The 72,089-nt window shown below is 36.5% G+C and overlaps 1 protein-coding gene across 1 annotated transcript; it reads right to left on the bottom strand.

The window, feature by feature from the left end:
• Positions 1-48,100: 48,100 nt before the first annotated feature.
• LGSN (lengsin, lens protein with glutamine synthetase domain) lies at positions 48,101-67,870 on the bottom strand. Its single transcript, XM_015620724.2, has 4 exons — positions 67,810-67,870; positions 59,941-60,937; positions 51,219-51,397; positions 48,101-49,635 (listed from the first exon to the last, which is right to left on the bottom strand). The coding sequence occupies exons 1-4, from the start codon at positions 67,837-67,839 to the stop codon at positions 48,436-48,438; spliced, it is 2,406 nt and encodes an 801-aa protein (XP_015476210.1). The 5' UTR covers positions 67,840-67,870; the 3' UTR covers positions 48,101-48,435.
• Between the last annotated feature and the right edge of the window lie 4,219 nt (positions 67,871-72,089).

Genomic DNA, 72,089 nt, shown 5'->3' with positions numbered 1-72,089 from the left:
GACACTGCATACCAGGGAGAAGAGCTGAGCACCTTTCTCTCCACATCCCCTCCCTAGGTACCACAGAAAGTAATGAGGTCAGAACTCAGCTTACTTTTCTCCAAACCAGACAACCACCTAGACAAAATGGTCTAAGGCCATTCAGCTTGGAAACAGGCAGGAGACAATATTGTAAAGGAATATAATATCAGTTCATTAAGTTCATGGATAAATTACAAGGGAAATATTTTCACTAACCATAACTCAAGATTTAAAGGAGAGAGAGTAGATTTACAATATATAAAAAACCTCCTGTTTTTTATACAATGTTCCTTTATTATGAAATCCAATGCTACAAGATATTACTGATGAAAGGATACAATTATTTTGTCAATTGCTATTAAGCAAAAATGTATAAATGTAACCTCTGACTCCAGAATCCCTAGACTTGGAGACCAGCAGACAGAAATCAGAATCTGGCCCTGTGCTTTAATTTTCCTCCATCAAAATATCAAATGTCTGTTGTAGAACATGAGTTATTGAGATAACTCAATTGTAATAGAATGCAAATATTCAAGCTCCTGAAAAAAAAATTTTAGTGCATGAAAACTGAGGGGGTGTTTGATGTTAGTGTGAACTGGAAGACTCTTAAAGTAAAACTATAATCATTATTGGGAAAGCCAGACAGGAAATACAGGTAGAACATTCAAAACCTTATTTCAAAAAAAGGAAAATTAATTATGTGCACCATTCAAATGAAAGGAATACAAAGCAGAAGATTTCCATCATGCTGTATGTCCCATTACGTTTCTATTCAGTTCCAAGTACATTACATTCTGTCCTTTTGTCACTTGTTACATCTTTATCTGTAATTGTTTTTCTGTTTCAGGGGATTTGTAGGGTTTTTTCTCTGTCTGATTGATGGCTCCTTTACTTCACACTCTGTCTCTTCCACATTGTTTTATCCTTTCATCTCTCTGTTTCTTTTCTCTCCTCATTTAAATAATCCATCAAACAATGGTATTACATGTGACTGAATTTTTAAGTTTGATCTGAAATATTTTTATCTGATTTTAGCTCATGTAGATGCAGTCACCTTTGCACTGTTATTTGATTAACTTGCTTCCTGACAAATATTATAAGAGATCTATTCCTCTTATATTTCTTATACACATATTTCTGTGTTTGGGATTTTTTCTCAAGTCCACCACTTACTTTTTGAAATAATTACTAAAAAAAATGTTCTAATTATATAGATTACTATGCATTAAAAAATCTTTATATTTCAACTTAGAACAGGTTTTTCAAAATAGCAACTTTGTACCCACAGATTCTCATTACAGTGGTTTAATTTTACTGGGTACCTACCCTGTAATTGTATTCAAGAGAAGTAAATCTAGACTGCTATTTTTTCTGTAGAAATGGGTCTTGATGGTTCCTTTTAGGGAGGAGTAGAAAAGAAAACAAAGTAGTGCAAGGTGTGAGTAGTTTTGCTCAAACTATCCCGCAAGGTAAAATAGAAACAACTTAACTTGCATGAAAAATCTCAGAGTAAGCCTCTGAAATTCAAAATGATTGACAAATTTTAGATGTATTTGTCTGAGGAAAGGAAGGAGAATACATTTGTGAATTACTGCAATGAAGTTCATTTTCTCAGTGTTTGTTCCAAAGACTCTAGAATATGCACTGTGTATTGCTGAAATCTCACACCTAGTTAAAGAGTAGATTATACCAATGACTTCTTTTATTCCTCAGTTAGATGGACACACAAGTTTCATCCATCAATTTCATAATAAATATTATGTTATTTTATGTTTTGTTATAACGAAGAAAGATCCTTAGGACCTCTAAGCCATGAGATAACAACCAAAGAGGCTGTGACTGCACAAAACTAAAAATCAGAGTGTAATTTAGCATGAGGTTAGGCCCAAAATCAGTAGGGTGATTCCAAATTTTTAAAGAAGTGTACAAACTTTCCATGGAATAGATTTAGCCTGGTCTAGTGACTGCACATTCCTTAGCTGGGGAAAGAAATGGTATCTTCTTATGATCACAAACTTAGTATCTACATTGATTCCAAAAGCCTTTTGGCTCTGTGTAATTCAGTGCTTGCATTTGTAGTTGTAACAACTAGATGCCCTAAGGAGGTCATATTGTCCCTGATTTTTTCATATGCTGCAGCTGACACAGAGAATTAACCATTTATGTATTTTTTTATTTGAAAGAAAAATGATCATGTAGTAAAGTGACAAATTCCTACCAAGAAGTACTTTTTGTGTGTACCCCAATATTTAAGCAACAAAACCCATTATCAGCCACTCACATAAAAGTGATCCTGGATCTTGGTATCTCAGCAGAGAGCAGAAGATAATTATAATCTGACAAAGGCAGACTTGGATTGTGCAAACCTTTAGAAAGAGGAATGTTCAGGAAGTCTGGATCTGTAACATCTGTTAACCTACTCAGGACTGCTACAGAATTAACACTTCCCAAATGCAGGAGAATTCAAAGTGAATAATTTGCATATTGCATTGTTGAGAAGCATGTGGAAAATCTAAGGCATTACTTAAAAATTCTCTCCATATGTTTTATCATTTTAAAATGATATTATCTTACCCAGTCACACAAGTCTGTCTCAGAATACAGTGAGCAAATGCCACTAGTCAACTGTAAACTGACCTACCCTCATGTTTATTTTTTTGTCCTGAATAAGAAAGCCTCAGTCCTTAGCAGACAGAAATCAATCCAGGTCTATCACAGTATTTTGGACAATCTTACCTCCAAGGGGTGCTATAGCAGAGAATTCAATAGGAAATTACACAAATAATAAAAAAAGAGGATTGACACTGACATTTCAACATCTTATGACAGATGAGGGGAAGAACTCTTACAAGGGAATACTCCATGATAGAGCTGATAAAGATTATTCTACCAATGAGGCTGTGCAGCTCAATAGTAAAGTTGGTAAGGGTAGGGAGGCTGAGGGTTCATCATGTACCCTTGGAAAGAAGCAGCATTGTACAAAATCTCCATCTTTTCTGATACAGAATTAGATTATTTAATCTGTCAAAATTTATCAATTAAGAATTAAGATAAAATTTGTGTATATATATATATGTTCGTTCATATCCTATAAATTTTGAGCTGAATAAAAATGTTTTCTTCTGAAGATGAGAGGTTGTATGACTTTAATCAGACATTGACAATATCCAGAAATGAAGAGATGAGGTTGACAATTTATGTTACTCATGTTAACTTGCCTGAAAGTATCATTACACCTTTGAGAAAGGAGCAACATGACCTTGGGTTGTTGCATTTGAACTGAATCTGAGTGATGAAAAGAATTCAGAAGAACCTTACAGCTCATGCTCACCCCATAATTACAGTATTGCATCCTGCAATACCTTTCCAGACCAGAACAGTCCTTTTGATTTTTTGTTAGATATTATGTAATTCTTGGATTCATTTTGGGAATCTTGAACTATTTGTCCTTGTTCTGCACACGGTAAGAGAGCATGTCATGTTCTAGTTATTTTGTGAGGTTTGCAGCAGAATCTTAGAAAGTAAATGTGGTGTGAACTGGAAATACTGGACAAAACCTTGAAATATATGAACAAACTTTATTCAGAATTATCAGAAAAGTTCAAAAAGTGATGCCCTAGAGTAACAACTATGAAATCTTTTCTATCATTTATAAAACTGGTCCAGCTCTCTGAAAATCCCTTGAGTTTAAAGGTAATTTTTTGTACTGAATCGGTTTGCATATTACTAGTTATGAAACTAGAAACCGTATTATCAACCGTGAAACTATATAATTAGTTTCTTTATGGACCTGCGTTTTTTGCTAGATAAAATAAAAACTGTCACCAAATGCAGATGCCATTATGCATATGACAGGTCATTTATGGAAAAAAGCTTGTGTAGAATAACATTTGATAATTTGTTGGAAACATTAGCATATAGATGGCTATGGAATGTGTGAAATATTATCAGAAGAATTCTAATCTAAATTGCTGCAATGTCCAAATAGGATTTAGTGTTTTGTTACTTTAATGCTCATAGCAATTCAGACTTAAACAATTTATAGACACAGCATTCAGCTGTGAATAGAACCATGCATTCTTCCTCTGTGCTAAAATATTGAAAGCTGTTGAGTTGAGAGCATAGATTATTGTTATTATACAAAGATATGTGATCAAATGTTCAGAAATGACAAATAACCCTGAGGAGAAATTATTATTTTTTGCTCCAATACATTTGTACAGCAGAGGAAACTTTTTTCCTAATCATATTTTCTAATCATGTTTGACTAAAACTAGTAGGAGTGCTTTCACAGTTCCTGCGTGCAGAAGATTAGCTCAATATTTCTTGAAAAGGAAGAATTTTTCTGTAACTATGTAACTTTTCTAAAACCATTAGGGATTATATTAAATAGAAAAAAAACCCAAGCCCTACTTATCTGCAGAGCCACTGTCTGTGAGGGGGACTGAAAACACAACAGATGATAAAATTACATGTGTAAATGGAATGGTTTCAGGCAGACTACCTTGACCTATGGATAAAAGTGATTCATTGAAATGGGGATCAAAAATTTCCCAAGCCTGAAATCCAAGACTGTTCACAACCCAATAAAGTAAAGGAGCAATAAAAAGTCGGAATTCTCTTCCTGACTGCTCAGGGAACACACTACTGACCATCCTTCCTGTACTCCACTGCTTGCATGGGCTGTGCAGTTCTCAACTTTGAAATCACTACTAGGAGTCCTTTGTCAGATCAGAGATAAAACCGTTTCTCACAAAGATGCTTGACATTCTTTCCAAGACCTTCCACAGGACCATTTGTAACAAAACCAATACTCTTTACAGCTGCCTGTGCATAAAATAATTTAATGCCTTTGTTCAAACTCAACTTGGGAATGTAAATTCCTTTCCCCAAATGCAAATGTCTTTCACCAAATAGCAAACTTGAAAAATCTCAGACTGCATGGAAGCTATAAAAATTATCAACTTCTCTTCTGCCTGTTAAATAGGTTGCTCTATCTCCTCCAAATTTATGATTTCTAATTGGAATTTCTCTTGATGAGTTTATTTGGGTTCTGTGTATTACTATTCAATACTAATATACTTGTACTCCTTGAGTTTTGAGGACTTTTTTTATTATTTCCAATGTCTACAAAGATATAGGGAATATCATTTTCTCCAGTTAAGCACATCTTAAAAGAGCTCCAGACTAAATATGAAGAAAGCAGATTCCTTCCAGTTCATTTAAAAGAAAGCCTTCTTTAATCATGCCTTTCAGTAGTGGGAAATAAGGATTAGTTCCTCCATAAATTAAGTAATTTTACATAATTTTTGCATGTAAGTGGGTCAGAAAACACATGTAACTTCTATGATGAGCAGGATCTAGTTCTGAGCTGATTTGGGGGAGAAATTAAGTTTTTAATTATGAATGTAATTTACTGTGACTGTGTAATATCAACTTCCGATGTTTTTTTAGATTAAAAATTAATAAAACAGTGAAATTTTTTTCTATTCATTTCCCTTATTTAAGATAGGAAAACCATTTTATGGAATAAAGAGTGATGAAGGATACAGCCTGTTAGATTTCTTTGTTTAGATTTTTATTTTTAAGAAGGTGGTTAATTAGTGAATTAATTCTTGCAAAAGAAAAAATAAATCATAATCAAACTTTGAGGCATGCAAATCAATTGCAATTGATATTTGTGTTACTGGAAAAACACCTACATAGATTACAGCTGGAAAAGCTTTCAGTCCATTAAAAATCCAAACTGATTTAAGGATACTTCTATAATTAATTAGGACCCCAAAATTGCTCATTCTGAAAATACTGGGCCACATTGCCTGTTCTAAATGCATGGGCCTATCTTCTTGACTGCAACATACTAATACCTCAAACAAAGCAACACCAAGTGGTTTTGGGAAAGCAAGAATCTTCTCTAGAAGTTCTGTTGGCTTCCCTGCAGCAGCTTTAATGTCTTAAACTGTGCCCTTCTCTACCAGGTAACCTAAAGGAACACAGGATGATAAAACCATTATTAATTTGAATGGTATTGCGTGCTCTCCAAATTCCAGACATCTCATGAATCTGTACTATATTGGGAATATGGGAAAAAGATAGCTAGATATAAGGAATTGTGAAGATGAACCAAAACCTTCTGTCCTCAAAGCAAGCATAAAAATGTAAAATGAAACCGCTTCATTCCTCTCTGAATAGGTCAACTAACTGCACTGGTTAACTGTTAAAATGAGTGTAAAGTGACTTCTCTTTCAGATTTTCCAATACAAGAGTAACGCAGAGTCATTTGACTTGATTATCTGCTGTATTAATTGATGTTTTGAGCATTTGAATGTGTTGATTTATTGATTCAATTTAAATTGTGACTTTGATTATCATAGTTATGGGCATCACCCTCTGACACTTTTAATTAATTCTCTAAATCTGAAGTATATCAAAATGAGAATGTGTTTGTTTAGTTTTAGTAGAGGAATGAAAAAGCAAATATAATAACCATAAAAAAAACATGAGTTTGTATTTTCTCCATCAAAGTGTACTCAAGGGCAAAGACATTAATTTGTTTGCAAGTTGCTTAATTCACTTTCTAATATTAAATCACTGATATTTTGATTTGGTCAATAGATATATGAGTGGAATATATTTCTTTAAAGATTATTTTATGTATATGAAATATTAGATATACAGATATTTTATGATGTGTTCTTTTACTATTTTAAAGAAGTCTGGTTTTGGATAAAAGTATTTTTTTATAAAATTAGCATTTTTATAAATTTTCTTAATTCTGATCAACAGAAACTAAAATGAAGTTATCTTTGGGAAAAAAGCTCTGAAATTTCTTCTAAAACTTGCAGAAATATTGGCACCAGATTTGAAAATCATCATTTTGATAATTTGAGTTTCTCACAGAAAATAATTCACTGTACTCAGTGATGTAGTGGGTCTCAGGAAACAGAAGCTGGACTTTCAAGCCTGCTCAAAACAGTATTTTTAATCCAGTAATATTGCTCTTCTACTTTGGCCTCTGTTGTTAACAAGGATGTTACCCCCCCCATTTCATCTTCACAGAGCATGGCCCTGATCCTCAGGAAAAGGTCTATGTTTACTCCAATTATTTTTAAATAAATTAAAATAAATTTTAAATTTATTTGCCAGAATAAATTGCCATAACAAATGAATGTTTCTAACTAGGATATCACAACTGTGAGTGGCTTTAGATGCCAGAGGATCTACTCTGTGTCCTTCCCCTGTTGAATTTCTGAGACGTGAGGGTCATGTGAGGAACAAGAACCCAAGACCTCAGAGTGCCTCAAGTTCCCATCCTGATCTCATACAAGAGCACACTAAGCACAACTTGGCAGACTTCTTTATCTTTTTTAATTTACTCAAATATTCATTTAAACTCAGCTGAAACAGATAAAATAGTACATCCTATCTCAAAATATCTCAGTGCTCTTCAGTGTCACCATTAACCACCCGGATGCAGGAGTGGAACAGATACTAAGCGAGACAGACAATATAAACTGGGAGAAGCTGTTGACTCCCTTAAGGACAGGGAGAGACCTGTCAAAGAGACCTAGGCAAAGCTGGAGGGCTGGGCAAACATCAACAGCATGACACTCAACAAGGGAAAATGCTGGATTCTGCACCTGGGATGGGGCAACCCTGGATGTATGGACAGCCTGGGGAGTGAGATGCTGGAAAGCAGTGCCCCAGAAAGGGACCTGGAGGTCCTGGTTGATGGCAAGTTGAACATGAGCCAGCAGTGCCCTGGCAGCCCGAGCAGGGCCAGCCCTGTCCTGGGGACATCAGGCCCAGCATGGCCAGCTGGGCAAGGGAGGGGATTGAACTGCTCTGCTCTGCACTGGGGCAGCCTCACCTTGAGCAGTTTTAAGTGAGCTTACCTGTGTACAGTTTTGGTGGCTGCAATATAAGACAAATTTTAATTTATTAGACAGTGTCCAAAGGAGAGCCACGAGGATGGTGAAGGGTCTGGAGGGAAAGCTTATGAGGAGTAGCTGAGAGCACTTGGTCTGCTCAGCCTGGAGAAGAAGGGACAGAGAGAGAACCCTCATTGCAGTTACAACTTCCTTGTGAGAGAAGGAGGAGGGGCAAGCACTGATCTCTTCTCTGTGGTGACAGTGATAGGAGCTGAGGGAATGGCCTGAAGTTGTGGAGCTTTGGGATGGATATCACAAAAAGGTTGTTCACCCAGAGGGTGTTTGGGCAGTGGAACAGGCTCCCCTGGCAAGTGGTCACGGCACCAAGCCTGACAGAGCTCAAGAAGTGCTTGGACAATGCTCTCAGGCACATGGTGTGACTCTTGGGGTGTCCTGTGCAGGGCTGAGTGTTGGACTCAGTGATTCTTGTGGATCCCTTTCAACTCAACTTATCCTGTGATTCTGTGATTCTCCTTTCTTTCCATTCATTTATATTATTGTATTATGCAGTGCTAAAGTACCAATTAACTCACAGAAAACTTCCAGGTTCTCATGATTATTAATCTCTGCTTTTCAAAGAGCTAACTGAGTTACTGTTGTGTAAACCCAGAATATTATTCATGAGGCTCTGGCTAAAATGGCACTTCTTTCAGTTTTCAACAAGATCAACAATATCCTTAATGAACAGGTGCAAATGGGAAATAAATCCAACAGAGGATTTTGATACTGAATTTGAAAATACTACAGTCTATCAGTCTTGGCAAGAAAATTGCATAAAAAGAGAGAAATAGTGTTTGAATTAATCATGTTGAAAAGAAAGAAGGAGATGTGTCCTGGTTGCATGAGAACATTAGGAATATTGCAGTGCTCAACTGTGCTATACAAACCTCACAAATATCACTAGGTACACCATTCCTACTTAATAGCATATAACATCAGATAAGCATAACTGATTATTATGACAGCGAAAAATTTTCAATTTCTGTGACGGCTTGTTTTGTATCCTCAAATAAAATCTCATTGATTTTTTCAGTTTCCCTTGGATCCTCTACATTGCATCATACATGCAACAATTCTGAGATGATAAATGAAAACAAAATAATTTCCTTCATTTTAAAGGGTATATCTTTTTCATTACATTCTTTCTATTAAGCCTGTCTTATCTGGGAGATGGTGAAATTCATGATACAGCAGGAAAATCTGCTTTTTTCTCAAATTCCTTTTCATAGTAAAAGCGAATCTGCCTCCACAATAACCATTTTTCCAGCAGATGCACCATACCTTAACACTAGATTTGTTCACTGCTGTTAGTACTCACCAGTAAAAAGACCAGAGGTTTTTGCATCAAGTAGCAGCCAGTCTGGGAGGGTCACTGGTGTTCAGTGCTACCCTCAGAGTTAAATCCTTGCCACTGAGGTCAGACATTCATAGGATAGCTGGGTAGGACTGAGTGCCCCTGCAGCAGAGGTTTCTGACCCCTCACCCTGCCAGACAGGAGCTCCTTCTGGAGACCTGAAGCTTCCATAGTCTCTGCACCGGCTGAATTGTATTTTTTTGTGCCTCCATGAGAACTTTAGCACTAAGCATCTGATATTTCTGCAGAAATAGAGAAAACTTGACCTGATCCTTCAGTTTCTTGAATGCGTTTTTTACCATACTAAGAGTCAGCAGCAGTTGGCTATTCTACACTCCACTCAAAACACATTAACACCTCAATCACTTTGTGTTAATCATCTTCTCTCTGCACTACAGCAATCACAGCCCCTTTCTGTTAGTCACTGTGTGTTTTTTTCATGGCCTATTTACTTGAAAGATCTTGCCACCCAAGCATAATTTCAGAAATGGATACAAAGAGGATGGGAGAGTCATGAGAAAACAATGAAATTATTATAATATAAGGAAGGAAAAATACGTATGTCAAAACCAGCCATTAAGCTGAGCAGCTAATTTGAAAACTGCAATCATAAAATCAGCACAAGATGGGGGATCATACCTGCAAGATTCTGCATGCTGGTTTGTCTGAGAGTATTGCTATATTCCCATCCCTCTGTAGATGTAAATTTATTTTAAAAATAAATTAGGTTTTCATCATTTTAAAGAGATGAAAGAAGCTGAAGAAAATAAAACACTTAGAAAACACTTCAGTCAGTTGCTGCTGAATCTGCACCGTTTATAGAAAACTAAATTTGGAGCAAAAAATTTCATTCTATTGGCAGAGTTACTCTGGCCATGGACATGACCACACAATATAGTCTTGAATGTCACTCAGATTTGTCATCTAGAGCACAAAATTTACTCATATCTGATTTGCCAAATCACCAGTGAAGGTTTGTTCTAGGAGATGGGCAGTGAATTTATATAAAACAAAGAATTAATTAGATGTGAACTAAATGCAGGAGACAACATAGATGCAGAGCTGTCACCTACTCTGTGATGTTCACAGCTTCCTAAGAAGCTGTTTGTTTTTTAATGGTCTTTGCCTCTATGCTTAGGTAGAGCAAGTTAGGAAGACATTCTTAAGAAGAGAAAGAAAAAGAAAACTTCTGTATTGGGGGATTTTAGTTCCAGCTAATTTATGCAATATTGCTACATCATTTGTACCCAATTCAGTGACAAGCTCATAAAGGGACTTTATCACACTCTGTGCCTGCAACCAATTAAGGGGAAAAGAGCCTTTGCTCAGCCACTCATCTGAGTGTTATCAAAATGATCCTTCTGGGCCCCATTTAAAAGTCTAAGTACCTCTGACAGTTGAAGTGTAGTGCATGTAAATAATTGAAAGTATAAATATCTCTAAACAAATGAAATTGCTAGTGATCTGGTAGCTTGCCAATAAACTCTTGCTCAGTGAATTCACTGAGTTAAGAACAAAAAAAGAGATGTTGTAATCAGACAGCATATGGTAAAGTTATGTTTAAAGTTTCCAAGTAGTGTTATGTTTACTGACTTCTTTTTAAATGGTGTGCTATGGAAACAGAGGGTATATAATTCTGGTTTTGGTTGAAAACAGATGTTCCAGGCAGCAGGAAAATAAAGGAATATTCTTCAGGTGCCTGACTTTATGTTTTTCTTTGTATTTTTATGCCCAAAAATAATATCTCAGGTGCTGAATCTAGAACTTTCAGCAATTTACTGAAAGGAATAATTTTACATTCTTCAAGAGATCACAGATCTTGTTTAAAATAATCCAAGGAACTTAATGAATTAAACATTTTGCAGCTGTAGACTCACAATTTTTGTTTCCTTGTACTATAAGTAGTAATAATATCTTTATATGCAGTAATATTTGATGTACAAATATATCTGTTTATTTATTCATCAGAAACAGAGCTGAATTAAAGTCAAACAGGCAAGGAAAGTACTTTGCACAACATTTATGAGATTGTCACTTGGTTTAGAGTGATAGTTTATAGGTCCAAACATTTTTTTTCTGTGTACCATTTGGAAACATCTGTGGATTTTAGTATTCAAAGATGTGAAAATTCACTTCCACTTAAAATGCTTTACATTTCAGGTGCTTAAGCAGCACTTTAAATAATTAATTTCCTTTTAAATTTGAATGGATTTTTTTCAAATTTTTTTCTATCAAATTTAAATAAACACACTATTAGTCTCAGGGAATAAAGAAAACCTGACCACATTCACCTATCACTTCCATTTTGTGTGTCTTTGATTAGAAATAGTGCTTGCATATAAGCAATAAGATTTACAACATTACATCAAATCCTGGTCACCTACAAATGACTGTACTGGATGAGAAAAATCACCTACTATTATCCTATCCCCAGCCATAGCATTAGCCTAGGGAAAAGAAAAACAGAGCACACATTTTTGGTATCTCCCACTCAGCCTCTGCCTGTTTTATGCTGAGAGGGATGGGTTCATGAGACTGGTGCTGGATTGTCATTTACTTCTCCTTATCTGATCTCTCTTCCAAGAACTTTTACAGTATCCTGTGAATCCACTTCCTCAAAATCTTCTGGAAAGCATTTCCATGGAAGCAATAATCTCTGCAATGCCCTGGCTCTTCTACTGATAGAGGTAATGAACAGCTTCTAACCCTGCACTCCGTGTCTCCCAAAATTCTGATCTCTCTCGTATTCCCTCTACATCAGCTCTGTCTGGGCTGCAGCAGACTCACAAGTCCTGCCTCACACAGAAAGTGTTTCCTACTTTTGATCGTTCTCATCAGCTTTCTCTGAATCTCTTAATGTGTCTTTTATTAGGATGAGGGGATCAGAATGGCACACTATGGGCAGGATGGAGAGAATAAAAAAATTAATTTATTCCTTTGGCATGAAAGATCTGGTTTCTTTTCCAGAAACTACAGGACAGAATCTCAAATATCCATCCAAAGTGCTAGAAACACATTTCCACATTTCATTATTTTGTATAAAACTGATTTCCACCTCTTATTTGACTACCTAATCAAAATATTTCATAAAGTCTTTTGTAATTCTTCACAACCTGCCCTGATCTCATTACCCTGAATAATTACAAATTACCAGTATACCTTCTTCCCTCACTTTCCACCCTGTTTTACAGATCATTATAATGTATTATAATGCATTATAACATTTCTCTATACTTCCTCTACCTAAGGTAATATGGTGATTTAGGATGGAACAGGTTCCAAGACCAGTACTTTTCCAAGTCACCTGTCACACAAAACAATCTCCCACCACCATTTGCTGTCTGTTCTCCTAGTAATTGTTGTTTGTTTCTGGATTAAGTCAGCACATGACAAGGAAACATAATTAGTAGACTGATCAAGAGGAGCATTCATCCTGGATTGTAGTGATGAATGACTTTCCAATTGCAATTTCTTGCATATTTTGATACATTATGCATTTGATACATTATATTCACATTTACAAGTCTGAGAATCTTGGAAACAAATTAATGAAATCAAACAAAAGCCTGCCTTTAGAATTTCAGTAAGACAATTGTGATTTCTGTTGTTCTGGAAATAGTAATTAGTCACATCACATCTTTTGATCCTTGGACCAATTCTGGTGCCATCAGTTGAGACAAAATGATATTTCTTTGAAAACCTATAAAAGAGTATGTCCTGAAAGAGCTGTTGTTCACTACTATTAACTGCCTGTCCTAAATTAATCTGGCCAACGTTCATATTTAACTCTTTGCTTCACAGGATTCTTCAGACAGCTGATTAGATAATTTTTCTTGTCTCTTTTGGTGTCAGTATGACCAGATGTTATTTTTTCTGTTTGCTTATTTTGTGCTGCTTTTATTAAGTGAATTGTTTTCTGTCTTTTCTGTTGGTTTTGACAAACATGGCCATCAGTATAAGGGCCAAATTCAGTATTTTTATTTTTTTTTAAATGGAGGCCGTCATGCTTTTTTGGATCTCTGTGTACGATAGAGCTAGGTAAAAAGTTTAATCAAACTACAATTAAAATAGAAACATTGGAAAAAAATCTGAGGTAAAGAGGTCTATAAATACAGGCTTTCAAAGGGACTTTGCAGGGTTTCTGACTGTGGTTCTGCTACTGCTTTTACTGTTTTTGCAATGTTATGATGCATTTTAGCTAATGATTTATTTATTTTTTTTTACTCCGTAAATATATAATACTCAAATTATCAGGAATATAATAAGGAGAAAGCCCCCTATTTAAAAAATAAACTGGGGAAATAGTTCCTCCTTGATATTTTGACACAGGAGGAGGACACTAGTTTTATCTGTCATGAAATAATATCTCCAGAGGTCACGTCAGATGTGAAAGAATATAAAAGAATTCAGTGTGACTTATTCCTCCAGAAGCTGAACAAATCCATAGGTCAAGATTTTCAAAGCAGGGTTACAGAGGTCTATTTCTGATACATGTATATAAATATATATATATGTATGCTGAATAAAGGTCTTGGACCTGGTGTCCTAACTCCAAAATCCCACAGAGTTACTGAACAGAGGCAGAGGTTCCAAGCAGACCACACACAGAAGTGAAGTCTCACTGACCTGCTTTTCAGAAGATTATTGGTTCAGAAGTTCCCACTGAAACTGACAGGGCTTGCTGAAAGCTCGGCACTTCTGACAGTACCACTTTCTGTGAGCCCAGCAACAAGTCAGGACTTACATGAAAGATCTGATAACACATTCCCCTATGCAAAGAGAGGATGTGGGAATTGCTGATTGCATTTAAAACATCTTTACAGATGTTTCAGAATTATTCGTCCGTACTGCATACAATTTTCATTTAGTGTGTTAACTCTTACAACTGGATTCTTCTCTTCATTTCTGTCAAACAGTATTTTCATTCTCCTAATCTAAATTGAACTGTGTGATGCAGCAAAGTACATTTCCTCAATGATAACTCCAGACTTACATAATTTTCTCACAACCCAAAGTCTAATATGAAGGATACAGCATGAAGCACATAGATGGGAAAGCAAAATTAAGATAAAAATGTCATTACTTTACTTCTGGGGAAAATGTAATTGCTAGGCTTGAGGCTAATTTGAATATTATTTGAGAAACTGGATGACTGTGTGCAGAGCTCTGCAGGACATGACAAATATACTTGTAATTCTCTTCCCTTTCAAAAAGGTAAAAGGAGTTGGCCTTAAAATGAAAGGCATCTGGGGTTCATTTATTTTCTTTTTATATGGTTCTCCACCTGACCATGTTGAAAATAACAGCTTTTATCCCCTGGAAAAAAAATATACTTTAATTTAAGTTTCATGGGAAAAGGAAGTTTTAATGATGTTCAAGACAGAAATGAACAGGAATTTTAGTAGGCAAGGGAGAGAAAGCTTCAAGAGGTAGGGTTCAGTACTGGGTTCAGAGGCAGTACTGACCTACTTGTTTAGAAAATTAATCCTTATTAAGCTGTCATAATTACAGTCTCAAAAAAAAAAATAAAAACTGATATTGTATGTTCACTTCAGTGAAAAATAGAAGTAGTTTCTCCATATTAAACAAGTAAGGAACTTGTTAAAATGGCCTTCCCAAGGTCACACAGGGAATCTGAATAGGGACTTTCTCATGGCTCTTCTGCTTTTTACTGTTCACAAAAAGTCTATTTGAATTAGGAGCTGAGGGGTTTTTTTGTAAATCATACATATGGCCTAGCCTAATGCGACTTTAGTGCATGTCTGCACTATGTACACTTCTGCTCAGTGTAAAAAGGTGAAATCCTAAACAATGTAATTCATCAGAAAATGAGAGCTAAAGAAGTATTGTAGAGGAAAACTAGAAGTCTTGATTTAATTTTAAATGTTTCTCCATTTAATTACTCAAGAGAAAAATCAATTTAGACCATTCCACACTTCATTTGCTTTAGAGCATGTAATTTTAAATGCTTGGTTTTATACTTTGTCTCACTTTTTTTATTACTTCTACTGGAAAAGTATAGAACATAAGTTAGAAAAAATATGAAAATTACTTAAACTTACATTGTTTGAAATTTTTCATGGGGAAAAAAAAAAAACAACAAACATGAAGTCTATTTTTCTTTTTTGTTATAAGTTTCCCAGACTTTATAGTAGGAAAAAGGAAGAAAAGGGAAATTTGAAAATACTAGGAATAAAATTATCCATTTATTGTTAGTAACACATGTTTTCAGAATTCCTCCATCAGTTATGAAATGCTTACAGCCCACTGAAGGGACTCCACCCACTGTCTTATGCTTCAGAGGGCAGTTCGATGAACTTGTTGGTAGACATGCAACACTAGCATTTTGGAGTCAACTTAGAAAGAGTGACAACCCTCCCAGATTTCCCCGCTTTTGCTGAGTATGTTTTTCACTCCTAGTGACTGCTAGAACCTTTGAAGGACTCAGGCTAATCAGTTTAAGGAATAACACATGGTACTGATAATAGAAAACTGACAGGTTCAATGGTTGCCATTGATAGTGACTGACTGCAAAAGCAAATTTAACACAAAATACAGATAAGCTCTATTCACCAATGAGATAGGTAATCATTTATGGTGCACAGAGCTAGGTTCTTATTCAATAGCTGACCCTATTATATGAGAGACAGCTGAGGTAGGGTGGATGTCAGGTTCAAGCTGTCAGCTAACCCCAGAAAGTATGATGGAGTTTTCCTTAACTCCTTCCCATTTCTAGATTACTTTTATATTATTTCTTTACATATAGGTGGAACCTGAGTCACTCTGGTCTTACATACTTTTCTTACTGGTTGTTGTGAAATTCTCTCACTTTGATCATAAGATATAGTCAAGAAAATATGGAATGCATACTCAGGGAGGGGTGGTCGTACCTTGCAAGTGGATAACTTTGGGGTGGAGCTGTGTGTTAATATTTAAAATTTGATTAAAATGAACCAAGTTCACCTAAGAGGAGCAATTTCACCACAGTTGCTGGTTCAGCAGCAGGACATTTCCTATCTCCCTTGGCTGAGAGGTACTTTGTGGTTTACTGGCTACTTGGAAACATCGAGTTCCCCCTTTCAAGGACTACGATGGAGCCTGACCGTGGTGTTTGTGCTCTGCTCCACCCTCCATCCCATCCCATCCCTCTCAGCAGGTGCTTAAAGTTGCAGGCTGTGTTGTCTGGGGAATCATGGTGGAATGGACTTTGTGCACACCAATTGCATTCCATCCAGGAAGAAGCAACTGCACTTCACCATACAACATCTGCACTGTTATAGCTTCTGCTAGAAAGTGAGTATAACTGCCCAGTTTTATAAAATTTTACCCCCAGTCATCTTCTCACAACATGAGACCATCATAATATTAGGCATGGTACAGATACATGGAAATAAAATTTTTCCTCTCAGAGCACAATCCTAACATTCTCCTTCATCTTAGCCTAGCAAATGTGCTGAATATGCATTTCCCAAGATATATTTGTATACAGAAAATAACTCATTTATCTGTAGAAACAAATAAATTGTTCTGCCAAAATGACCAATGAAAAGAAAGCCGGGAAAAAAGAAATCAAAACAAGAAGTGGTCCCAGATTTCAAACACTTTTGAATTCCAAAATAGACCAATGAACATAATGTAAAAGCACACACCATCTGTGAAACTCCTATTTCCTACAGGCTGATTGATGTAGAGAGTGGATAGTTAGTTCCAGACCATGTGTGAGTGAGTGGCAGATTTTGTTCTCTACAAAATATTTAACAAAACCCATACTGACATTTTATAGCATTATCATGTCAGCACATGACATTAAGAATAAAGATTAAAAAACATTTAAGGCATTTAACTGACTTAATTCCAGCAAATGACCTTTGCTGATATTACTTAAATGCTGTTTTGCAGTGAAAACAAAAAATTAGGTTCAATTGTTCACAGCCTGTCAGCATTTTAAATTACTTCAGGAAAAAATCTAATTTTTTCAGAAAACTGGCACCTTTCCCAAAGGCCTGGATAGGGAGCTCTTAAACAACCTCAGGCAGTGAAGGAGCTAAAGGAGATGATGATAATGTTTTGGGAACACCTTTACCAGAAAGATTTTTCTCCACAGGCTGACTGATCTGTTGTCCTCTAGCTAAGCTGAAACTTTGACTGATCTGCTGTCCTCTAGCTAAGCTGAAACTTCAACATGCTGCTACATTTTTTTGATAGAGACCTAACTGTATCTCCAGTTTTTCTTTCAATTATTTTTGGTCTAATACCAGCACCTGACATTTCCAGGTGTTTGTCTTGAACCATAAAAACGTATAAAAACAACAGAGTCAAACTTTTGAATTTCTCCTCCAGTATCCTACTGGAAAGAACAATTATTTCCATGTTCTTACATGGAATGTCCCTCATAGCATAACTATTTTTCCTTATAGTTGCATGTTCTGAACAAGAAACCATCACGAATAAACACCAATCCAATTTCTCCTAGCATCCTTCTGCTCCTTTCACTTCTGGCCAATCAAACTTGAAAGAGCCCTTTTAGAAGTTCATACACCTTCATTTTCTTATCACAAATAATTAAAATGTGTTTTTCAGCTTTAAGTCCTATATGTTTACCTTTCAGACTTTAGGATTTCTGTGCCTTAAGTCTCATTGACAACTAGCATTTTCTAAACTTGAATATTTTTGTGTGCAAGGATCAACCAACTCAACTCAACTTGCACTTCTAATACCTGCACAGGTCATTACACATCCTATTTAATCCCTAATGACAATGATTTATGTGCATGATCTTCGTTTTCATTATGCTTGTCCATCTCCATAAACAGTTCTGTCTTGCTAGAGAACTGCCTGCTTCAGTAAAATTTTCTCTTATAAAACTAAAGAGAATTTATCATATTGTTAAAAAAAGGGATTTGGGCATGCAGAAGGACATAACTTCTCCAATGAAAATTGAATATGATCAAAACCACAAAATCATCTCCCTGTTTGTCTTTTGCTAGGTGCAAAACCAGTTTTCAGATAAAGCATATTTCCAGCTAAACTGGTTTCCAGCTGAAGCCTGGAAGGTCTAACACATCATCATAACTTTAAAGGGGTTTATTAAGGATTATTTCTCAATTTTCTTTAAAATTTAAGGTAGAAATTATAGTCTGTTAATTTAAAAATAAATAATTTCAATATGAGCCCTTATTTTTAGTTTAAATGAGAGCCCTGCTCTGTGGATGCGTATCAGCAAAACAGAAGTCTCTTTGTACTGACAACAACTAGATGAAAATGCAGAGGGCTGGTTCCTGCTGTTTGTCCTCTTTAGGTTTGTTAAATGCTGCACAGCAGCTCGGCATTAATAGCTGTGCTGCCTGGTAGCTTTGTCTTTGTTAAGCTCAAGTTAATGTTAAATGTAGTAATTTTTCAAGTCCATGGCAATTTGAAGTGGGAGCTAGTACCAGGAAATGCATCCTCTTTTGAAACCTGTATGGGATCTCTCTCTGCCTACTGTGCCTAATTTCTAAGTCCAATGCTATCATTAGGAAAAGAGGGTTGTTTTCTGTCTTGTCTGTGTGTTCTAATTCACATCAATATCATCAAAAACCTCTCATGATTCTTGCATAAATTGATCCTGTGTAGCCCTGACTGACTTTCAGACCTCACAAAGTTGTATTTTTTCAAAGTTTAAAACCTTTATGACAAATCAAATCACCTGGGATGCATTTGGACCCATTATAATTCCACTGAAAATATTTCATTTCCATAAGAAACAAATTTTTAACCAAGCAGTGCCTCTGTCTAGCAGTTAGTACAGCCCTGCTCACTCCAGTATTGTATAGGGTGAAATCTGCTTTTATCCACCAGCTGAAAAGAAAGAATGAAAAGGAGGAAAGTAATTCCAGGCCTCACCTGGTGGTTGCTGCATAGGCAAAAGTACTTTATTTGAAAATTCTTCAGGTGGCTGACTTGGAAGATTTGCTGGATTTTCATGGACCTCATAGTTCTGTACAGCCTTCACTAAGATATATCCTGGAATCCATCTTGCTGTTCCATTTATCTTCCTCTGCAATTTATGTTTCCATATTTAAGTGCAAACATCTCTTTATAATACCTGCTCCTACAGGAAATATTTTTATATCCTTTTCCTAATTCATCCCTTCCTTAGGCTTTTAATTATAAAGGCTGTTACTTGGTAGAGTTGTTCATCAGTTTTTGTTAACAGAGACAAAAGTAAGGGGCTTTTTGGCCACTCCCTGCCTGTGTTTGATAAGCAGTATACTTAGGTGCATTTCTGTATTTCAACTTCAAATTGGGATATTTCCAATTTTAAATAAAGGGTTTGGGCTTTACCTGTTTCTAGAAGAAAGGTATTTTTATGGTAAAATAACTATTATCAAGTAATGGTTTTGCACAACATTTTTTTAGAATATATTTTTATCAGATACTAAATATGCTGGTAGGCAAAAGCAGAGTAAGAAAGGGGCTGAGCAGAAAAGAGACTGCTCTTGAATCTCAGCACAGGCAGCTTCTACAGCTCCACTTTGTGGGACACCAGATACTTTTGTAATATTAGAAAGCAATGACTTTATTAATGTTTTAATACCTCCTGTGAGCACACATTCCTGGGAGAAGAGAGAAAGTGCAGCCTGGAAAGTACTCTAAAAAACCTTACACTGTCTGCCTAAAAAGGAAAAATATTTTTTGTCTGATTACAGAATGTTTCCGAGTGGCTCTAATTTATTGTTATGTTTACTGTTGTGGTTATTATTACTAATTGTTTAGCATTATTATTATTATTATTATTATTATTATTATTATTATTATTATTATTATTATTATTATTATTATTATTATTATTATTATTATTCCTCCACCAAAAATTATGTCTGAAAATCTGTCATATTTAAGAACTGCATCTGTTATAAAGACTGTTAAAATAAAACCCTGGAGTTTCTTCAGATGGCTGTGTAGTGAGTTTTAGGGGTTACAATCTAACAAATACCATTAACTTCATTTGTCTGCTTCTTTCACCTCGCTCTGCAGGTCTGATTAGACAGGATTTCAGTGGGAATTTCTCTGGAGCTGGAATACTGAAGTCATGGTGACTTTTTGTGCAAAATGGCACAGATTCCTAGACACGTCCATTCACATACCAATGGATCCATGCAATATTTGCTCTTGTATTTGTTTTGAGAATGTCACAGTAACACAGATACTGCAGTGAGGTGCGTGGCTTTGGTAAGTTGCACCTGCCTTTATGGCCTTAGAACATAATGGCCATTTTATTTCTTGTAATACATTTTCAGCTGGTGGAAAAGCACTTGCTGTTTGTATTGGGATCCTTCTATGGCAGCAGACTGTGTCTCTGCAGGAATACAGGGCCACTTTTTATTTACTGGTGCTAATGGGACCATATGACTTTTACTGTCAGGTGGAAAATGAGGCCACTGCCAGATGTGTGAAACAAAATTGCATTTTGTACTGAAATTCTTTTTCTCAGTGAACTCAAAGGAAGCCTGCAAAGACAAACGTTCTGGCTAGTAATGACAATCACCCTTTTTAAATTAAAATAGAACATGTGTTTTATAAAGGAGTTAAAGAAAATAAATGATAAAATGTGCCAAGTGCTGCAGCTAAATTAAAACTCTTTTTTCCAGGTGAAGCACTTTGATTTATTTCCCCAGACTACAAGGACTTTTTCACTGCCTTCTGCTATCAGCTAAGAAAAAGGAGCTTTTTATTTTCACAGTGGCACTCCAAGCTTTCTCAGATCTCTGAAATGAGTGATCCAGATGTTAAAGGACACAGCAGGACTCAATGGGGATTTGGAAAAGACTGGCAAATAGGTAAGGGCATAGCTTAAAGAGCAAGGATGAGTCTGTCTAAGTTTGAGAAGACTCACAAGTTCCTATAACTAGAAGAAACTTTGTCAGCCCCTGGATAACTTGTGAATGAGTCCTTTATCCAGATGAAAAGCTCAGATATGGTGCAACTACTGGAAGTAAATGTCTTATGGAAATCCTACTAAAATTTCTTTTCCTTTAGATAATTAATGAATGTTCAGCTTTTCCTTAATGTAATGTCTTTTTCCCAACTCAGATTATTTTACTGTGTCAATCAAAAACTTTTCTAATCACATCTCAGCCCTCCACAAAATTCTGAGAAGTATTAATTATGGTCTATTAAAATGTAAAATGTAAATTAGAGTTAAAATACCAATCAGAAGGATCATATGCATGATTTTTAACACACCTTGCACAAAACACTTTTAAATTTAGCAATTTAGCAATTAGCTAAATTTAGCTGATATTTCAGACTGAATTAATAACAAAGATCCCTCTTCCAACATGATTCATCAATATATGTAAAAATTAGGACACTCTCAATGAAATATTATAGCCTTTTATATTTCAGGTTTTTTCCTCCAGCTCTCCAAATGTATATATTCTTTCAAAAATTTTTATATTGCTTGAAAATTGTACGGAAAAAAAACATACATAGTTGCCTGATTTTCATTTTGCTCAAACATATGCAGCATGTGTTCTGATTTGTATTCAAGTGTTTCAGCTCATTCAAATGTGGGAGTTATAGCAATGGATAACAGAGAAATGTAATTTCAAATGCAGAAAAAAGGTCTCATGTCCAGCTGGTAGCAAAGTTATGCAGAGCATAAAAACCTCTGTTCTTCCTTTTTCTTTTCTACCTGCCTCCAAAACACACAAACAGATCATTAGTTTATCTCCTTGCTGTTTCTCAGACCAGCTGAGTTTTCCCTCAAGACCATCTCTATGCTTTTTTGGAGTTCACCTTGCAGCTTAATATTTTTTCATAGGAGGATCATGTCTATTAATTGCTTATTGGAATAAACAGTCATAAAACACACTGCACAAGCAAGTCCAAATCCACAGAAAATTAAATATATATCTAGTTACTGACTCAAGTGTAAAGGCACAAGGGAAAAATATCCATGCCTCACCTCTTAAATGAAAAACTCCATAAACCACTTATATAAAAATAAATTCTCTATGTGTGTGTGCACGATATTGTGTCATGTAACTTGTGAAAAGTTTATGAATGATGAGACAATTAACGTGTCCAGGGAAATGGACATCAGTATTTTTCCCAGTGAACTGAACAGTATTTTCTGTGAACTGCAGATGTATTTGTTTTTTCAAAATAGAAAATAATTTTATCTTTTTTAAATATTTAAGAAACATAGAAGTTATGAATGGCCATGCATGTCATAAATAAATGTATTTGTTGTTGGATATGCATGTGACTAAAACCCTCCCCCTCCTCAACAGGACAGGGTGAGAAAGTGAGATGAAAAAGCTCCTTGGGGAGGTAAGGTCAGGAAGGTCATTAACTTTCCTACTACCAACACCTTGACAACTACACCAAATACAGGATGGGAGTATGGAACAGTGTGTGAGGGGACAGCCAAACCCCTCTGAGAGATCCTTTCCTTCAAACTGACAATGCTATGGGCAAACTCCAGGACAACCACTAATCACACTGAACAGTGGTTACATAATTAGAGACAGATTATTGAAACTGTCTGAAAAGCAGTGTGACAGAAATAGGGACTTTGATAAGGTGTGCATAGAGCAGAAAAACCCTGATGGCACTGCCATCCCCCGAGACATCCCCACCCCTGGGCTGAGCTCAGCAGGGTGAGGTGCAGGAGCACCTGCATCTAGCAGTTGAATTAAGAAAATTAGGAAATCGAGATTTTAACTATAATAGGAACAATTTTAAAAATTCAAGGTGAAAGAAACAGATGAAAATTTAAGGTAGGAGCAATATAGGTAGTTAATGATTGCTAGGTGTAGTAAGTTAAAAGCAAGGCTGCATATCTTTCGCTTGTAGAAAAAATGTAGTCAATGATTGCCAAAATGAAATGCCCACGGAGATATATAATTCCACTTGTCTTAAGCTGTATTTGTAGAAGGAGACAAGGAGGATGGATTGTTGTGGAAAATAAAGGAACCATGTCTACACCTGCAAGCAAAGGATCTGAACTGTGTCCAGAAGAGCCAGGAGAGATGCCAACAGAACACAGTCAAAAAGTTCAAGTCTGAGGAAAAGAAAGATTTCATTAAAAAGACCCCAGACCCATTTTAAAGGAAGAACTGAGCATGCCAGGGTGGCATGGAGCTCATTATCATATGAGACGAGAGCAGGTGGAGTCAGACAATGAATATGTATCGTGTCTAATCCTATGCATATGTAATACTTTGGGGAATAAATAGAGAATAAGGGCAGTGGGGGGCACGCACATCTTTAGGAGATGACTCTGGAGTGTGGCCTGTCCATAGTAAACATATCCTCCTTCACTTTAAGTAGTTATAGAGCCCTTTGTCCATGATTATACTGCTTCACAGTGACCCACAGGAGGGGGAGTGCAGACTCCCCTGCTCAGCAGGCACACCTGGCACCTGTCCCTGGCACCACGCAGGGCACCTGCAGCCACCTAGAGCAGGGGGAGGAGTTGCCTGTGCTGCCAGAGAGTGCAAGAGTGTGTGGACCTATAGAGGGGTATTATCTGTGGAAGGAAATTTGGAAATAGGCTGTTTTAAAGTCTTTCAAGCATCTGGGACTGTTGTGTCACCAATATTGATCCTGAATGTATAGTTCATTGATTGCCACTTCAGTGACTGCCAGTTAACTCTGCCATTAATAAATCAATAAACCTTTAATCCTTATTTTATTTAAACCACATGAAGTGAGTAGTTTTTCCCCCCATGCCACATATGATCTATCTCTAACTGATTCAGAGATTAACAGAGGAGGATACAGGACCATACTTGTATCCATAAATAAATGAAAGTTCTTAGCTGAAATGGTCCAGCAGTGGCAAGGTTAAATATAGTAGAATATGAAGAGTATTATGAAACAGAAACAACAACTTATAGAAAACAACATCTATTAGAAAACAGAACTTATAACTCCATTGCTAGGGAGAACAATTTGAGAAAATTATACAGTATGTTTTGCAAACAGCAAGACTCCATATGTTTAGTAGTTATTATTTTTTCAGTTTATTGGAATACCACAATTTCCACCTGTTATTCACTGTTGATTTACAAAGGAGCTAAAATGTTTGTGACTATTCTGGCTTCTGCAAGCACAGAATTTATTTCTCTTATAAGTTTTGAATGTCAGTACTTCGTTGCTGAGTGTGATTTCAAGCTGGCAAGCTTGGTTATCCAATGCTACATGGAGATGCAATGGTAACCATCACGTAGAGCAGGCAGGTTCAGCTGTAGAGAGGATATTTACAGCAAAATATTCAGTTTTCCCTGGGAAAAATAGATTGCTGCAACAGGGCACAGAGTCAGCTCAACAGAGAAATTAGAGAAAAAAAATCTGAGCCATGTTTCTCACTCAAAAATCAAATGTTTATGAAGAATTGTCTGAATATTTATCAGACAGAAGATTCAAAAGCTGAGAAAGATGACTAAATTTTAGAAAATACTAAAAAGGATAAAAGTTCACATGGAAAACTTCTTCCCTGAATCATTCCTAATACAACAATCATTCATGTGGACAAAGTTTTTCAGTGCTTCCAGAACACAGAAATAGATCCCTATTGACATCCCAGATACTAAATAAAGATTGTGGGGATACTGAATAGTTATTGAATAATTAGACCTTGTTTCTTAAAACATCTTTCAAAAATTCAGTCTTTAATAAATGCAAAATAAACATTCAAACATGAGGGGCTTTTTAAACAGTAACATCCAAGATTTCTACTAAGTAATTAATAAGAATATTTGCTTTTTTTTTGGACAGAGTCTGGTTTTGACAGTCATTCATAGGAAAAACTGTATATGTAATTAATTATTTTCTTTCCAGTTTTCTTCTGTGGCACTTCAAACCTAAATAAAAAGTATTCATTGCCTGATGTGCTGAAAAAATCTCAGTTGTAAATATCATCCTTCCTTACAATCCAAAATACTATAATTAATTAGTTAATATTACAGCAAGATAAAGAGATTTGATATTCTGCTTACATTCAGATGTGAAAAGAGTTGGGTGTTTCATTATAGTTTGATTTGTAAAACCAAACAATTGGAAAATGCACAACTGCACAAAATTCTCTTGTAAAGGGGCTTCTAGAAGCAATTGTAGTACCTCTGGCTAATGGCTAAGGTAAAAAATGAGTTTCATTGAATTTTGACATCTGGATTCTACATAGTACCTCCTACAGAGTGTGAATTGAAGAATTGCTGATGTATTCATACACATGAGAGATACTCATCGTTTCACCCCTCCATCTGAGATTTGTTTTCTGATTGAAATAGAAAAAAATAAAAAAAGGGCAAAGGGAAAAAATTAAATTTTAAGGCCAAATTTTTTGTTATTCTTTATAAGCATGGCAACTACTGATGAATCTGGATATAGCTGCCACTGATAGAAAGCTGAATAAACTGCCATTGGAATTATGGCCAGTATTATCTGTGGCATGTCTGCAGGATCTCTGGTAAATTCAGTACCAAAATGCTGCCAATTCATTCAGCACCTTTGTAGCAACAAAAAGGTGAAAATAAAGTATCAGAATAAAAATGAAGCACTACGTCTAAAAAATTGATCCCTTTAAGACCAGTTGACTGTTCTGCAGAAAGACTGAACTAGTTTAAGCCAACTTAATCTCACCTTACTCTTGGCCACAAGTTCTCAGTCCTTTCCTTGTGTCAGTACAGGCTTTTATGCAATCAGGCACGTGGCTACATCCTGCTGGCCCTACTGAAAGAAGTATTTTTCTGCATCAGTTTTTAGCAGAATGAATTGTCTGGGTTGGCTGACTGGAAAGCTAATGTGAGCCATGCTGGCAGAAGTGCACAGCAGAAACACACCATGGAGAGCAGCTGAGAAATGTCCACTCCAAAATCCCAGCCAAGCAGATCAGCTGGAACCAAGTCTGTTTTTTAAATTGGCTCTGCTCTGAACTACGTAGGCTATCTTATCATCCATGTCACACAGCTCCTGTGATATTGTGATAAATAATATGAACAAGTAGAATAAATGTATTCCCCTCTGTCATGATCTGCATAAGAACTGAACAGTATGTACTGCATAAAATAGGTCTGGGAAGACAAAGAGGTTATTTGTGTTGTAAAAACAGTTGCTTTTGAAAAGAGGTGTTGATGAGTATGCTAAAACAGCTAAAATTAGGAGAGACCTTGTTAAGAAAGGAAGTTTGCAACAGTCTGAAACGTTGCATTTTTATTTTTTTAGTGTCACTGACACTTGCATCTGCTTCTTAAGGAGCACACAGTGGAAAGACCTCTTCTTCACTGCCTCATTCAGTTCCTTGCCATTGCAGACACCTATGCTGCATAGTTACTTTAAGTGTTTATCAAGATCAAATTTTTCAAGAAATTTGTTGCATTTGTTATCCCCAGTACTTCTACTAGGAGAGTTTGAACCCAGCTTTCAGTGATAACTAACAGTAGACAAAACAGCTGAATATCTTCACAGAGTTCTCAAGTATTCTTTTTAAACACCAGAAAAAGAAACCTCATTTCCTCTTCCAAATCACAATAAAGACTCTCATGCTGACATTCTTATTCTTCCCTAAAGTTTCTGTAGCTAAAAATGTCTCTTCTGTATTTCTGTTTCTTGAGCAATCTACCTTTCTTTCATAATTTCTTTTAGTTCTTCCAGAATCTCAACTTCACTGATTTTTTTGAAAAATCAGACTGGAATTTATGAAATATGGAATGTTCTTAATACGTGCTGATGATCCCATCAAATTAGAATGTGGCATCAGGATATCACCAGGATATTCAATAAAGGTTTTTCAAATGAGAGTTTTAGAAGCAGTTTCAGAAGATTTTCAAAGACATATTTTCTCAGTTACAAAAGTGTACATCAGTATCAGAAAAATAAAGAATTGTGCAAATGCTTTTTCTTGAAGCCAGCAGGAGGTATGGCTTAATCAAAATTGATTATCATTTTGATTAGCCTTTTGCTGATTGTATTTCCGTATCAACAGAAATAGTAGTATATAATAGTAAATAATTGGATCTATTTTGCAATTTAATTAATCATAGAATCAATTATTTAAATCAAACATATCAATTTCTTCTCCAAAACATTTAAACTGCTTGAAGGGCCTGTGGAGAAATGGTTACAAAAAATGAAAAGGAAACTAAGGAAATTAATATATGCTTTACATAACCATATGCATTTAAAAGGCTTCAAGTTGTTTGTGTAGCTCATGTTGAGCTGGACAAAAGTCAACAAAATCTACTCCTCCCTAGAATTATCAATGTAGCAAATAAAAGAAAAATACATTAAAAAAAATACCACTTACCAAAATTATAGCTATTACCCTGACTTTAATACAACCAAAATTATTTTAAAATCAATTCTTTCTTTAATAAGTGGCATTATATACTGCTGCACTGTTATGCAATGTTTCTTGTTATTCATTAAAGTGTGTGTCTGGAAACTGATGTTCCAGAAATTCTGAGGAATAGAAAGTATAAAATATACACATTGAAGGAGAAATAGTCTCGGTCCGAAGAAAAAGTGGAAATTAATCTTCCTGAATCCTACATCTCTCTCTTCTATTTGCACTCAAGCTAGCCACTAAAGAGAGTTCTTTTAAGGCTTTTGGTTCATAATTTATAGCAACAGCTATTGTTGGCTCACAGGGAATGTGAAAAGAAAAAAATACTTTCATGTAATTTTAAAAGAATAGGTGGTGTGCACTTCCCTCTTATGAACAGGCCACAGGAGCATTTTCAGCAGGTTCCACAGTCCTCAGCTACTTTGTACTCTCATTTTTGGGAGCAGGACATTGCACCTTTGGAAGGTGTCATCTCCAAAACATTTTCTCTTTGTCTTAATAAATGTGGACAGTTAATTTACTCTCCATTTTATGACAATGATATTCCAACACTTGAAAATCATAATTCATAGCACAGATTGCCCTCAGCCTACCCTCTGCATCACTTACCTTCCTCATCCTTGCTTCACCCAGGCACAACAGAATGCCAAGCTGTAAAAGTTCCCTTGTTCGAATTAAAAAATCCAAATGAATCTTGACAGAACAAATAAAATGCATTATCCCTATGAAGTGTGCATTTCAGCCACCTTAAAAAAAATCAGATCTTCAAAAGTTGTAATGCATCTTTCATATGTGTGAGAGGAACATTACACTCATGCCTCGTGGGTGAAACACTGCATATTCATAGTGACTCATTAAGCCATACTCAGGCATTCTGGACTGTTTCTTCCTCAAGCACATAAATAAAAATAGGAAAAAAAACCAAAATAGAGCTGAAAAGCACTGAGAACAAACTCCAATAATTTTAACTGGGAATTCAAAAGCTATACTGCAGTGGTGTTCTGAGCACCATGACTTTAACTAGGGAAGTGCTAATGGTGATTCCCGTATAGCGGAGCTATTTGGATACCTCTGCTGAGTTTTGCTTTAAAGAAAAACAAGGCTGAATTACACATTATGTATTGGCAGTTTGCTTTATGTTCTAGACATCTACAAGTAAATATAGAACTTTAAATTTGTTGTTATCAGTGCGTAAAATATTAAGAAAAATAGAAAGAAGATGTGGTGGAAGACAAAAAGTTCTTTTGCATTTTTTCTACACAATAATTTTTTTCACTTTCTGAAAAAGGTGAGATTTTTTTTTTTTCATGAACTACCACAGAAAAGACACACATAAACAAACCAAAGCTCTCTATAATGAAGATTAATCAGTTTTATGATGCTGCAAATTGTTATAAATATTAAGAATAAGTTTCTGGACAAAGACTAATGAAGAAAAGTGCCCTGGAGTGCCTTTTCTAGCTGAAAGTTTAAGTATTTGGAAAACAGAGTGATTTTGAGCGTTATTGTCTTGTTAATGTCCTCTCTGACATTTTTCCAGCAACACTCAGTAGAGGATAATTGACTGGGACATGTATAATCTAAAAAGAAACACACTTTTTATTTGAATTGCCATTATTGATCCAAATATCAGGTCTCCAGTCTGAATACATTTGGTTTCATAAGGAAAGCTATGGTATCTTACATGTGTACTGGATAATTCAGTAATGAACAAGTGCTAAATAGAGTCTGCTGGAGCTGAAATAGTACTGACAGAGTTTTTACATGTTGGTTTCAGCAACTGAGTGTAGAAATATTATTCTTGCCACATAGATAAGACATAAAATATGCAGGTAGATTAGACTAGCAGGATTAATCTATTCAAATGAAGCTGTCTACAGTATGAATGTCTGAATTTGAGCTAGGAACCAGGACAAGTGTGTTAGAGGTAGACACATACTTTGCACATTTAACGTAAAATAAGATTATTGATACAGGAAGGACCTTCACACAGGAAGGACCAAGACTAACAGAGTCCAGCCATATGCTTCAATTTCAGTGAAGTTAATGTCCAGCAGAATTAGTTCAATGGATAAAAGAAATTACTCAAAACAGCTCAGTCTGAATTCTGGGAGTTGCAGATTCCCACACAATTGGATTTTTAAAAAGAATTCAAAATTCATTTAAACCTAAAGGAAAATAATACTGAACAGAAGAAACATAGAGGTGAAAAAATATTGCTCAGCTTGAGGAAACACCTTGGCAAAATAAATATGTTATATGTCAAATTAATACTCTTTCCATTGCTATTTTCTTCCACAGGTACACAAGACTGTCCTCTGAGTCACACAATTTAGTAAACTGATTATACTAAACCCCAAATCAGAAAACTGGGAAATTATGGGAAAATGTCTGAAGGCATGTTGGAATGTTTATGAAAGAAAATAGAAGAAAGTCAAATTTCCAGGGTTTCCATATAATGGTAAGCCCGACAGGACATAATACCTGCTTTTCTTATTTAGAACTAATGAGCAAGGTCTTTTATGTCTGGCTAGACAAGGAGAAATTTGGACCAGAAGAAAAAGTTTGTATGTTCATCAGTCTCACTGAGGATAGATAGCATCATGTTCTGGGCTAAGTCTGTGAAAAAGATGGATGAAAATGACACAAATAAATACTGAACTCATTAACTGGAAACAGCATCTCTGTCTCAGCCACCGAGGAGGGGAATGACTGTCTTTGATCTTGGCAGTAGCAGTTCAGTCTGCAGTTAGTATGTTCATGAAATACTGAGAAGCAAAACAAGAGAAGTACACATTGGGCCCTAGAAGGGCATACTATGTCAGTAAATTAGCATGGGAAATGATTGCTCCTCTCACATGAGAAATATATGTGTTAGCAAAAGATCTGATGTAAATTTCCTTAGGCAGAGACCCCATATCACTGTTCTACCTGCCAACCTAAAGGTTAAATACTTAGCCCTATAGTTAAATACTGTGCTTTTTGGTTCAAGCAATTTCTGTGAAGTGTCAGAAGTTAATGTGTGTGGGGGAGTGTGTGTGTGTGTGTGTGTGTATACACATTTTTTTTGAGAAAAGGATTTTGCTAAAAAAGCTGTTAAGGGAATTTATGCTGGCAAACCCTCAGGAAGAATAGGGGAAATAACATTAGTTCTATTTCTGTGCTGGGGTTTGTGGGTGTATTTCAGTGAATAAGAGTACTGATAAGGTGGTACAATAAGTCCCTGGACTGAAGGCATAATGTGATATCACCAGGAACAGAAACATGTTTGAGATTCAACTTTTCTGACACATTCATTAGTACCATTCTTGCAAAAATTTCAGTATGAGAAACACTGACCTGAGAATAAAAGCATTAGCAGCTATTTGTCATTATCTTGCTCTATCTCCAAGTTAACCACATGCAAGGAGTGAGACTGTACTTGAAAACACCTGGAAAACATCTGTGTTTTTAAGGAAAAACACAATTAAGCTCTCTCCTTTCATCGGCAAGAGACCACACTTCTACTGCATAGCAATTGAATATAGTTTTTCTTTTATGATCACCAAAACTAGTGTACAGTATGCAGAATGTTTCATGGGAAATATGAAGTGTTCATTGCCTGTATTCACTGAAGAGATTGGAAAGAGATAGAAATCCATTATAATTTAGCACCTGCTTTTGTCATCCTCAACATTTGCAGTCCATTTGCTGTAACTCTTGCTTTACAGCCTGTCAAGTTTCTCTACAGAAGCCTCACCCCTGGAGCAAGCAAGATAACCAAAGTAACCTGGTCAAAGACAAGGAAGAAAAGACTTCAAGTACAGGATGATGGGATCCTGCAGAGGGAACTTGGTCTCCTTAATCACTCAGTATTGTTTCTCAGGGGAGTTTCTCATCTATCCCTTTTTTCCCCCTCTTCTTACCCACAGATAAAAGGAGTAGCCCCCCTTGCCTTTACATGCCTGCCCTTTCCATCCTTTCCCACTCCAGCATTTGAATGCAGTTTTTCTGTAAAACACAAGCAATAAACTCAAAGGAGGGGGAAGACCCCCCCGATAAATATATCTAAATGGGTATATTCCCTTTTCCCAAACATTCCACTGATTATTTTCCCTAAAACATCTACTTTTTTGTTCTGTCTGTCCCTAGCCGCTCTCCTGGCCTTGTTGAAAGCTTTTTAATTCAGAGCCAAAGAGGAGGCCAGCTGACTGCAGGCAGGGCCTCACCTCAATCTGCCTCCTGCAGCCTCAGCCCTCTCTGAGAAGGATGGATCACTTAATTGTAATTATATTGCGCCAGCGTTTGCCTTTGCAAGTGCAGCAACTTTCATGAAAGCACTTTTCGAATATAAGAGACAAGTACAATTTCAAAATAGAGCAGTTTGAACCATTCTATTTAATCCAATAAAATGTAGTGGCAAATGGTATTTAAAAAAAAAAACAAAAACCCAACTTCTTAAGATGATATAAAAAAATCAATGAAAATCTATTTCCTTAGCTCCAGCTGCATCATTAGAGAAGCTACACTTTTTTTGATTCTATATCTATGGGGCTGTACTCATTTGATCCCAATTCAATCTTATACTATCCTTCCCCAAGGAAGAGAAGAAAACTGACAAGGAAAAACAAAACAAAAACAAGCAAAAACTCAACAAACAAACAAACCTGAAACACTAAACCCCAGAAAATATCAGAGTATAATGTTTAGTTTCACATTTGTGAAAAATACTTGCTTACTGATGAAGCAACAAGGTTTAAAAATGAGAGACGTTAAATTTCAAAAAATGTGTTTTTCAATCGTTAAATTACCTCTTTCTAGTTATTTTTTCAGGTTAAAGCAAGAAAAGTATGTCTGATGTAAGATTTGAAGCTGTAATAACCTGCTAGTATAAAGAAAGGTAGCATATATAAGCTGTATCCTTCAAACAAATAAATTTAAAAGGATAAATGGAAAATACTACTTTTTCTTTCACTGTCCCCAACATGTCATTCAACACATGATATAAAATGAGCTTTCACACAGAGGGAGCCACCCAGGTGTGTAAATGTGTTTGTTTACATTTCCAGAGCAGTGCAGGGAGCACCAAGCCTCCTGGCAGAAGCCACAGGCGTGTCTTGCCGAGCCTTGCACGCACACTCCAAGTCCCCTAGCTCTATCTAGTGGATGGAAAGCAGATTCTTCTGCTTGCTGTGCAAACACTGCTTAATGCTTTTGCTGAATGTTTTCATGCAATACCAACGCCTTCTACTTTCACTTTTAGTGTAGCTATGCTGTCTATAAATTGATTTATGCAATAGCAAAAATGGCTGTATTATTTTATACTTCTGGTTTGCTCCTCTTACACAAAAACTTCATGATGGGGTTATAGAAAAAAATAATATTTTATTAGGCAACTGATATTATTGGACAAAAAGCAAAAATCACAGAAGTTCTTCTCTGGAGCTCAACAATAAATTTTATGTTTTGGACCAAACCAGATCCTCATCAGAAAGTATTATTTTCCTCTTTTTTTCCCTTATTTTTTCTTGCATTATGAGTTTTTCCATTATGAATACTCTGTTTACAAAGACACTGCTTGTCTCCTTTATACACATTCTTGCATAAAAATCATAATGACTATAACACAAATATAATAAATAATATTTTTTAACTTTTCTTAATGCAATTTAATATGGCATTTTTGTCTTAGTTGTTATATATTATACCTCTTAAGATGAAAGACAATAGAAGACAAAAATGTTCACACAGCTATTAGCTAATAACAGTGTTCCCTCTTGAAACTTAAATTTAAATCCAGATCAAACTTCCACCTACTCCCTCCTGCAAAACCTTGTGCGAGAAGGAAGACCTGCATGGAGGTTGCCAAATCAGGAATATGGTGCAGCCCTTGCTGTGAACTCAACTGGTGCCCAGAGGCCTGGCATGAGGAGGAAAAACTTTAAAGGGGATCCCCTAAAACCACAAGGTAAAAATCACGTTTTTCATTAAATTTGAGGATTGGGTTGAAACTGATTTTCAGGTCCCTTCACAAAAACAAGAGGAGTTCAGTGAGATTCCGTGGGAGGTCCCCTCTATAGTCAGTGAGCAAGTATGCTCACTCATTTCTTAACAAGGTATTTGCCAGACTGAAGGGTGTGAAAGCTCAATTACAGTGCCTCTTTATCATCACACATTGCACAAATGTATGTGCATTTAGGGTCTCCCAAATGAACTGGTGAGATGTTTGCCATATGAGCTGTGTTTTAAGGCCTACAGGAAATTTATTCTTGTGCTGAATGTAGCTGCCAACTCGCTTTCTGAAGTGAGAAATAAGTATTTCTCATCCAAGAACTCTCCTTTAACTCTGAACAATGTTTGCCTTTTCCTTTTGATCAGTAAATCTCTCTATAGCTGAAACTTTCTTCACTGACAGAGCATTGTATCTGTTGAAACATTTTAACTAACTTCTTTTAACTTTTGCACAGAAAGTCTTTCCATCCTGCAGTTTGAGAGGCAATCAACTTCTTGATGAATTGTGATTTCAGCAAAGGACAAATGCTGTAAAAGTCTCAGAATCATAACTGCAATCAAAATTACACAAATCTAAATAAATCAGGAGAATGTCAGAAAAGTAAAAGCAAACTGAAAGGAAATGAAAGAACATTGGCTTAAGTAGATTAGAAAAACATATATATTAGGAAGAAACAATCCGAATTTAAACACACCTTAAGACAATGTAACATGTAACCTATCCACCTTCACTCCAGCCAACAAAAATGCACTGGCAAAAATCTTTCTTTCCCCATGATAATTGTGTTTACCTTAAGGTTTACAACAAGAAATACAGAAAACTGTACCGTTAAATGTTGTGACTTTTTTAGTTTATACAGTAATTTTTTTAGATGAACTGACACAGCTTTATAAAAATAGACAAATTTTATTTAATAAGAATATATGTCATCATTTTTATCACAGTCTTTCTTACAAAGATATTCCTTCTCCTCCGCTGACAACCTGCAACTAGTATCACCATAACACAAAAAGATTCTAGCATGGACCTACCTGTAAATCAATACTTTTTAAAACTTTTTCCTAGCATTTTTCAAAGCATTGAAACTTTGAAAGGTCTTCTAGTAGAGATAATGGTTCCTGTAAAGCAAATTTCACCTTAATGTCCTTAATTAGCTTTAGCAGACCTTTGTTTAGACCAAAGATCTTGAGAGTCCGATGGAAATGCAGACTTTAATTGAGCTGATCTATTTTGACACAGTAGACGTACACATCATAGTTTTCATAACATGTAATTTTACCTACAATCAGACTGAATAATTGCTGAGGATCAGAGAGCAAGCAACTGGCAAAGATGAGAAGAGGCAGTCTTGTTTAGTGCTCAGCTCTACAACACTCAAGTCTTATCATTAATTACTGTTTTTGCCTGAAGCTGAAGACAATGTAGGTCTGGTGAGAGAACATCGCTGTCTTGGGAGGAGGGGCTGCTCAGAAAATAATGTACTACAGTAAAGGTATTATTGTGCTGGGACTGGGAACATTTCTGAGGTTTTTTGTTGCACTGAAATAATAAATTACAAGATATGGTGATATTTTTAATAAATACTAATATTGATCTGTCCCATTAATATTGTACACATATTCAGATCTTCTTGATTTAGCTTGTTTCCTAAATCAAAAATTACATACACAGCGTATATTACATAAGCAATTAGCTAAATTAAAAGCTGGAATGAAAATAGGACTATTATCAGCATTTTGCAATTCAATGACTTCACACTCAAAAATCTGCAACAGGAGGAAGGATTGTACAACTGGACACCTTAATGTACGTTGATGAAAATTTTCAAAATTTCTAAGACTTTTTTGCCCCTTGGTGAGGTTTTGCAAAAAACTGAAATGTCTAAATATAGGTATATAACAGTAATTTATTCTACATAGAATGCCACTTAATTGAATCGTAACTACATCATGACAACCCTTTGAAAAGGAGGAATGGACCAGTCATATTATTTCTTTATGATTAGGGGGAAAAAAAGAAATGTAAAAGCCTCTACAAATCCTGAGTCCTTTCGTTGACAGCATGAAGTAGCCGAGAACAACGTTTAGATACATATTAGGCATTTCTCTGATACACTGAAATACTGCTATGTAACAGTTTGCAATGTATCAGCCTCCCAAATGGAAGTTCAAGCTACGATAGGCCCATATAGACTCATTTTACTTGCACATTTTGAAAATACTCACCAGAAAACTCCCAGGGAGTTGAAATGCTTCTGGTCTTCAGATGAAGCATTTTCAACATTTATTTCTTGGACTTTTATATGACTATTCATTATATTGCTGAAGGGATATCATTTCACCCCCACCTTTTTAAATTGTATAAATAGCTACATAGATTGTAAGCCATATATTCCTGCCTCCCAGTGCTATCTCAATTGTGCCTTGCCTATTAGGATTCAGTCATTACTAAAGACCATGGGCTTCATTCCCAAATTGTTTGTGACTGCAAACTCTCTTCTTGCCTGCCTGCAGACACAACTGCAAATACAGTAAAAAATAACTGCATTTCCTACAACACTCCCTTATATCTCTTACTATCACTCTGCTTCCAGTTGTAATTCCTGATTTGTAGACTACTGCTGCAGGCAGTCCCACAACACAAGTAATGAGTCATGCAGAGCAGTACAAAGTGCCCAGGCAAACAGGGGAAATCAGTTACACGCTCAGGAGTGCTGCAGCCAGTGAGGCAATATGTACAATTTAGACAGAGGCAATATATCTAGGGCATAGCTGAAGATATAAGCCCTTCCTCTTTCACCTAGTCAGAGCACAGCTGGGGAAGACAGAATTCATGACTGGAGCCTGGGCCATCCCAAAAGGGCAGTAACAACAAATCAGCAAAAGCAGCCTGCCAAAGGGAGACCAGGCAAGCAGTCCCTCTCTAAAATACACTAAATGAAGGGAATCAGCTCATGGTAGGGACTGAATCCCTTGCATTGAACAGGAACAACTCAGCAGTGAGAAAAGGGAAAAAAAGGAAAGAAACTCTCTTTTTAAGGCTCAGTATACATGTGGAAGTTGATATATTTTATTGGCACACTTCTGTGTTGCAATATATATGGAAGAACTAGCATACTCGATTCCACCCTCTCTAAGACAGATGGTTTTGCTACTGAAGGAACAGCTGCCAGTGTGCTTCAGGCACAGATGTGTCTTCAGGGCATGTCTAAACTGCTAATTGCAAGAGATCTTCTGGGTACCAGGACCTAGGCCACACCCTGTGTTGTCCTTTACTGGGATAATACTGATCATAGATTGGTTTGGTGGGAACAGACCCCTAAAGGTCATCTAGTCCAAACCCCCTCAATGAACAGGGACATCTTCAACTAGATCAGGTTGCTCAGAGCCCTGACCAACATGACTGAATTTTTCTAGGGATGGGACACCTACAACTTCTCTTGCAAACCTGTTCCAATGTTGCACCAGCCTCACTGTAAAAAACTTCTTTATGTCTAATGCATTTTGACCCATCTTCAGTTCTAAACCATTACCATTACAGTGATGCACACTGGCTTCCTGCCATCCTGCTTCACCTCAGCTTGTGTGAAGGGATGGAAACCTGAACATCCACTGCCAGTAAAGATCCAAAACATCTTATACTCTTTTCCCATTCTGGATTCTTAAAAACGAGATTCACTTAATAAATTATAAAAAGAATTTAATATAAATAAAAAGACAATTAGGAGACAAAAGAAATAAAGCAAAGGATTAAAATGGCCGGGTGCCCTGGCGCCTTGCCAGAAACACACCTGGTATCCCAGGACCACTCCTTTTATCCCCCCCTGCTATGAAGGTTCAATGCATATTCAAAGCGTCCCCCTTCCTGGTTCTGCCTTCTTAGATCATGCTTTTGTACAATTTTTATTTTCTGCTGGTCAGCATTTATTTTTGCTGGTCAGCATTATTTTGGAGTTTGGTTTCCTTTCTTCTGCAGATGGTCAGGGCAGATAACCATCCGGGCCCCTCATCCTTTTCCTGAGGGTAGCTGGTCTTCATATCTTCCGCTGATAACAGTTTGGCTTCTATTGTTCTCCTGATAACAGCCTGGGCCCCAGTGTCCTTGCCCTCTGGGGTTTCCTCGCCTTGTACCTAGGAAATTCTTTTAAACTTAAAACTTGTTAGCAAGAAAAAGGTACATACATAGCTAAAAAGTATTTAATATATAATATTCATCTGCGAAAGCCAATATCATAATACAAATTTATAACAGGATGATTGGGGAACAAAGGCTCCTGTCCTGTTAATTCTTGTAAGCACAAACATACAAATGAGTCATGACTCATAATCACTTACCTCTTAATGGGAAAAATGTAATCTACTCTGCTAGCAAACACAAAAATCACTCTTCATCACACTTCTGACAAGACCACTGTGTCAGTAACACTTTCTTAGACTACAGATGGCATTTGTTCAGTGCTGGTTTTGAAGACCCTGGGCTTCCCCTCAAGGGTGCAAGAGCACAAAAGATGACTGCATATGCCAAAGCCAGTCCTTCCTGAGTGCCATAACTTGCAGGAGATTACTCTGTATAGCTTCAGGTTGCTGTGTAGGAGAAAACAACTAAGTAGGCCACACATATGAATCAAATTCAGGGCTGAAGCGTTGAGTTAAATTCTGTCATTGCTATGGTGCAAGTACAGAGAAGCTCTACTCATGCTGGTGGATGATTTAAACTGATTTAAAATGAGGGTAAGTAAAACAAGGGGAAAGACTCCACATACTAAGGAATCTTCCCAGTTCTTGGGGTAGTGTTTTGCAAAATTAAGTCGTTCAAGAGAGGATTTTGAAAGAAAAAGCTCTGAAGATATATTGGCCCTGCATTATGCAGTATGAGGTCTGATATGCAAAGAGCTGAAACTGTAGCTTATTATTTCAGGAATCATCTTTAAAATTCAAGATGAGTTAGAATAAGTCTTCTTAAAGCTAATAATTCCTTTCATTATTATTTACTCATCAAATGATGTATTGATTTGTAAAAAGCAGAGTGAGTGGGATTTTTCCACTTCTGTATTTAAAAATGTAAAATTTTACAAGGCAATAGATGAGTTCAAACAGGTTAAAAGATATTGTGATTATCTGGGGTCATTCATAAATAAGATTGCATGTATCCCACTGGAGGTGAGATTTGTTTTCTGTAAGAATTTTTTTTTTTCTTAATCATAGTGTCAGTTCAAACTGGTCTTAGAATTAAATACAAATAGATGATGTCTACACTATGAGAGGTAAAAAAATGTGGATTTCTTAAAACAAAACAATATTTGTGTCAGTCAGGACTAAAAGATATCTCTGTCTGCATGCTGTAGAGGAATGGCTATGCAGTAACTCAGCAAAAATCCTGCACGAAGATAAAAAATGTCAGTTATTATACACTTACTTGTCAGAACAGCTCTTAACAGCAGAAATGACACACAAGAGTAATGAAAAGAGGATATTTAAAAACCTTTTAATTTTACATAATCTGTAATAGAATAATTAGTTATAATTGTGATAATTAATAGCACTGATTTTGATTGGTATTAGAGAATATATAAATATTAAAAAGTTCTATTCTTGCATGGGAGAAAAAAGTATGTTTAAGACACAGCAATCCAGACAGAAGAAAATACCTTTTATTTTTCATCTTTCCAAGACCAGGATACAGCAAAACAGAAGGAAATTAACAAGAATAAAAATATTCTTGAAGTTCTTTCCTATCTTAGGATGTGGAAATTCCATTTTATTATATTTTTAGGCATAGTACTATTCTGCTTAATTATCCATTTCTTCATGTTCCCATCTCCACTTGTAATACTGTTGTAGGAAAAAATGTTTTTATGGTTTTGTTCTAAACAATCTCACTTGAATAGTTTGGTTTTACTAAAAAAAAAGGTTCAGCAGTACTTTAAGTTTTGCAAGTCAACAAGAAACATTGCAGAGTTAAACCTGGGACTAATTTTTCTTCTATTAGTAAAGAATCTTTAAAATAAAAGCCTCTTCCATGATTACAACTCTTGGCAGTATACTTGTAACCACCAGAAAATTAATCTGGATACAAGTGTGAATGCCATCAAATACCTGAGTCTGCTCCCTTGGACACTGAAATCTGATCCATAAAAACAGCAAGTTACCCAACAGTATTTCCATTAGATCTTTCATCTTGGAAACAAATTTCAGTGGATCTTTTGGGAAACATTTCATTGCTTCAGGAAGTGTGTGCTGTATTCTGAAATTTGCTGGATTGACATGGTGGCAGTTTGCACAAAACTGCTGGGATATTCATCTACTGGATGAGACAAAATTAAGATGGTGCCAATATTTGACCACCAACTTGGATGTGTGATGTTTGGAGATTCCTGGTCAAATTCAAATTTGATTATCTGCATATTCCTTGCCCTTTAAATAATATGTTATAAAACTGAAGCAAACTATATAGACTTTTCTTACATCTATTTTGCTCTGAAGTGCTTATCCTGTCTATGGCTCCATAAGAATCTGTCTAATCCTACTTTTAAAACAAATTATGTGTATGATGTGTGGGGAAGCTGTACTGTGCTGGATCCAGTGGCCCAAGAGAGGCTGAGCAGACACACCCACTAGGCACACACTCAAAGAACACACATACACACCTCACACAGACTCCTGGAACAGTCCTGAGAGGGGCCCAGGAGGACTGGCCCTTCCTCTGAGTCCTTAATTTGTGTTCCCAAATGCCACAGGTCTCTCTGCTCCTCTGGAACTGTGGAGATCAGCTCATGGTGAGTTGATGAATCCTGAATAGTCCTAGGAGGTCCCAGTGCAAGGTATTATTTGGATTCCCCTCCATGTACCATTACTTCCCTGTGTTTCTGTGCATATAGAAGAACTTTTGTGACATAACATACAGATGCTGGTGCTCACACAAACAAATTTTGTGTCTAGTCTTTGGTCAGCAGGAAGTGCCACTCTGAGGAAAGACAGAAAATGTTAGAAGAATTTGTCTTTGGGATCAGCTTTGACAAAGCCCATATTTCAATACCTCTTTCACTGCCATTTCCATGAGGTCATGGACTTTATGAAGCAACAGCTTTCCAGCTCAGACAGTGCACTCAGAGGGACACATCCTCTGCTATCAGAGAACAATGATTGGCCCCTGTCTTTTTTCAAGATTTATGGTTACAAATTGCAGGCAAAATACAAGGAAGGTACTGTGTGATTAATCAGCTGGTTCCAACAAGACAAAACAGATTTTGTTTTGCAAGCTGTCATTTGTGAAGGTGCATAATGCAATACATAAATGGAGAGTGATCTCATAACAGCAGTATGAGCTGCATGGTTGGTTCTGACAGGTAAAATGGAAATATCTCTCTCCCTGCTATCAGAATAACAGGTGGCAGTAACATCCATTTCTGTTCATCAAAATTGCAAGGTGGGTAGTGCAGACTTTTCAACCGTGTATTTTCATCTGAGCAAGTAACCCAGATCCACAAAAGCAATCCACTGGTAATCTGTGGTATCTCAAGAATTAATGAAAATTATACCAGATGACACTGGCATTTCCTTTGTCATCCCACACAGCTCTTTCTGAAATCAGCACTGAGCATTTGGTTTTAATGGTACAACAAGCAAAATGACAGCACAGAGATGTTGCTGGCATCCAAAATTCTTACCATGGGCTCCCAGAAATGACCTGTACAGTTTCTAGATTTAAGAAATATATTGATCCATTTTATTCCCTCAAAAGAAAGCAATAAACAATAGATAGATAGGTCAGTGGACACTGGAAGTTAGGCTGAGCCCTGATCCAAATGATAGGTTATATTGTCATGTCAAGCACAGAGGCAAGGGGATGACAGGAGCATTTCAACTGTAACACTCATGGGACACAGCAAGGATCTTCAGGCTTCTCAGATCCAGCAGTACTGAGCTGCAGCAGCAGCTGAGCAGATGGAAAGCTGCTATCTGCTGGATGCCATTGTAGTACCAGTCCTTTTTGGCTCTTTGATGAGTTAGGAGAAATCACACGGCAGTCCTATAGCATGCAGTGACTCTTCCAGAGCTTAGAGTGCTTAGAACGAGACCTTCCTTAAAATGTCAGATTAATTCATCGCTTAAATTTACAGCAACTCCAGAGAAAACAACAACTAATTGAGTAACCCCTGGTCTCTATGTGGCCTCTTTAAGTAACATTTGCTGTCTCAGTGCAATGACATTATTTGACACTCTCAGACATGTGTACGTCAAAGTCAAAAATGTGCTCTGAGTGGGGAAGCCCCATCAACACGCTAACCATGATACATTAGCAGTTTACAAAGCAGATTTGTTAGCTATCTCCAAAACAACTTCCACTTGGGAACTGCCTCTAGAGATGTCCTTCACAACCACTTCTCTGTTGATGGATTGTATGCCAAGTATTTATTGGATGAAAAATTAAGCCTTTTGCCTGAAGCAGCCTTATGATCTTTGTTTTCTTTTGCTTATCCACAATCAGCATCAGCTTTTCTTTCTCATTCTTCTGGTTTTATTGATGCCAGTACATCTGCGTGAATGCTCCCTTTCCCCTTTCAATCCTCAACACACCAAAATTAGAGTCTAAACAGTATGCATATGTATATCTGTATGTATATCCTTAAGAGCACTGCCCTAAGTGTTCAGCAATAAAGAGATGTAAAGACAATCACTCACCACCTCCCACAAGCAGATCAGTGTCCAGCCAGTCTCCAAGACATGGCTTCTTTGAAAAGGCTTCTGGATTTATTGTGGAGCATATTATATTGTATATGATATCACTTTGGTCAGTTTAGGCCATCTGTTGCAGCTCTGTCCCCTTACAGTTTATTGTCTACCCCAGCCCACTTGCTGGAAATACAGAGTGAGAAAGAGAAAACCTTGATGCTGTGTAAAGCCTGCTCAGCAGTAGCTAACACATTGATGTGTTACCAACACTCTTCTACAAATCCAAAACATAGCACCACGTGGGCTCCTTTGAAGGAAATCTTCTCCATTCCAACCAGACATTTTTGTACAATGTCTAAGAAGGCAGATTTCAGGAACCTTGTCCTCAGCCCTAACTCTGAGAATTAATACAGTATAGAAAAGGATGTTGGTTTGTGGTTTTTGCCCTTTGGTAATTTTTATCTGTTTCAATAAGCAGCCAGAGGTGCATGGGAGCTAAGCTCCTAACTGAAGTGTGCCAATAAAGTGCCTATAATTCTCTGGGGTGAGTTGAACCCAATAGCTTTGAATTCAATTTAATATTCTACAGAAAGCCCATGTAGAGTGTACATAGAAGAGGCACAACACAGTGTCAGTATCAGCTGCAATTCTGTAAGTGGTGACAGCAAAACAAGAAACCTAAAACAAAGCAACAAAAACAAAAAAGAGCAAGAAACTAAGGACATAACATTACCAGGATGGAACATCATAGTCAGTGTGAGATGGTAGAAGGCTCTATTTGTGGATGTTGTTATGATGAGAGCTTAGTGTCAACGAAGAAATCAAAAAGCTCTCCGAAATTACAGATTAAATGGAACAATCATTATTGTATACCTTCAATAAAAAAAGATTGCTCTGTAGTTGCAAACTCATCCAAGTGATTTCTCCCTTTCAACCAGTCATTCTTCATCCAGGAGCTTGTCTTTCTTTCTCAGGTGATGAATTAGAGCTTGCACAAAGCACTCTCACCTGCTCAGTTCCCTTCTTCACATCTTTCTCCAATTGCTCAAGACTAACACATTTAGTGAATTTGCTTGCAAATAGTTCCTCTCTCTACTTCCTTTACTGCCATGCCCTGGGACTGCATTGGCATGTTTTCCACAGATGGTGTATTCAAATGTGTTACAACAGCAGAAGTTCAGAGCAGCTCAATTAATGCTCTGCAAGAACCTTGCAAGATCAATTTTTATTTCACATGTTTGAAGAATTTTGAACATAATTGAGCTCTTTAGTTAAAAAGAACCAAACTAAACAAAAAAAAAAACCATGAAGGTGTTGCAAAGAAAGAGTTGGAGGAAAAGGATTACTAAGACTTGAATACTGCAACTTTGTGAAGAATTTCAATATTGAAAAATGTGGGTTTTGGTAGCAGATTAGCAGAGCAAAGCCATAAAGATATATGTAGCCAGAACCACCAAAAAATGGCTGTCCCACATGCTGACAGATTTCTAGGATATGTATCTGAATTTCAATAATTCAGATTCTGGGTGAAGTTATGTTTCTGCTCAGAAATAGAAAGGTGGTTGGAATAGGTATATCTAGGTTGTGTTCATTCACTATGCATTTATGATTTTTCCTCCAGCAGATGGGAAAAAGGACACAATAGTATAGGTAAAATGGAAGTCCCTGTAAGCAAGCAGACCTCTCAAAGTATTTAATTAAGATGGAAACCTGAAAGAAATTTCAGTAACGGCTTACATTAAATTACAAAAATGGAATACCGCCATTAAATGACTTGCACTTTTGTTGCAATGTTATTAAAGATGGTACACCTAAAGATGATATACACATGAATACACACACACACATGAATATAAATACAAGTCTTTGACCAGACTAAAATTTAAATTCTGTTGCCAAGAATGAAAACTACATTTTGGATCTGTGGTCCTTTCTTGAAAAGGCCATGCATATTCAACAGATAATTAAGCTTAGTTAACCAATGAAAAAGATATGTTTTAGCTTTCAGATTCCACACTAGCTTTTAAAGAAAACTGTAGGTACATATATAAAATACATCGGTGTATTTTAATGTGTTTTTCAGCACAGCAGGATAGCTTGAGATCCCAGAGGAACACTGCACAGTGCACTGCTGCCCTCTGGCTGGAGCCTGAAAGAATAAAATTTGAATATTTACTTACATACACGGCATGATCATTTTGGCATGCTGGAGACATGTTAGCTAGCAAATTCCAAATCTTTTCATATCTCATGAAAACTGAAGCCTGGTTAGAAGCATGGCATTTCCAAATTGAAAATAAGCTACTATATGAAGGGGTGTGGAGATTTTGCATTGTTTTTCTGATCCTACATCACAAAACAGATTAAGTCATGATGGGTATGAGCTGCCTTCATTTCTCATTGCATACATTCAACATAAAATTTACCTGAGCTATGATATTATAGTGCTTCACTACATTTTCACCGTGTCCCTAGTGTTCCATTACATGATATGTCTAACTGTAGCTGTACATGTTTTTCTGACTGCCTTGCTAGTCTGTATCTTCTGGTATGTTTTCTTCTGCATACACTCATCATGGATAGATTTCTCCCATTAAAAATAGTGATTTGGCTAATTTTTTATGTTCTAAAATAGATGGTCTAGCAGTCTGTTCAATAATCAGACAGCAACATGAGGACCAGCAAACAAAGAAAATGAGCCATTCTATTATACCTTTAAACATTATAAAGGTACCATGCATCATGATCTTAGTACATCATAAATTACACTTTGGAGTCCCTTATCAAAACGCTGGCACTTTCCACAGACATCTACCTGGTTCCAGTTTCATTCTCTTTAACACTCTGACATATTCCAGACTGTATAATCCAAACCTTCCATGAAAAAAAGCCTGCTGCTATGTTCTAACTGCAACAGATAGAAAGAAAAGATAACATTCTGCTCCTTAGCTACCTCTCTTACATGCCTTAAAACCATCAGCATACACAACAATTCAGTTATTCCTTGTAAACAGGTCCTACTTAGATGTCTTCACTTTGGTATCCAGGATTTTCTCCAATAAATCTGCATTTTTTTGAAGCGTGTCACCTTATTATCAAATACTGAGAAGAATTTAATTGACAAAAATGATCAGTTTTTTGTTCTTGTTAATATTTCCTGATCTGCCTCTTCTATATAACTGCTGATCTGTGAAATGAACACAACCCAGACTCCTCTCTGAACAAACTGAGGATCTTCACGTCCCTGTCTCAGTGCAGTATCCTGCATTACTCTTATTCTTATTATATTTTTCCTGGAGGTCCCACCCTGGAAGAGTTCAAATCTAGGTTGATTTGGGCTCCAAGAAAGCCTGTTCTAGTGGAAAGTTTCCCTGCCCATGGCAAGGGGTTTGGAACCAGATGACTATTGATTCCTTTTAACTCAAACCATTCTATTGTTCTATGATTTTATGACCCTGAGAAATCATCAGGAGTGTTTGAAAATTTACAGATACCTTATATTTAACATTGCACATATTTATATTTTCTAGCTTACAAAGCTCTAGATATTGACCTCAGACTTGTATGAGTGAAGAGTATCTTCAGGCAACACTTGAAGATGAAATGTTAACAATACAACACTCTATAATAACAATAATAACTAATATCAGATGAGCAGAGTGAAGTAATTAACTTTTTCTTGTTGTCTTTCTAAGGAGTGTGCAAGAAAACTTAGCTGAGGATACATGCAACTTTAAAATTAATAAATGCTCTTGTTGAAATTAATGTTTTTATGCTTTTCCACAGAACTGGAGTTACTTTATTTTTATCGTATAGAATATATTTAGGAAAAGGTATTGAAAAATGACCAAAATTTGGGACCCACTAGCTTCAGGCTCCATCTGTGAACATTCTAGTTAAAAAAAAAAAAACAAAAAACATTGATTTTGGAAACATGAAATGTTTCCATTTAATCATATCCATTTAATCATATGGTCAGTGTCCTGTCAGAGTATGAGTCATTGAGGACTACTTAGAAAATACCTGTAGATTTATTTTATTGGTTTACCTTATATTTCTATAACTGTTCATAACTTGTAGAACATCAGTTCTAGACATCTGAGGTTCTTTATTTATATTTTATTTATAAATTATAACTTTCTATCAATCTATACTTATACAGCAAGAGGTTTAGGTATGATGTTGTTCTATCAATGTTGTGATAAGAAAAGATATGGACAATAAATTGTAGTGTATATAATAAATGTCATGTTTATTTAATACAGTTATAGAAGTTCATTATATATTATCTTTTTAAAAGCAAATGTATAGTGTCAGATAATTATAAAACCAAGGCAAATGAAAACATGTCATATAAACCCACACCAACGAATAGCTATTAATCTGTGTGACTGCTGGGACTAAATATTAAGTATGGTAAGTAAGTTCTTGGAGCAAGGGAATAATTTTTATGTGTGTCTTCTGCCAACAGCTTGTGAAAATGGTAAGTAACCAGAAAGAGAGAAGATAAATTTCTAGAGCCTCTGAAGAAGTGCTTGGGCAGCCAAAGACAAGAACATTTTTCAGAATGGGAAGTTCTGCTTAAATGCAAGGCTAGACCTGGCCAATTCAAATTAGCCTGTAGCAAAGAAAACTAGCCCCCTATATACCCCCAAAATTGGGCATTCAAAAATGTATCATGTGAATAAGAGAGAGAATCAAATCATAGACTGAAACAAGGGAATTCAACATGTTTCTTTAATTTTTTTATTTCCTCTTCCTCCCCAAGTATAAAATGAGTTCTTTGGAATCACACAAAAAGCTTTAGCATACCAGGTGTTACATTTCAAGTACAATGCTTTGTAGGGGAAGAATGGAAGATCCATCAATAGACCAGCAGCAGATTGCTGTTCACACCTTCCTAATTCTGCAAGCTGACAGAGGCATTGACTGAATCTTGTTTTTACTCCACTGATGACCAAACTCTTCCATTCACAAATTCCTACACACAGACCAAAATATTGTGACAAGATAAAGAACACCAAAAATCACTGTTAATGTGGAGGTGGTGTATGAAACAAATTATCTTTAATAATAAAGGATGACAGCAGCAACAAGAATAAAGAGCAAATCTAAACCCCACCTCCTGCTATTCCTAAAAAGTTATTTTTCTTTATACCAGCTGCCATTTTTAATTTTGGGATTGGGTTTTTTGTCTTTCTATTTCAACCTCTTTCATTCTGGTTTCAACCTACTCTTTCTGCTCCTCTCCTTTCAGTTATCTTCTTCATGCTTGATAAAATCAAGTTTCAAAATAAAGCACAGTTTAAGCTCTAAATTTTCTGGCATTTTTCCCTTTTTTTCCTCATTTGCCATTTAAATCTGAATTAACCCATTAACCATCGAAACAGATCTAAAACCAGATCATTTTTTACTGCACAGTGGCCTGGCACTGCTGACTTTCTATGAATTATTCCCTCTTCAAGTCACCATTTGATTTTTTTAGTATCTTTATTAACTATAATTCTTGAAAACTCTATGAAGTAGCAGAATTCATGATATATAGATTATTATATAATGCATCCTGTCTTTTTTATGTCCATTAAGATTCCTGCCTCTCAAGTTCTACAGCCTCAGTCCTTTGCCCCTCTCTCTACAGTGTTCATTGTTCTAGCTTATGTTTTAAATCAAACTCATATTCTTTTGGTTTAGCAACCCATCAGTTACTGAATAGTCTGGAACAAATATCATAACCAAGCTGAACACAAAATTCCCTGCCTTCCCCCGTTCTGAACCCCACCCCTCATCACTGTCCCAATCACTCCCACTTTTCTGCAGCTTAAATACTCCTGTTACAGTTGCATAGTTGCTCTTCTCCATTTCACCTTCTCTTTTCTTCTTTTCACCAGCAGATCTGTCCAAAAAAAACCCCACCTGTTTTTTAAAGCCTGTTAATGTTATTGCATAAATATATCAGCTTTGTGCTGCCATGAATGTACATGGACAATTAAATGTAATTACAATTTACTATACAAAGGAGGGCGGGAAAATCCCAAAGCATTAAAACATTTTTAAATATATGTACGAATTTCAAAAATCTTAGCCACTCACTGTATGCATTTACACAGCACCACTACAGAAGAGTGCTCCTTCTAAATAAAATATCCCAGGCATTTATTCCTTTCACTATCCATTTCTTCGGTTTCTAACTCATAATGTTTCATAGCAACAAAGTATCGGATAAAAGTTTCGCCTAATGCTTCCTTAATGCAGGAATCTTCCTCAAGTGCAACCAGAGCATCCTCTAGTTTCAGAGGGATCGACGAATGTTTCAGATCACCAGTGTGATTTTCTTCTTCAAGCATATCATCATAGCTGAGTCCTCTCTTTACTCCATCCAGACCTGCAGCAATGGTAGCAGCAAGGACCAGGTATGGGTTTGCTGCAGCAGAACTTAATTTATTCTCTATGTAAGTGCCTTTTCCACCATGACACTTGACATTAAAGGCACAGCTGTTATCATTATATGCCCATCTTGCATTTACAGTCTCTTTCGATTCTTTGCTGTATTTAGAATAAGACTTGCGGCAACTGGTGGTAGGAGCCATCAAGCAGCTAATAGCTGCTGTGTGTGCCAAGAGACCTGACAACCAATTTTTTCCAAGCTCTGAGAGCTCCTCAACTCCATAACCGGCAGAAAACAAATTCTTCTGGCCATTGAGATCCCACAGGCTGTGTGATAGAGCCCCTGAATTGTAGAATCCTGATTCTGAGAAAAAGCTAGCCACGTAGTTGTACTTCTTAGCCACCTCTTTAAGGCCTGTTCTAAACGTGAAGGCACTGTCAGCTGCATCTAGGCCAAACCCTGGATGAAAAGTGATCTCCATCTGCCCAGGCCCACTGGAAGAAGAAAAGCTTTCAATGTTGGCACCAGCATAATACATTCCTTCAATGAGCTCCTGAATGAAAGTCTGGTCATGGTTATTTAGTATTGTGGCTGCAGGAAAGGATATTGTCTTTGAATTTACAACCTCAGTAATGCCATAAATACAAAATTCATAAGTGAATGCAGAGTGCAAAGAAAAACCATTGTCCTGAAGCTGGCTCAGCTGTTTCTTGGCAATGTGCCTTGGGGAGGTCATTAGTGGGGCGCCCAGCACGGTGAAGGAATCACATATCACTCTTGCAGTCTGCTCAGTCCAGGGGAGTATTCGAAACGTTGATAAATCAGGGTTGAGAATTATGTCACAATTGAAATTGGTTGCATTTATGTAATCTAATTCATTATCTTTAGGATTCAGAGTCAGTTCAAGGTAACTTCTGGGCATGGCAATACCATGAATTGCTTTCTCCTAAACACAGAGCAGAATGACATGTTACCGAACCAGAAAAGAGCTCAATGGTATTTTTATGTATATGAAAGATGTAAAATTCAGATTCTGAGGTAGAACAATGATATTTTCATAAAAGAACACTAAAATGCACTGATCCCTGATGTGAAGGGTAAGAGCCAATTACTGTGTCTTTATAAGACAGAACAGTGTTCTGCAAGACTGGTATGGAAACTATGACACCAATGATTATTTTTTTAAATTTCCATAAAGGACAAAAAAATTGTTTAACAATTTTGTGCATGGTATTTATGTAATTATAGGTATCACCAGTTAAATGCACACTTTGAAAGTCACACTTTTATCTATAGGTGGTCTATTTATACCCTCTGACCATTTTATTTGCATAGACCCAAGTGACCACACAAGACTCATATCAGTTCAATTCAGACTGTTACTTCTCTTTAAATACTGTTTTTCAGATGCAACATTTAACAGAAAAGTCTCACTTTCTAGACTTAAAGAGTTTGGGGTAAAATGCAGGGAAGCACTTCCAGGTAAGAAAATCTCATAAACTTTTTTCTCCATTTGAACAGAAACCTTCAACTGATGAAAATGAAATGCGGGTAAGACCCCAAGGAGGGATCATCTACCTTCAATTAACCACCTTTACAACCTTATGATCAAACATTTTTCTGATGAAAGCTGCAATTAGGCCAAGTTGTCAAGTGAAATTTGGCTCATATTTACATCTTACCTTTACTCTTCTAAGGGAAAAAATTTCCATTTGTGTGAGCAGAGGAGACAGAACAAGCCCAGAAAAGGGCAAGCTCAGAGCTGAAAACAGCCAGTTTTGCATATCCAGATGGAAACTGCATATGGTGGCTTCTCTTAATATGAATGAATGAATGAATGAATTAATTAATTAATTAATTAATGAAATCTTCTTTTGAGCATGTGGTGGTCAACAGCATCAATGATGATACCCATAATCAAAACTGCACACTCTGGTGAACTCTGCTCCAAGATGTCTAAGCTGTCCATTTGGCACTGAAAAAGGTGTCAAATGTGACTACCCCATAGCAGTACCTCTCCCTCCTTGAACACTGCTACCTAATTTATCCTGCTTCCCAACTTGATTTTTATTTCCTGAATCATTACTGTGGCAAATATTGTTGTTAAGTCCTTGTGCAACTCCATGATATTTTAATATCTTAATGATAAATATGAAATTTCTCGTAACTAAAATGATTTTATTTTCATTTTATTTCTTTCGGGGTTTACTCCTTTCTATTTTGTAATTTAGAGGTGTTCAGAAAACTAAAGTATTTATAATGTGTTAAAGCTGAAAAGATATTTCTGAGGGAAAACATTATTAGAACTTCAAAGAACTGAAATTATTAGCCTTATCTAATTGGGAGGAAAAAAGGAATAAATTATTGTGATGATGAAAGTAGTCTAGATTCTTTGGGAACATGAGCAAGGGGAGGGAACAGATAATTTGTTTTAAGTTGGAGTTACTGCCTGCAGTTTGAAAAAAAATATAATTTAAGGATGGAGGCATAAAAACACAAAAATGTACAACTAGAAACCAAAAAACTTACTTGAAAAAATCGAGAAGGAACATTCTTTGATCTTGACACACCATGGAGGTCTATTGATTCAAACCTGACAAACTGCACGTTGTCCCTGGCCATCTGCTGCTTTATAAATTCAATATGAGAGAACAGGTAAAGGAGAGCTGTGTTTCCGAGGCCGTTTGCATCAGGGTCTCTGTTGAATGCTAGAAGTGAAGAGGAATGTTCATGTCAAACAAAATAACCAATGCTGGAATAAGGTTGTTTTCCTAAGAAGCTCAATAGTAGGAAATTGTGGCATGGAGTGTAAAAACAGAAATGAGAAAAAGATACAGATCATGAAAGAGTTTTGAAAATAAACACACTTATTTTTCCCTGACATCCTGTATAAAATTCCTTAATTTTTTGAATTGTCCATAATTTAAACTTGTTTTCAAGTTAATAAGAAAACACATGATAAATCCAGGAACTTATTTGTTTGAGGTTTGTTGAGTGTTTTTAGGAGCAAAAGCAGTAACAGGATACCTATTTCCCACTGAAAACTGACAGAATGCAGGTGCTGTTTCTTCAATGGCTTTGTAAAGTGCGTTGATACAGAGACATAATAGAAAGGGCACTTGTCTTCTACTAAACCTTTCTCAAGGTCTCTTGAGGAGGATTGCCATCTTCTCCAGCACAGGCAGTGATTTTTAAGGGAAGTTTATGCATTTGTGCATTTCCTATTATGGAGATGTCTTATCAACTGTATGGCAGAAGCTGTAGGACTCTAATAAACTCCTTGACATGAAGGCAGTAACACCTGAGTATAACTCAACAATGGAGAACAGAGAAGGGCACAGTAACTTCCTTTCACCAACCTGAATCTCTCAGCCTGCTTTTCTTTTGAGTATCTATGTATTTTTTATTCAAGTTAAACTGCATAAGGCATTAATTTTCACTTAGTACAATAAACTAAAACAACCAATAATAAAATTTTATATTAACAGGCAAAAAACTGGGAAAAATATATTTATTTTCACATTTCAGGGAGAAAAGTGCTTCATTCTTCTTGAAGATGTGTGCAGATGAATTTTTGCAGATGTTTCAAATATACAACACCAACCATTCACCACCAACCTTCAAGTCAAAGTTCAAAGATTCATGCTGAGGCACTCTGAAGGTTGGTGGGAGCAATCCTAATCCCTCCAGTCACAAATTACCCAAACTAGAGCAGATCTCCTCTAGCAATAGCCAGCAGGCACAAACACAGCTTTTCTCCTTCAGGGCAAGTAGGACTGCCAGTTGCAGGGCTGTGAGAAAGCTCACCAGCTGGCCCAGCACAAGGCTGTCAGATTATTCCCTGAGAGGGCCACAAATCCATCTGTAGTCACAGATTGCTCAGAATCTTTGAGTATTACTCGAGCATCCTCCAGCTTTGGTGGCAAGGAGGATACTTTTGGTCAGCCAAGCAAGAAAAAGAAAAGTAATAACAGTGCTCAGTGAGGAATGGCAGCTGAAAGCACAGCATTTAAGTAAATAGGAGAACAGAGTAAAAACTGAATAGAAAGAAAATAATTTTGCCTCATTCACTTCTCCTCATGATATCATGACATCTTTCCCTTTGGTCTCTTTCATCTCTAAGTTCCTTATGGAAATAGCTTTTTCCCCCCCCGCTTACTGTCTTCTATAAACACTGTGGCAACATGCCCTTTAAAAAATGAGCATTAAATAAGGAAGCCCTGTTTGAATGCTTTGTGTAACACTCGCTCTGTTACAGATGCTGCCAAAATACAAGAGCGAGCAAGGAGGACTGGCCTTGTCTTGCCTATACCACCAAGTTATTTGAATACCACTTCAGTCGTCCTGTAATATTGTTCTACAACATTTGGGTTTATGGCATTTACCAGATTTGACTTTTTTATGAACATGACCATTATCTAGAAGTTTATTAAGAGATATAAACTGTGGCTGTTCAATAGATTAATAAAACTTCAAAAGACTCTGAAAATCTTCCTAAAGCTTATATCAAGAGAAGTTTTTTTAACACCAGGGACAGAAATCTGAAGCTCTTACCTTTAAAGCAGTGATCAATGCTTTATTTTATACATGTTTAATTTCCTTGGAAAATATGGTAAACATTTCTGTCCACCATCAGTCACACTGAGATTTTTATGTCATTGTATTGTTCAAAGTAAGGCTTGGCTGACAACCCTTGACATCAGTCAACTTTTGAAGTAAATTTTGCAAGTATTTATTAAAATGTCCTGAAACATTTTCTGTTACATTTTCATCTACTGAACAAATATTTTTCAGACAAAAATATATGAATCATGAAAAAAAGCAACTTTAATTCTGATCCAATTAATTCATTTAAACAGTATTCCTGAGAGATATAGATTATATAAATCATTATCTAAGAAAACCACAGGACTTATGTGCATTCATATTATTGGTGCATAAATTCAATTTAAAAATATAGCTACAAATATACTTAATTTAAACATCTGCCAATGGCAGATGATTTTCCAAATGTCATATAAATGTTATATTAATATTACATATGTGTGTGTCTTTAAGCTAAGGTTATTTAAATAAATACATAATTCCATTATGTGAACAAACATTAACAGAAAATTCATAAACATAAAATGCTTCAATAGAACATTAAGAAAGCACAAATTAATAACTAAAGAAACAAGAATTTGTCTTCTCTGGTTGGTCTTTTATGATCAAAAATATATCTTTTTAAATAATGAGAATAAATTTTATATATTTGTCTAGTATTAGCCTGGAGTTACTCTATATGCCAGTGCATACACACCCTGCTAGTCAAAAGACACTTATTCATCTACAAGAGCCTTTTTCCAAAATCTTTTAGAATCAACAGAAACAGTCATGCAGCCTTCACATACTTTTTAGAGTTCATCTTTTATATCATTTCCAGATTAGCTTTCTCATTGAAATAATGTTTCTGTAAATTGTAATATAGATAAAAATGTCACCTCTGATTGATTTTGGAAATATGAGAAGGGATTTATTTCTTAAGTAATATTTAGTGTATAACTACCAGCTGCTAATTTTTCCACTGCATAGGACCCAAAATATATTTTGTTGGTAGCCACATAAATCACTGTCAAACTACACCCATGATGCCAATAATTATTAAGGTTTAGAAAGGTACAGTAGGGAACTGAGTACTCTGTCTTTACTCAGTTCATATAGTCATTATTCAGAGCATTAGTTACTAGAGGTGATAATGAATATTTGACAGACCTAGCTGATTTAGAATCACCGTCTAAAAGTTTTACATTCTTCTAAGGGAGGATTCTGTTCATGAGTATAGCTTTTTCTCTAGGTTTCTGGGTGACTAGAAATAAGAGCATCTTGCTTTTCAGAAAATCTCCTTAAATAAACATGTAAGTTCAATGAGATGCTCAGATTTTTGTTCAGATTTTCATTTTAAAAATCAAATATAGAAATCCAGACTGCCCATCTTTCTTTAAGCAGATCATTAAATATCTACATCAGTTTGGTAGGACACAGGGGAAAAGAACCTAATGTTTATTTGTCTGTGGTTCTGTCTGCATTTCCCATTTAAATTATTTATTACCTATATTTCTTCAAAATCAAACAGAAAATTTGGATTTAGGGAAGGAATCACTGAGCAAAGTTGTGTGAGCCAAGGCATTCACTATTGCAAACTGGGAAGTCCCTTCTGGACTAAAAATATTTGTCCTAATTTAAAAAAAAATCAAGAGACTCATAGAACAGTTTGGGTTGAAAGAAACCTTAGTTGCAGTGCCTATGCCACAGGAAAGGAAAGGACACCTTCCACTAGACTAAGTTGTTCAAATCTCCATCCAACCTGGCCTTGAATAATTCCAGAATGAGACAGCACTACGTTAAATTGGAACAAGGTTAACTAGGAAAGAGACTTTGTGCAGCATTGAAGGTAAGGACTAAACTTTTCATGAACATGTTGTAAAACGAGAGGCAGCTGGCAGACATAACAAGAGAATGCATTTCCCTTAGGTCCAATCTAATAATTTTTTTAACCTTTAACTGTTATGTAAAGTAAGTATCTCCAGTGGGTGGGAATAATTACAATCTGAATACACCTCTTTCTCACACAGAGTCATGCAATGACTAGCTTATGACAAATACCAGAGACAGATGAGGTGAATCTCAGCTGAGAGAGGACAAAATAGATCAGAAAGACTGGATGAAGTCCTGTCTGAGCATTTTTCTTTTATATAGATTAAATCATACAGAGTCACAGAGGAGGAAGATTTCAGCTATTAGTATGGAAGATAAAGGACTAAAGTCTGTTAGGTTAAAAAAATTAAAAAAAAAAAAAAAGTTGAGTTTTATATAGCTTAGTTCAGAAAGAAAAGGAAAGAAAAAGACAAAAAAGATGGGTTTTTCAAACAGAAAATAAGGGCAACCAAGAAGGTTTAGAAAGGAGCTAAGCTTCAACCCTGCTATGCTCCAGCTCAGTTCAAAACATAGAGGAAAGAAAAATGTTGTGGAACCACAGATAAGGCATGAGGAAAGAACATGAAGGAACAGTATCTTTGGTTCTTCACTTTAGGAGAGCTTCAAGAATGTTTAGGAGAACTTCAAGAATGGCATAGATTGTGTAAAATACAAAGTGGAAAAGGGTACCAAGTGAAAAAGACAGTCCTAAGTCCCAAAGTAAGACACTGTTATGGTGCAGGAATTACAGCACAGACAGTGACTGTGAAGTGACCTCTTATATCCAGATTATACACTGTCCACTTACAGCTCCCAAGGAGTCTCCATTTATATTTCCTTGTGACTGACTAGATTTACTGAGCAGAATCAATGGGGGCAGACATGTGTCCTCCAGGGGAGCACAGAGGACAGTGAAACTACATGGGAAGTTGAAATTTGGTTCAGAATTTGTGAGCAAATTTTTGTATGTCAATTGAGAGAAAAGCCTAGGCTTTTCCTTTGCTGAAGGATTCAAAATTCTGTCCGTAAATATGAGGTAGCATCATTTGTTAATGCCTCATTATTAACAATAAGAGCTTTGAACAAGTCAAGCATAAGAACGTGAGGTTAATACTGTAGAAGAAAACAAGATTTTTTGTAGGCCTGATAAAATCCACTTTTAAGTATGAAATATGGCCTGTTAGTGTCTTCTTGATATATTTTTCTTTAAAAAGCCAAGTTAACAAAGGAATTCGGTGTTTGGTGTCAGCATGTGATTCTTGGAATATTCAGACTTTCTTGTGCGCTTGAAATTTCAACAGTCACTAGGTAGCTGCTGGTGCCTGCAGCCATAGCTGAAACATATTTTCTTCAGAAAATTTCCTCTCTATCAAGCAGTTCCTGGTCTCATGTTGCTCATATTTACAGGGCCACATACTTGACATATACTCAAGAATATGAGTCCTGTTGAGAGGACCTACTTTTGGCAGCTGCCTGGGGGTGATGTTGTTTGCTAAGGTCCAGAAAAGAGATTTCTCCCCAGCCTGTGTGGTGTCACCAGGCTCAGCTGATCCTTCTGCCCATATGCAGTGCATGTGGCTGCTGAGGCCACCTGCAGTCCCTGGCTCTGGCAGCCCACATCCCTGTGTCAAAGGGGATGATACACCAAGAGTGTGGGGCATCGTGATCCTTGGGTGCTTCACATTGCTTGAATGAAGTTATTGCCTTTGGCCTCCTCTCTGACTGCTATAATATTAATATTCTAATTTAGTAACATGCAGAGCAGCATGTGGTAAGATTTCAGTTCAGACAGGTCAATATACACCTACCTTTTGTGCTATATACACTACTCATATAGCACATATATGAATTCATCCTGTGTGCACATACTTACTATGAATGGTTATTTAATACTACACACATCATTTACCCTTATTCTTTTTCTAATTCTTTATTGATTGGAATCCTCCCTCTTTGTCTCCCAAGACTGCAGGCATTGAGTGGCTTAAGAAGCACCTGGTAATTGATGACTACAGACCAACTTGCAGAAATGCACATCATTATCAGATATAGATATTTTGGCAAATAAAATTTCTAAATTCAAGTTAGTGCTGTCAGTATATTCATCTAATTAGCTGCATGTGTTAGTTTCTGTCTTCCCCTGGAAAAGCACTTTAGACTGAGTTTTAGCTTTAGCTTCATCTTCAGTTTCTCTGACATTGTTCTAGTACCACTTTTCTTACTAATCCAAGAATCTGACGTCTGCTTCTTTTCTATTATTTTTTTTTCCCATTCCCAAGCACTTATTTTACAAAAAATCTGACAAGAAATGGACAAAATGCACATGCAGTAATATTTCCACATTGTCCAACCAGAATTTTGGAAAAAATACATGGATTTATCATTTTAGAGAGATGTTAGCCATGTAACTAACATGACTGTATATAAATCCTCTGAATCACTGATGCTCAGCTACATGTTTTAACCTTCTACTGCTGATCTCTAGAGATTGTCTCTTAAGTGTGTCCTTTTATAACAATAAAGTATATTCCTGTTTTGGCTATATCTCAACACTGAGTGGATCTGAAATATAACCTCTTGCAATTTTTCCAAATATTTTGGACAAAGTTTTCCGATTTGAGCAAGTTTAAATATTTGAAAACTTGCAAATTGTTGGAGATTGTATTTCAGATCTATTCAGTGTTAAGATATCCTTAGATCCAAGACTTCAGGCAATTTGGTAACTGAAATATTTAACATAATGCTTTATTCAAAAAAATGAAAATATTTAGGACTTGATCTTATCAATCAATAAATTACCACAGGCAGCAATTAAATACTGTTTTTACAAAGGCTCATTAAACAGTGCAGAATTTTATGTAAAACTTTCTTTTCTTCATTCAAGTTACTGAATGTATCCAATGAAAATTTAATTTTGAACACATAAAGTTCCAATTAAGTAGAAACTATTTCTGTGCATTCTGTTTACTCGTTGAAATGCACAGTGAGCCCTACAACTTGTTCGGTCAAAGCTAAATGGAATCCAAACCCCATGAGATTCCAAAATGTTTGATATTGAATACTTTTCTGATGAGACAAAACAGTTTTCTCACAGCTCCCCTCATAGTTAATTCTCATCTGTAAGTCTCTTTCTGCTATCACTACCAGCAGTCTTACAGGGTAGGATTAATCCCAGGTAGCTTTAGGCATCTCAGAGTTAGAAAAATGACCTAACCTAATCATCACAGGACTTCTTCCCCACTGAGTAGAAATATACACCCACATTCAGTGATCAATTTTTCATCCACCCCTAATACCTCTTTGAAGACAAAATGCCTGTCTCTATGGCCTAGGTAATAAGCTTGGATTAACTGCTTCATGTTGAGTGGCTACAACTGGGTTGAAATCTCCCTGTGGAATCTACAATTAATCTCATCAGTTCCCTCTACCTTGTAAGTGGTGCTATGACAAAGAATAATTAGTCTTATGTTTTAAAATATACTTGCTGGTTTTGCAGACAATGATAACACAGTAGTGATAAAATTTTGATAATGAATTTTGCTATCCTTTATCAATGTGAAAAACAATGTAGCCTGGAAAGGGAACAGCATCAAGTGTAGGCTGAGAAATAATCCTCTAACCTTCTTATTCTAATAGACATGAATAGAGAATGGTTCAAGTGTGAAGTATCTTTTCCAAGCTTTGTATTTCTCATGCAGTGTCTTGAGTAAACACTGATACTGTTCATGGATATATTTTTCAGACTTGTTCAAAACAGGTAATACAAAATGTCTACCAAGAAGTCCTGCAGCAACTAACAACATGTTCAAATTGTCTGTTTTCAGAGTATCTATAGCAGGGTTTCTATCCATCTGTCAGGGAACCTGAAAAAAGCAGGATATATTAATATTATTGTAAACATTTAGTTGATATTATTTTTGGGGTTTTTATGTAGTTAATGATGGATAAAATATTTTATCAATGAAGAGCTTAATATTTCTTGTATCAGTAAGATAGGTCAAAAGGAAAGATATCTGTCCTGGAAAGATGATAATGTGATCTCAGGCTGATGCTCATGGAAATGTATTAATCTCATATTCATACAACTGACAAAATGGTGTTTTTGTGCTTCTGGAAACAGAACAAACTGTTCAAGCCCATTACATTATCACAGCTAATAATAGTTTTCAGTTTGTTGATCCAGCTAGCCCAGAAGCTTTTAAAAAGAAATCACAGCCTATTAGTAGCAATTAATTGTCTCCATAAACACTCCCAAAATGGACTTATTGAGCAGCATGAAAATAAGTGGAAATCCTCTCTGCCTCATTTGCTTTTCTTCCCATATAATTTATAAAAGATGTTTTTGCATTCCAGTTCTCTCACAAGATAAATAATAGAAAACATCATCCCTACATGGGAGCAATTTCTACTGCTGGAAATATTTTTAAAAAAAGAAATTTTAAGAAGCACAGATGCCACCAGAGCTTTGCAGTGTCTAGCAGAATTTTTGGAAATGCTGCCTGCACTCAGTTTAAATGAGGAAATATTTCAGTTTTAGTGAAAAAGACATGAGCACTTGTGCGTGAAAGTTTTTGGCAGGCAGTTGGGCTTTATAAATGCCTTGTTTTTTAAAAAGAAAAAAAAAGCAGCATAGATGTAGAGCAGAATATCCAATCCATCCTGATCACACAGAAACCACAGGTGCCAGTTCTCTCATGCACTAGCTCTGACTTAAGTTCACAGCTTAGCAATACACCACAAAACAACAGGAGCATTTTCTTTAAGAGGAGAGCAGGTGATGTTTAAGAATCCTTACCGTCGAGGCCTGCGGAGGAGTCAAACTGAACCTCAGGAGCTGAGCTTTCTGCAGGAGTAGGAGCTGCTGGTAGTCCCAGAATAAGGTGATCCACATCGCTTCCCACTGGGTGCTGCTGCTCAGAGCCAGCAGAGCTGAGGACCAGGACGGTTTTGCTCTGCTGCCCCACTCCCTCCTTGTGGAAGCTGAGATACTTTTGCTTTTCTTTGCCAAAATGGGGACTAAAAGCGTCAAAGGGCCGGCCCTGCTTGTCAGCTGCTTTCTCCTGGGGTTTCAGATTTTTCTGAGCAAAAGTGCCACCTGCCTTGCCACAGAAATTGGGCCCACGAGAAGGCAGATGACCTTCACTCAGCAGGTTTTTCAGCTCTTGTAGACTTTGTTTAGAAATGCCAGGTGCCCCCTTGAAGGACTCGGCAGCATGGCTCCCTGGCATGGATGCAGCGCTTCCCAGGGAGCCCATCTTTGTCACATGAAACTTGATAATTTTTTCTTCCATCCCACCCCGTTGTTCTGGTTTACCCCCAGCCTGCTCACTGTCCTTCTCCCTCTGCACTGTCTCTGTGCAGACACCTTTCTCTGCACCCCTCACAGGCTGCACAGCCGTGGGCAGCTTCATCTGAGCCGCTGTGTCTGTTTCCTCATGCATTTTTCCCAATATTCTTTTCCCAGTATCAGCATATTCCCGGGTTTCTCGTGTTTCTCCACGCCTGTCTTCTTTACCATCACTGCCAGAACTGGAGTTGTCATGACTTCCTCTGTCCTTTTGTACTGGAGGAAAGGTAGTGGGGTTTTGGAGATGCTGCTCTGATGGCAGTTCTGAGCAGCCAGTGGATCCTTTAAGGGGACAAGGATCTGGGATTTTTGAGGTGTGGGACAGCTCCATCTTCTCATTTTCTAGAGGAGGAACATACTTTGTAGGACCTTTGATTCCCTTTTTCTTTCTGAAACCACATATATTGTTGCCATCAACTTCATCATTGTCACTTTCAGATGTGTTCTGTAACCAGCAATAAAATACACAACCAAACAACATGCATGAATGACACAGAACATGGAAATGGAGCACTACCACCTGCTGCATTTACCTTATAGTACTTCCACTACTTCTTGATGATGGAAGTCTCTGTGAACATTTATTTTGACCTTTAAAATATCTCACAGATTTTTTTTTCCTATGTTTTAGAACAAAATTGGAGAAAACACTTTCATAATACTGCTCTTGGGCAGATTTGGTAGATTATAAGAAATAGTACATTGCGTGATATAATTTGCCAAACATATGTCCTTTAAAGTTGAAAAAAGTGTACTTTAGTACTTACAATTAAGAATCTTCCTGGTCATATTAAAAGTATTTGTATTTATAAAGGAAATTTATAGCCCTGAAACACAGAACACTGGAAATTCTTATAAGTGTGAGGATTGAAACCTGAAAATAAGAAACTTTTAAATTAATTTCAGGACATATTTTGGACAAAAAAATGAACTTTCAAAACAGTGTTCAAAAGAAAAAAACTCATATTTGGATGTTTAAACAGGAAAGAAAGAACCTGATGTTTACCTTTATATATGGCACTGATATAGTTTATATTGTAGTGGTGGGAGCAGATTTTAAAATGGATGTAAACCTGCAGAAAAAGTGCAAAACAGAGCTACAAAAATTAATGTGCTTGCATTATCCCCAAACATATAAAGCATCTGGATCATCATCTCTCCTAAGTATCCTGGTCCTACTTCAGGTGTGATTAATTTGATGGTGACAGGGAAAGGGATAGAAAATCAAAAACAGACACTTTCAAAATAAAAAAATAGCACTGATTTCAATATTGTGATTAATTATCAAGATAGTGATTGAATTCTTCCTCTCACAATGTCTTAAAAAAAGACTCCCTAACTTGGTTCACTCAAAATCACTGTATAGCCAATCACAAACTGTTACATTACTAATGAACAGCTACTGAAGTATGGATTTAAGAGATAGGATCACTCCTATGTTTGCTTGGGTTGGGCTAGAATTAGAACCTGTAAAAACACTGGGAAATCAAGGGATATCCTCTGAATGAGACCATTCTTTACCTTTTCCACAAAGGAATAGTCTGCACTCTCTCCAATTTCTGAATTTCCAGAAGAAGGGATCTGCACAAAAGCAAAGTGAATGCCAGTCTGGGTAAGGCAAAAGTGATTTATGTTGGCAGACAAAAGCACGTAGAAGGAAAGGCAGCAGCAGCCAATGTGCATATTAAATGAAGCAGCTACATGGTCCACATGAAGTTCATTAACAACTTTCCTTTTTCTTCATCATTCCTCCCTTTTTTCACTATTTTCTCACCATGCTATTCTCCATCATTTTGTAGTCAAGGAGGTTTATGGCTTCCCTCCTAATGAAGAGCTCACAGGAATGTTTCCTCCCTCTCTCCTGCCTGCCCCAAATTTCCATGATAGGCTGTGTGCACAGCTACTTTGGAGCTCCCTGGGACACTGCTGCTGGTGTGGCAGGCAGCTGGCCAGCAGCTCTGTGGGGAGGACAAACCCATAACTCCCACACACACATTCTGGCAGAGACATGCCTGTGATGCCCATCAAACACAGCCACTGGTGCATTCACAACAAAAGTCCCTTCCTACTCCAGTTTTAGCACTTCATGTTTAACAAACCCATTTCTTCATCCAAGGACTTTGTTTATTCCCATAACACACCTATAATACCCCACAAAATAATTCTAGGTGTTTGCTGATATCCCTGCACATTCACTCATGCAGAATTTCTTACAGCTCTGTATCATTGTGAAAGAGAAACATAAAAAACAACTTTTTTGAAAAGCAAAGTGGACAAAAGCGGATTATAATTCAGAATTATAATTTTAATACTTTCCTTAGTAATACAAAAAGGGAATGAAGTTGGGGGAGAAACAGTAGGGGTGGAGGAACTGGGGTCTGCCAAATGGAAAAACACAAGTCTTAAAATAAAAGATTCATCATATTAAATTTCTAAACATATAGCACTATTTTTGAGACAAAGTAGAGAAGAGTTCCAGCTATGAAGACTATAGTAATAAAGAAATTAATAATTAATTTATGAAAAATATTTGCTTCAATATATTTTGTGGCAGAAGCTGCCATCATCAGAATATTTTAATTTACAATTTATGGGGTTTTCAGAATTCTTTTGTTTCCTTGAGTGACTCAAAACCAGCAACATAATCATAACACCATATGCATTTTTGCTTTATAATGTATGCTAATAGCTATTGAAAATTTTAAAATTAGACTAAATTTTTGCCTGTTACCCATATTATAGATCTCTAAAAAATGTTCAGCAAAACCACTGAAGGAAAGTTGAGCTCATCCTTTTTTTTAATGCCTTTACTGAGTCACGCAAATCAAAGGATTGTTCATATGTCAGCAGCAAAATGTAAGAAAACTGCTTATTCATATAAATAATCATTCTAAAGGATTTAATGAACACAAGATACCAGCCCCACATTATAATCCTTACCAAAACAAATTCCTTCTGAATAGACATGATCAGGATAAGAACTGATCACTTGCAAGTTTGTAAATGGAAATGTTCTTTTGCAACAGACCTCTAATAACTCATGTGTCTATAGCAGTTTGCAAAGGGTTTATTTTCCATGAGGAATTAGGCTGTGGTACAGCAGTTTGATTTTAGACCCAAAAGAAATACTGTACCCATTACTCTTACACAAAAACAGTGATCATTTTTACTTTCAAATAAACAAAACTCTTACAATTATACATAGAACAACCTACACATTGCTTTAGGTCCTCAGCAAAATGCACATTGTGATTTTTTGCAGCTAAATGACGCTTAATTTCTAAATAAACTTGGATATTATGGACTTTCATTTAGAAAAAAATAATTTTTCATTTTCATTTTCATTTTCATTTCATCTTATTCACAGTATTTTCTGCAGTGAAATAAATGTTTCTATTTGTATTCTAATTGTTGCAAGGTACCACTACAACATCTCTTCATATTAAAGACAGTCACGTGCATGAGATATAACACAGATTTAGACTTGTCTAGTAGTTTATGTGATGTCTCCCTTCAGAAAAAGCTTAGTACATGGGTACAGAGTGAAGACCACCCAGGAATAAGACTTATGAATTATCTGTTTAAATTTTTATTTCTTGAAATTAATTTATTTTTTTCTAGAGAAGATGGAGATGGTTAAAAGAAATAGTGCCTTGAAGGAGATACAGTGCAAGTGAGTTGGCTAGAAATCACAACTTAATTGAACCATGTATTGTGCTGTGCTGAAAGGAAAGCAAAACAGTCATGGCATTAATATGGCAAAAATTCTGACTACATTTAATTTCCTTCCTGAATGTTCCTACATTTTTTGTGGCTCTGCATCAACAGTATTAGGAAATAGGTGACTCTAAAGTTCTTTTGCCCAACATTTGTTTCAGTATCAATAAATTTTTGTTTGCTGATTTTCAAATATTTGCTAGCACCTTAAGTTAGAGGTTTTGGCAGCTCTGAAATTTGCTTCTCTGTGTTACAAAGTGAACGCTTGTCAGCAATTCAAAAGTTCCTGCCAGAAGGATCAGCTCCAAAATATAAACAGTGTGGGCCACATTAAGTAACAGAGCTGAGATTTAGATTTTTCTTTCTAAAGTTTTACCAGATGTTAATTTTCATTGATATTTATTGGTACTTCCCCAAGTTCTGATTTCTGTTAGGTCTACTTGTGCCAGGGCTGCAATTTGTGCTGATACATCGGTCCCCTCTGCACTGGAGTTTGCACCTGGTGAGGCTTCAGGTAGAGGTGGACCATTGCAAGTCCCACAAGAGGCAGGAAGAGCAGGCTGGATCACACTTCATTTCCTTTTCTGGATAATCTCAACTCATAAATAACAGCTTTACTCATCCTCACTACGTGCCTGCTGTGGGACCCTGAGTACACAACAGTCTGGATGTCTCTGACTATCAACAGGTAAGGGCTACACTTAAGCTTTACAGCAGCATGTTAAGGCATCATGCAGGTAGGAAGAGGAGAGAATAGAGGACAGTAGCAGCAGGCAAATATTTCGGGCTTGTGCAGAAGAAATTTCTTGCTCTACTTAACCAAACTAAGTGCCATTTCTGGCATGCAACCAGGATTCTACATCTGAGGGAAATTGTATATCTTGTGGTAACACAGAAAATATAAACCTAAAGCAATTTTTCTTAATCAGTTTGTGCTCATTTTGGGGGTTTGTACAGCTCTGGAGTGGTGCACTAACTATATCATGAACTACAACATTGCCAAAAGGGAGTTCATCTGTAAACCTGCCAAGTTGAGAGCATTGGAAATGTAAAGTGTTGCCTTTGGGAGGAATAACAAATACTGAGGTTTGTGGTGTGTGAAACAGGTGAAAATCCAGGGCAATTCTTGAACTTTTGCCTTAAAATGATATATAGGTGACTGAAAACATATGTGCAGTGTTCTGTGTGGCAAATTCAGATGCTGCAGAGGGAACTTTCCATTTCTCTCCTACTTTTTGTTTGTGTCATGACTTCAGGCAAGACTGCAAAAACTATTGTATTGTATAAACCTCTCTCAGAAACATACTGACAAAAAGAGATATGGAAATGAGAAAAAGAAATTGTCAGTAAAGCATTTAAAAGGGGGGAAAAAAAGAGAGAAACAGAGTTAGTTTAAAAGGAGCTCTGAGTAACTGCAGATGAATAGCTGCAGAAGGATTTCTATCAAAGGAAAAGGTGAAAGAGGCAAGATGAAACTCTAGCAGGAGCTTTAGTATGCCTAATCAACAAAATAACTCAATGTTCCTCCTGCAGACTACCTAAAAATGATGCATGCTTCCAACAAAATACAGTAGCAGCTAAGTCACGTTCTCATTTTTCATTTAATTTCATTAACTGCTTGTTAAGAAGTCAAATTGTGATGATCTTTTTGAGTTGGTGCTATAGACTTCTTAAGAATGAAAGATTATTTTTGCAAAGAACATCTAAATGGCAAAAACTGGTAAGCCCAAGAAGTAGAAAAACATGGGAAACTAAAATGAAAGTAAAAAATATACAGGTTTTGGTTGGATGAATATTTTATTTATGAAAAGTTAATTGCTTCATTTAGGTTTGATTTTTTTTTTTTTTTTAATCATATAAAACACTGTTGAAAAACTGAAATTAAATGTTTCCGGTCTAAAAAAGTGTAAAAATGTTGTTCATGCCATGTTGACATGGGACATTATTCACATTGTTTGAACTTTTTTCCAGTTGTAATTCAATAGTAAGTTTTTCAGAGTTTCAAATACTGTCATATTCTAAATGCTGAGGAACTTTTTCTGTCCCAGTCTGGCTGTTACCAGGTTACACTTTACAGCTCTCCCAGGTTGGTACATCAAGTTTATTTAATCTTTTTGTGTAGTAATGAATTGCAAACACTTGAAGCCAAGTCAGCAGGAGATGCTGCTTAAGATCTCACACAAGAATACCCATAAAGCAAATAGTTCTGTGTCCAAGTGCTTTCCCTGCCCCTTTCCCTGGCAGGCAGAAAGCATTGCCCTGCTGCTTCCCCAGCAACCAGGCAGCAAAGGAGCAGAGGATGCAAGAACAAATTATCTACTGCTGGGAATTAATGAAGCTTCACTGGAGTCACTGGAGCTACAAAGATTTGAACCAGGACAGAGTCTGGCCATGGAGCTGTAGTGAGGACAACACAGATATTTTCAGGGAGTGTCTCCAAGCACAGAGAGAGGTTTTAGCTCTTGGGTGCAGTGCTAGAACAAGGCATGCAACAATAAACAGACACTGGCTGTTTGTAAGCAAGAAAGTATGAGGATCACATACTTTGTCAAGATATTGCTGTGACTAATTTCTCCCTCAGTGACCTTGTCTGATAAAGTGACTCTTTGAGAGTGATTTAATGCTGTGAAAACCTCATTGTGAAGGATGTGAAAGTGGCATAAATGTTAGGTACATCTCATTATTTTGATTGGAGAAGTTGAAGCACAAACTTGTCATAGGTCAAGGGAGATGTGTGGCAACATGCGGAGCAGAAAAAGTCTCCTTTCTTCTTTGAAACTTTTAAATATTCTCAAGATTACTAATATCCTTCATGTGAAAATGAATGGAGTGAGGTTAGCTCACAATATTTTGCTATTTAATTTCACATCTAACATCTGCCTTTGTCTGTTACACCCAGTCAAAGCCCTCATACTACATATGCAATTACCAGACAAGCTTCTCAAGGTTGTTGATTATCTTGCTGCTTCAAAGCAGCGGAGTTGTCCTTGTAACAATATTATTTGCAATTACTTCTCCTTGACTATGCTACCTGCACAGTTAAAAAGAAAATCCCTAAATAAGGCAGACTCTCAAAATTAACAAGCTGATCCTTCCTTCACAGTGGTTTGGGACCACAAAAGCATGAATTCAGGTCCAGAATCTGTTTTAAAATGTACATATATAGAAACAAAGCATTTCCATTTGGGTCACCAGCCTCACTCGAGAGTGTCACTTTCTAACCCAGGTCAGATCCTGATGCATAGACTGTAGTGCTTTAATTTACATTAATGAAGTCAAAGCCAATATGTTTCCCCAATAACATTAATAGGATCAGATTTAAGATATCTATTTCTGTTACATTTGATAAAGCCATAAATGAAACTAATAGGAAGTCAAAATCTCACCCTTGCTTTCTAAAACAAATGGACTGTTTTCAGCTTAAACAAGAAGCCTCTTTATTTGACCTTCATTTCCTTCAGGATCAGACCATGTTCAACATGCATGAAGAGCCTTGCACATAATTCAAAAGGTACACCACACCCATTTGAAATCTTGAGGTAGATGCAAGTATTTTATACCATATATCTGCTCAGAAATCATTCATGATCAGTCTCTTACCTGCTGAGTAAGATCTTCCTTTTTGTTCATGTCCACTTCATTCTAGTTCAGGTCACCATTAGAAATGGCCTAGTAAAAATCTAGTAGAAAAATATCCCATATTTATAGGCACAGACACAATGAAGGTTAGTTCAAACAGAGTTGCTGTAAAGTTCTTTTCCCAGAAGGCCACTCAGATGATGAACCATGAAGGGCAACCTCAACGAGTCATGCCCAAGAGCACTGCTTTCTGGAACAGCGCGGAAGTAGAAAACTGACAAACACACATTATGAGCTGCCTGCCTGGAAACAAAGACAGCTGAGCATAAAACTGGTTTGCTCAACTTTTCTTCTCACAAAAGGCTTTTGTCATGTAACAAGCCATTTCTATTCTGGAATAGAAGCTATTGTTAGGCTCCTTAGAGGTAAAACCTATACTGGGCATTATAACAGCAGTGTGTTTTTGAGGCACATGAACAGGGATTTGAAAGGCACAGTACACTGCAAGAACAACATGCAGCACCAGCCAGTTATTCTGGCTTTCATATTGTAAATTAATAGTGATGCATCTGGTTGTATTAGAATTGGAGAGGGGTCGTTTTTTGCACTAGATATCTAAAAATATTTCAAAGATTAGATAATTAAACTTTTCTGTCTTTTTTTTATTATTATTTTTCAGGTTTAATATATATTCAAAGGACTGCTTTTAACTGACATTTCATTCATTCAAGTTCCTTTGGATGACATAAAATTAAAGGATGGTTGTATTATTGTGCTTACAGCAACCCTACCTGACAATCCATCACTCAATAAATTAAAGTAAACATGATGTTCAGATTGGCATTTAGTTATGTGAAAACTCAGGTTTGTCATTACTTTAATACTAATAAAAAAAACCAAAAAAAAGCAGAAAACAAACTATAATTCACAAATATCTTGGGCATCACCAGTCTAGTGCATAAATATAAGCCTCCAATATCCAAACTGGGATTCTGAAAATCATTCCTTTTCTTGTAGGCCAGAGATCCTACATTTGTGACTCCATCAGTTTCTGTAACTACCCCATTCTGAACTGCCCCACTTGTCACAGACCAGAGTAGGCAATAACTGGCAGTTTGCTAGTATTCAAGAAATAGGCTTACTTATAAGTCTTGATGTTTTGTCACCCACACATTAAAAAAAATCACCAGGACACCCAGACCATTCAATAGGACCAGGCTCCCACAAGACAGATAGCATGGAACTCAGAATTTTGTGTTTAGAATAGTTCTTTCAAAGATGTTTGCCTCAGACTGCCGTCATACAACAGTAAGAACAATTGCACGGTTCCTTTTCTAGACAATGCACAGCTGTCACAAACCTACAGTTTGCCATGGAAGAGTTGCTTGTGAGCCTCTTAGGATGAGTTATGTCAAGACATTTCTGAGCAGGACTACTCACACCAAATTGTCTGAGAGGCAGAGGCCAGACAGCAGTAATTTTGAATGCAAGCAGGAACAACCTCAGTTCTTAATTTAAAAAAGACACACTTGAGGTTAAAAATCTAATTTTTCAGAGCAAGAAAAAAATTCCTCATAACAACAGTGGTCAAACACTGGTACAGGTTGCCCAGACAGGCTGTGGGATATCCATTCTTGGAGGTATTCAGAATTTGATTGCAAAATGCCCCGAGTAAACGGAGACAAGTTCAGAGTTGTCTCTGATTTAAGTGGCAGATCAATCCTGATAACTACCACAGATGCTATCCAAAATAAATTATTATATGATTGTACATCTGATTAATTTATACATATTTTTAATTAACTTCATTACACTCTTGCAAGTACAAAACATCTCTAGCACACTTCACATTCTGTTTTATTCTGCTCTGCTGAACAGCTCATAAAGACAAAAAAGAGCAACCTCTGCTTTAAATAGTATAGCTGAGGCACCAATCCTGCAAACATCGTTAGCAAGAAACAATCTTTTCATTATGCTGGAAGAATCAACTCTTTTTATCTCGAGTATTTATTAGGTCCTCTTAAAAAAAAATGTTGTTTTGTGTTGCTGTGTGGATAGAGTGAAAGAGGAGAAGGAGAGTGTTCTCTGGCAGATCTGCCTGCAAGACACTGCTGGTTTCAGAAAAACTGTGCTGACTAGAGAATCTGAGAATCAGATCCAAAAACTGTTGGAAGCTCATTTCAGATCTACCACAACACACAGATTACTGCAAAGAGCATTTTTTGGTCAGTAGTACTCATCATCTTCCCACCTTTGGGAAATAAGATAAATCAAGATAAATCTACTGTATCTCAAGAGAAAAATCCAGGGGTTTATAAAAAATGGCTTTTATATATAAATTCAAAAAAGCAGTTTCTCTAACTAAGCTTTTGTAAAAACCTGCTTTCAAGTGGATATGGGAGTATTCTTCCTAAAAAAAGCTCTCTACAGTCTTTACAAAAAAAAACCTCCAGAGGAAGACATCATAAGAGGGAGAAGTATTCTGACAATAGAGAGAAGGAGAGATAAAATTAATGGAAAAATGTTTATCTTATGTTTATCTTATGTTTATCATTGAATTCTACATGAGATAGATTATAAGTGATGAATTTCAAATTCCTGAAGACCCACTTTAGCATTGGCCAATGAGAAAGGGCCAAAATGTATGGTGTAATATTTATAGCTTGATCAGGAACACAGCTGTGAGGAACAGCCAGCCATGCTCATCCACCCCTTGTTTCCTGGCAGATAGAAGGCATGGGTTGGAGCAGACCTGCCTCTTAGGCTTGTCCTGAAATGCTTGTCCCATCTTTCAACCCCTCCTCCTTTTCTACTTCATTACAGAAGAACCTTTTCCAGTCCTAAAATGATTCAGGTAGATGTAGCAAAGTTCATTCCCCTTGCTAAGAGGCCTTGAGATGGTTTTAATTTGGCATTAGCATAATTATACTAAAAATGTTCTTTTCCAGGTGTACTGACTACAAAACAGTTTTTATCATTAAAAGTAAACCAAATTCCTCAAGGGCATGTACAGTGCAGACTAACATTTTCATATCACAAGAAAGGGATCCTGAGAAGAATAGCCCAAAAAGGTGCTTTCTGGAGGAGAAACAAAGATTTACACAAAATAATCCCTTTATTTGACAATGTAGAAGTGATCCCATGAGCTTGTATAATTATTTAATTTAAATATGCAGGGCTTCAACCACAATTTATCAAATACCAATAAAAAAGCCTAGACACTTCAGAAATACAACACAGAACAAATATCACAACGTGGTTACTTAATACTTTAGTTACAGACACTTTGCATGCACTGTCTGTGATGAATAAATGCTAATGAGAAAGTGCAAACTGCTCATTATCCTATTACTAGCCCTTCAGCAGCTAAAAAAAAAAGAACCAGCTTCTCTGGTGACAGCTACTGTGGCAAACAACTGCCAGCTCAGGGGAATGATCTGCTGGTGAGTTGATGGGAACCTTCAGACAGGCTTCACTGTCATCGTGGCTCAAAACTACTGATTCCAGCTACTTAAAAAAGGGTGTTTTTTCATGTATTTTCCAAAAAAAATTAAAAAGTTGAAATTTTCACTGCTTGTACTCTCCTCCCTTTTAATTTGGTTCTCCATGGGGGAAAACTTCTGTATACTCTGAATTAATTTCATTTTAAACAGCAAAGAATCAGTCTTTGGACCATCCACCAGGAAGTCATTTTTTTCTCCTAACACATTCAAGTTACATTCTGTTGCTAAAAAATGCTTTCTCCCATTTCAGAAACCTTCAGAATAAAAAGCTTTTTAAGTATTCTTATAGCATGTGGAAATTTCCAAACTGGTGCCAGCTGAGTAGTGCCAACTACCATCAGCACTACACAGTACTGTGGGGACACACAGGTTACAATGTGTTTTGCCAGACCTATCGCAGGAACTTTTTTTATGACAAAGACCCTTGAGCTCTCCAGTTCCAAGGCTGACAATTACATGGCTGACAAAAGCAGGTGTTCACCAAGTCTGTCCCACACCATAATAAACTTACAAAATTCTGTACTAATACCTAAAGGCTGGTATCAGAAAGCCAAATGAGAAATTAGAACATTGGAATCCCTTCAAGAAAATCTTACCTAATGTGTTCCTTCACCAACAGGATATATTTCTTCTTTTACCTGTGCCTTGCCATGATTACATCATCACTGTAGCTTCTATCACGGGGTCTTTTTCTTTGCTTTTTTTCACAGCTGTTATATTAGTCAGCATCAAGATTTGCAAAATATTTCAACTAATTAAATTCCATATTGCCATCCAGCAAAACAGATTATTAGAGCT

This window comes from Parus major, chromosome 3 (assembly GCF_001522545.3).
Source record: "Parus major isolate Abel chromosome 3, Parus_major1.1, whole genome shotgun sequence".
NCBI lineage: Eukaryota > Metazoa > Chordata > Aves > Passeriformes > Paridae > Parus > Parus major.
Note: the sequence above shows the minus strand (reverse complement) of the source record. Positions and strands in the feature narration are given on the sequence as shown.

Bases quoted from the DNA above. Each gene is read 5' to 3' on its own strand.
- LGSN (XM_015620724.2), bottom strand. From the start codon at position 67,839: ATGAACAAAAAGGAAGATCTTACTCAGCAG. The intron at 51,398-59,940 runs GTAAGGATTCTT...CTTCACTTCTAG, and splicing joins CTCCTCCGCAGGCCTCGACG to CATTCAACAGAGACCCTGAT. The intron at 49,636-51,218 runs GTAAGTTTTTTG...CTCTGTGTTTAG, and splicing joins TTCCTTCTCGATTTTTTCAA to GAGAAAGCAATTCATGGTAT.